The following is a 72089-nucleotide window of genomic DNA, read 5'->3' on the forward strand; positions in this document are numbered from 1 at the left end:
GAGCACCTGTACAGGGGTCGTGTGTAGCCGGGTTGCACCCTCCACAAAAGCCTGTGAGGATCTAAGACTGGGAGAAAATTGACAATGTCACTTAAACGGATGAAACTGAAGTTCAGGCCATACTGACTATCAAGCAGTCGTCCCGTCTCTGGGTCATGTTGGGGCAGGGGTGGGGAAGAGGAATGATAAACGCGGAACTACAACTATAATTCTGTGTTACAAATACTCCAACCGGAGCAAACAGGAGATGAATAAAACGAAGATCAACACCCCCAGGGAATATAACAGAGGATAGAGTCCAGGCAAGGATAAAGGATCGTTACTGATGAGTTCCTTTCACTGGAGGTCTCTTGTCCCCTAGCAAGACAGGCGAAGTGCTAAAGGACCGGTGCCATCCCCGGGGATTCCAAGAATTAACTAAGATGACGTACGTTCAGAACCGTGTGGCATTTCACAGGGGCAAAGCAGGTTCTCAACTGGACCCCTGAAACACATTGGGAGTTGGAATATTTTTCCAACTGTTAGACTATAAAGGAAAGAGCCTCTGGTGGAATGTGTGCCCTCAAAATTGGAGTTTCACCTTAACTCAGGTGTGAACTCTTCCCTGAGTAACAAGGTAGATGGAGTCAGCTTTTATAAGTCAGGAGAAGGGGTCTTCCACACTCAGGGATCCTGCTCCCACTTTTTCTCCAGTCCCAGAACACAGTAAAAGTGGAATCTCCTCAGGATGGTGGGGGTTGGGGGGTGAGTTGCCTGGTGAATATTTTTTGGCACAAATAAATTCATTGGTAGGAAAGTCTTCTCCAGTGAGGGAACAAAATGTGACTGCTCAAGAAACCTTGAGTGATGGAAATGGCCACACACGGTGTGACAAAAAGTAACGTTTTTCTGCTCGGAATGGCTATGGATGGATCTGAACGTAAATGACCTTCAGGTGGCTTCCTTTGCATTTATGCCATAATCACTCGCATTTTCCTATGATTCAACAATAAATGAAGATGAGTGTGAAGTGGGTTACAGCCCCCAGATCATGTGCTAGCTCAGGCCTCGCCCTCTGTCTCCACCGTGTCTTTGGATTTTGAAGACTTTCTTGCTGATAAGCTTGATAGACACACCAAGGAACAGATACAGGAAGTGGGGGCACAAAGCAGTTGCTTGTTGTGAATATTGTTGTGGTCTGGGCTGCGAGAGACATGGGGGGAGGACAGTGGGACAGAGATGGTGGCATGAACTACAAATAGAAATTCCGTGTTGGATATGTCTGTGACAAGCACCGATGAGTACCAGCCTCAGTGGGAAAGCCCACGCTTTGAGGAGCTTCCTGACGTCTTCTTGTCCTTGCCCAGTTCAGGAGTTTGCAGGGTCATCTTGTGAATCAGGAATGTTTAAACTTTATGCAAATCAAAGAGAATTCAGAGATCAGCTAAGAGCACGACATGTGTTTAAGTTTTCTAGGAGTAATGTCTGGTTAAATGGAGACTAGGATTTCTCCAGTCATCTTAAAAATGACTCGTTCTGAGAATCTCCACACAGATTTTTAAATTGATATTACTACAGACCCGTAACCATTATTGCACATAATTAGAAATGCAGTCATTAAAGGTATGTTAATTAATATTACTAATAAGTTAACATTATTTGTAAGTTAATGGGAAGGTCAAATTAGACACAGTATATTTTTATTACTGCTTGAAAAATACAAAGGAATATTTAGAAATGTTTTGCTCAACAAAACTATCTTTACTACAGAAACTTGACAACAACAGAAAGGCTCCATTAAAAAAGTAACTTTGAATAAAGATGTAAGTGCAAAAGAAATGTAAGAATTATGATCAATTTTAAAAATTATTAACTGACTCTTACATGAAATCATATGCTTCTCGTGACCTAAATGCATTTTTCAGCCTAAGGGTAAAGAAAATTAACAGGGCTTAGTATTATTGCCTCTGCCAGTGGATGGTAAATTCTTTCTGTTACCATGAATATGTTGCTACTATAGTAATTTTGTTTTCACAGCCCTTGGCTCATTTCATGAAACACTGTGTTAGCCATTTAATGCACAAGAGACCAGAGCAATGCCAAAAATGCCATATCAATATACTCGCATTAATAAAAAATCAGTAAAGAAACTTCCATAAATAATTACTGGATTTAATTTTGAATTGCTTCATTGTGTGTTATATAGCAGGTACTACCTCTGTTAAATAATGTGGTATATTTTTTAATTAGATCGAGGGACGAAACCTTGAATGACGTAGAGAAATGGCACTCAGAATAGATAACACACTAATTTTTTTCTAAAGAAGAAAAAAAAAGAAAAAGCTATTTCATGGCCTTGAAGTATTAGGGTCATAAACTGATAAAATTATCCAGGAAAGCCTTAGAGACATCAAAATATTCCCCATTTAAGCAGCAATATGTTCAGGAATAAATTTCCATTTTTAGCAGCTGAGTTCTATGCTATCAGCCCTAAAGGGTAATGCTGTCCGATACATCTTTGTAAGGACAAATCGTGGTTGTTTACTCCACTTACCTAACCGGCTCATGTTGCTCGCCACGTCTGCCTCTTATACACACTAATACTGTGTAGGACGCAGTGCCTTTTGTTATTTCTTCCTGCAGGGATTTTGGGTAAGGGTTGGCGAAAATGATCCACTATAGATGCTTTGGGCTTTCTTCCCTCACGAATGTGTATAATGATAGACACAGCTAATGAAAATGTTCTAAATGAAAGGGAGAACTTGGGGAAGCCTTTCGGGATTTCACAGCCCAGGACCAATCACACCGCACAGACTATTGCCCTCAAAAGAGCAAATTATGGCAGTTTGTTAATTTACTGAGGTACAGATACATTCAGGGACTCTCACGATTTTTTATCAATATCATAAACACCTTACGGCATAAAAGCCTAACTTTTAATCTCTGTCTAAAAAAAAGAACTTATTAATACCATATATCAACATAATTATCTCAAAGAGCAAAGTTCTTGAGTAATTATTAGTTCATTTTCATAATCCTGGCTAAATGATATAGGCATAATTTCTTACCTGTAATTTCAGTAAATGCATTTGGGAAAACAGAATCAAAGAGGATACAGATATTGTTTAGATTGGACAATAGTCTGTGTTGGTCTTACTATACAGAGCAAAAAATGGATACACATTTTAGGAAAGGAAAAAACTGTATTAAAATTGTAATGCTCACTATATACCGATAACAAAAGATAAATACAAGTCACCTTTGACTTCTGCAGTTGCAAGAAGTGCTCACAGTGGTTACCATCAGCATAATTTTAATACAGTTTTTTTCCTTTCTTAAAATGTGTATACATTTTTTGGCCCTCTGTATATATAATCTCTTATTTTTATATTATACGGTATATTTCTTGGATTAGAAAAAAGCAATCACCTACATAAAAGAAAATCTATCTTTTGAAAAAATACATATGAGAGGAGGGAGGGATCAACAGAAAGAGCACAGAGATTTTCAGGGCAGTGAGACTGCTCTGTGTGACACTAGAATGGTGGGTATGTGTCATTACATACTTGTCCACACTCACAGACTGGACAGCACCAAGAGTGACCCTAATGTCAGCTGTGGACTCTGGGTGATGGTGACGTGTCACTGTAGGTTCATCCATTGTAACAAATGTCCCATCTGGTGGGGAAATCGACAGTGGGGAATCTGTGAGGGAAGCAGGAGGTATATGGGAAATCTCTGTATGTTCTACTCATTTTTCCTGTGAACCTAAAATTTCACTGAAAATAAAGTCTAAAAAATATTTCTGTTGAGAAATCAAACTCACGTGACTCCTAAAGTCATGTATATATGTGTGTGTGTGTGTACATATATATATTGCTATTGCATTTTTAAGTTAAGTACAATATTTAAACAATTGTTCAATGAACATTCTTGTTACACAAAGAAATATAAGACATAATGTAAACTATACTTAAATAAAAAATAGTAACAGTGTGTTAATATTGGTTCATTAATTGTATCAAAAGTATCATACTAATGTAAGATAATAATAGGGGAAATGAGGCGTTGGGTACAAAGAAACTCTATACTAGTTTTGCATATTTTCTACAATTGTTCTAAAATAAAAAGTTTATGTAAAATAAAAAGCATGCATAAAGAAAGCATGAGAAATAAAGCAAAAATTAATATATTAGAAAATATAAAGTTAAAATTGTAAAAAATGTATAACTGAAAGTTATGCTTCTTCATAAAACACAATTAGATAGAAAACTTGCATATACAAGAAACATACACATATACCAACCAAATGGGAGAAGATACTTGCAAACAACACCTCAATAAGGGGCTAATATCCAAAATATATAAAGAATTCATACACCTCAACAACAAAAAGGCAAACAATCCAATTTAAAAATGGGCGGAGGGCCTGAATAACCATTTCTCCAAAGAGGACTTACAGATGGCCAGTAGGCATATGAAAAGATGCCAAACATCACTAATCATCAGAGAAATGCAAATCAAAACCACAATGAGATATCACCTCACCCCAGTCAGAATGGCTATCATCAACAAGACAAACAGTAACAAGTGTTGGAGAGGCTGTGGAGAAAAAGGAACCCTCATACACTGTTGGTGGGAATGCAGACTGGTGCATTTAAACAATTGTTCAATGAACATTCTTGTTGCACAAAGAAATGTAAGACATAAAGTCAACTATACTTAAATAAAAAATAGTAACAGTGTATTAATATTCATTCATTAATTGTATCAAAAGTATCATACTAATGTAAGATGATACTATGATACTATGGAAAGCAGTGAGGAGATTCCTCAAAAAAATTGTAGTCTCTTTATATTTTTATCCATCAGTTCCTATACTTCCATGATTCTTTTTTTTTTTAATATTTCCTGGCTAATTCTATATTTTACTTTTACATATTAACTTTAGGGGTAGCTTGACCAGGTTAACAAAACAGAAAACTTTGATATTTTTCTGGATTGAGTTTAATTATGGGACGATTTGTGTAAAAATAAAACATTCATTTTGAGATTTTTGCCTACATCAGAAACTTTTCTCTTCTTAGATCCAGTTTTATTTTAATGTGTTATTTTAACAAGCAATGAGATAGACAACATCAAGCCATATTTGGTAGGTTTTTAGTTAAACATAACTTGCAGAATGAAAGGCAACACAAGTCATGTGACAGTGGGACTCCACCTGGGAAAATCTTAGTCCAGAAACTGCACAAACGTTGGATGTCAGATATTTTTGTGATACGTTTTCTACCCTGGGGAACACTCAGCTCTGGAGGAGCCTGCACCAGCAAATTGGCTCAGGGTTGCACATTTGTGCACTTTGACGAGCTGTTGACACACTCATGAAGGTAAAGGATTTGGTTCTCAGGAATCCAGAATATGTACTGAGAAATTCTAAAAAGCAAAAGTCCAGGAGTTGGGCACTGTTGCTACAGCTACCACTGTGGAAAGAGAAGAATCAGGCACTGAAAGACCAGCTGAGTCCTCAGAAATTGTTAGGGTTTTTATATTTCCTCTCTCTTTGTGGACTCCATGTCTGTGTTCCCCTAAAATTCATATGTTGAAACCGAACCTCCAGTGTGATAATATTAGGAGGTGGAGCTTTCGGGTGGTGATGAAGTCCTGAGGGTGGCGCCCCCATGATGGGTTTAGCGCCCTTATAAAAGAGACGCCAGAGAGCTCCCTCACCCCTTCTGTCATGTGAGGACACAGCGAGAAGCAGAACGCGGGTCCTCAACAGACACTGAATCTTGATCTCAGACGTCCAGCCTCCAAACTGTGAGAAATGAATGTCTGTTGTTGATAAGACCCCCAGTTTGTGGTGTTCTTTTACAGCAGCCCGAAATGACTGAGACAAAACTCAATTCCTTAACTATAAATAGATGAATAAGTCATTCTGAATCAAGATATCAATTATTAAAATCATGTAATTATTCCATTCTAAGAATTATTTTTTTTTCTTCTATAGGCCAGAGAGTCTTAAACTTTTATGATGTTCCTCATTTGAAATTAGATTTATGTGCTGTAACTACATCTGAGTTCCTCAGTGAAGGTCAGAGGGATATTATTTAATTAATATTAAGGGATAATTATTTAATTAATAATTGGAAGAAGTGTGTTTGCCGCCATGTGGCCTTGAAAGCGCACAGAGGGCAGACAGGCCGACAGAATGCCAACAGGCTTGTGCTACGAACACAGACGCACAAACCTGCCTGGAAACCACCTACAGAGCATCGTGGCGGGACCTGACACCTAGAAAGTCGTTCTACCATTTCCTCTGAGTTAATCATCCATGATCAAGGGGCAATGATGTGGACTCTGAATTACTAGTCAAGGAATAAAGTATTCCGTGGGTTGCCTCTGAAGTGCAGCTGGTCAGTCAACATTTAATTGGCTTTATTTAATTCATGCTGGTGTTACTGATAACATGTCACGTCTCAGCAAATGGCTCCCATAGGTGAGAAATTCTTCCCTAGCTTAAAAAAAAAAAAAAATCCGCATCTTACTGACTGCCTGGTATCAAGAAGCTGAAATTCTGTTTGAAGACAGGGTTTCTAAAAGATTATAATCAAAATACTAGGAGACCCACTGGAGAAATGTTCAGTATACCTGACTTCCACTCAATGAGAAGTCTCACAACCTAAATCAGGCATGATGATATTTGGGTAACATTTTGGAGAACTAACTCAAACAGGAAATTTAGTTTATTGATTGATTGAAAGATATAGAGCTAAGAAGACTTTTTACTGAGGAGTAACACTATTTTATTTTTAATTGTTTTTATTAATTTCAGGCATTCAAAACAATACAGTGATCAGACATTTATATACCTCATAAATTGATCACCCCAACAAGTCTACTACCCATCTGACATCATACATAGACACTAGAACACCACTGACTATATTCCCTGTGCTGTACTTTACATCCTGTGATGATACATTTTTTTCATTACAGTTAACATTCAATATTATTTTATATTAGCTTCAGGTGTACAGTGTAGTGGTTAGACATTTATATAACTTATGAAGCGATCCTCCCGATAAGTCTAGTACCCACCTGACACCATACATAGTTATTACCATATTATTGACTATATTCCCTATGCTGTACTTTACATCCCTGTGACTATTTTGTAATTGCCAATTTGGACTTTTTAATCCCTTCAGCTCTGAGTCATGCTATTTTAAATGTAATTAGTCATTTTTTCTTTTTTTTCTCTCTTTCTTGGAATGAATAAGAGAACTATGAAAACATTCAGAAAAATAGAGTATCATACTTCATATTCGTTTCCTCCTTTTTCATCCTTTAGGCTTGCCAAAGCAGATCTTAAGTGCCTTCCAAAAAGGGAACTTGTAGCATTTCCCCTGAGAATACGATACTGTAAAATATGGAAAGAAAAGCTAGCAATTTAGTGTACTTCATGTGTTCCCATCCATGCACATCTTCGTGCTTAATCATGTGTGGAACCCTCTTAGCTGATCATACACAGGAAGTCAGGTTTGACTTTGTGAATGCTTAAAAAACTGTCTAGACGTGTCTATTTTTTTAACCTACCTGCATAAAATACTGCACAGTCTTCTTATAGACTGTGTTGTTGCTCAGGTTTATCAAGTAATAGAATTATTATATTAGCATTTCTGGTTGATATAAACATACTTACTTTGTATCATGCTACTCGTTTGTTTATATTCTTCTATTTGCATCAGTGATGCTGTACTGCATCACCTGATCATCTGGTGACTTTAAACAAAGAGCATCCAGTTAGTCCATGAGTGGGAGGGTCAGGAGTCTATCCTCAGTTAGGCTGGTGGTCCTTCTAATCTGGTTGATCTCAGCCACATATCTGGGGCTTTGGCTGGCTGCTGGTCGACCTAGACTGACCTTGATGACAATCACATGGGCAGCCAAGTTCTGCTCCATATATCTCTTCTACCCCAGAAGTCCTGCCCAGGCACGTTCCCAGTGGAGAGACTTCCTAGGGGCACACGCTGGAGGCAGCTGAGGTCCAGACCCGGACCTGGCACATCTTCACTCATCTGGGTGCTGTTGGCCAAAGCAAGTCTCTCCACAGGGCCGAGTCTCACTAAGTTACCATCTGAGGACTTTAATTCAACCAAGTAGCCCAGTAAATTATAAAAAGTGCAATCTATCATTTAGTCAGGAACATTGTTTTGTGTCATAAAACTCCACAATACACAAAAGAATGAAAATAAAATAACTAAGTTGCAAACCAGGTTCAATATATGTATGAAAAATATCATATTCAATATGTACCGGGCATGCCCAAAAAATGTACACATTTTAAGAGATGTTATGTATGTATTACTTTTTGAAGTTGGATTACGGTAGCAATGTGTAGTATGACATTCACTCAAAAGATGGCATTAATCAAATGAATGTTAGTGCCATTCATTGTATTACAATTTTAATACAGTTTTTTCCCTTTCTTAAAATGTGTGTACATTTTTGAGGGCACCCTCAGTATATATATTTTCATTTATAATTATATTGATGTTTATATATGACATTTACAACCAGCATTGTCCCAAGAGGTTTACATATATTAATCCATCCGATTTTCATAAAAAGCCCATCTCCACTTTCCAGATGAAGAAACTGAGGCACAGAGGTGAATTGCCTCATGTTATGGTAACTGCAGAACCAGCTCAAACTGGTTCTAACCTGTTTCTAAAGAGATGTTGATTTACTTTTCAGACAACAGGCCAATGCAGCCGAAGTGAGAACAGGGGAGAGAACTTTGACCTCCAGCGGCACCCGGAACCAAAGGACTGGTCTACCACAGGGACACAACAGGAATTTGATCCCTGGACCCCTTTCAGAAGCGAAGGGTCCTCTGTCCAGGAAGATCCAGTGCTGAAGCCCCTTTACCATAAATGGCCAAGTTCCGAAGCTCTCTAATCGAAACCTGCACTAGCAGGGCAGCACCAGCTAGTCCATACCTGTTCCCCCATCCCCTAAAAACTCGTCCTGAACCCTGGAGACAGATGTGAGCCTTGCCTCCTCCCTCCTTACCAGTCAACTTCACAATAAAGCCTTTGTTTTCTCAAAATCCGGTGCCTTAGTGTTGGCTTCTCCGCACGTGGGGCAGGGAGCCCTTGCAAAGTAACATTCTGCAGCTCATAAATATTAGAGTCAGAACCTAAACTCAGGGAATGTCTCCTCAGGGCCCATGCTTTTAACCACTATGATATGTTACCTCTTAATGTCCCTCCTCCTGAATAAATAAAAGCATAAATAATATAAATAAAACCAAAAGGGTCGTAGTACTATAGAAAATTAGAATTTAAAAAATACTTCAAAATTCCATAATTAAGCAGCTTCATTTTTGAGAAAACAAGTAGTGAGAAGTAAAAGCGATGTCTGTTCCCGGTTATAATGCAAGCAAGTGACCAGCCAGATCTCAACCCCACGTCTCAGTTGGCACACTTCCAATTACAACACAGGCGGCAGAAACTAACAGCTATCAAAACACTAGAAAATCCATAGAGGAAAGGGAAACTCATAAGGGATTTTAGAATAATGAATGAAAAATTTAAGAGTCCTATAAGGTTCAACAAGACTTGCCAATACATAGATGTTTCTAGAAAAATTGGGAACTTAAATCTGAGACATTAGTATGAGATTTCACTTGATGTGAAGTTCCTTCAATAATGTTGCTTGTGTGTCTTAATAATCAATCTCAAAATGAAAGTCTATCCATCAACATCACCCAAATGATATCCAGATTGGAAAGTTTAAGGATTTATTCAATAAACAGGGATGGCAGATAAGGGACGTTATAAAAAAAGATATGCCTACCACTTTGGGAGTTCATCAACCAGTTTGTGATTCCTTTGAAAAGGAAAACCATTTCGTGATATACAAGGCATATGGAGACATGGGCTGCTGTGGACGTAATTGGACTGGAAGTCAGGAGACTCCATTGGGGGTCCTAGCCCTACAGCTAACCTGCACCAGAGTTACTAAAACAATCTCAGCCTTACCTGCCTCATCTGTAAAATAATAGTGATAAAATCACATATAAAGAAAATGAAATGTCATGTATCTTATTTTATGTGCATATGTATATTTGCATATATTTACCTTATACATATGAGTTTTTGTAAACTTTAAAGCACTACATGAAAATAAAGCATTATAATTGAACATCATTCACAAACACATTTCAAGTCTCCTTTGCCTTCTGCCTCTCCCATTGATTTTTTCCCTCTATTTTTGGTTGCATTCTAATTGGTTTAATTGTTTCATTGATGTGATAAATGTTAATAGTGTTTTTTCATTTCCTCAGATTTTAGCCTGTTGTCCAGGGACCGAGGACCCACTGACAGACACGCTCCGTGGTGTGGGAGTGGCGGGAGGGAGCATGTCTCCTGGCTGCATGCCAGCCAGCCCCAAGAACACACTGTCAGGGAGAAGAGGCCCAGGCATGGCAAGTGACTGGGAGAACTGCCAGAGGGCGGTGGTCACCTACTTGCAGACTTCTGATCTCTTCATCGAAAATCTGGCTCTTGTTTATCTCCTATTTTTATTTAGAGCCTATGAATTAGCTTAGGTAAATCATTCATAAGCACTTGGCCCGCCTCCATCCCCTACACATATGTCCCATGTGCGGGGACCAGAATAAATTCTGTCCCCAAATCATAGACACACGAGGTGGAAGTTCAGACTTCATTCTCATCTGTCATTGTCCTTTTAATTGTTTTGTATCAATAGACTGACCTTAGAATTACTTGTCCAAAGAAGTAGGGTCATTTTATAAGCACTTTCATCCCAATCTCCTAGATGTCTTTTCTGATTAGAAAATCCTATAAACTATGTGGCTTTAAATTTAAAGAATTATGGTTGCTGAAGATTTGGCTGTCCTTCACGCTCAGAGATGACATCCGTGACCCAGGGATGGTGGAGCATGTGCTCTGAGCTGCAGAGGCAATCAATTCATTCTGTGCTGCCCACATCTTGCCATGTCACCCCCGCCGTCCAGCAAATGACATGCGTTTGTCAAGACCAACTAGGTTAATAGAGCCCATCTAGTTTCGTTGTCCCCAACTTTCTGACTGTGGTATACAACACAATGCATGTACTACTTAGCAACCCAGAAAATATGTGCACGCACACATTACACACACACACATACACACATGTACGCACACACATAACAAAAAAGTTCCAGAAACAAGGCTTTGCTTTATTACCTATGCTATTTTCTATTTTATTTTCATGCCTATTCTTTTTCTACATTTACAGAAAGTATACATATACATTAGATTGGTTATTATTCATAGTTTGAAAAAATATTCATCTGGTGCTTGATAATCAAACCTGCAGAGCTGACTAAGTGTTCATCACCACAATAGTTCTGCATAACAAACATCATACGACATCCATAAGTGAACTCTGATTTCCACTGCTCTGGCCTGGGCTGAGCAGACCCATCTGGAATTGCTCAGGCCCCTGGTCCAGCCAGCGGTCCTGGGGCAGCTGGCTGCGAGATGGTCTCAAATGGCTTCAGCCAGGGTGAGTGGGGAAATTTGGCGCTATTCCACAGGCTTCATTGTCCAACAAACTAACCAGGGTGTGTTCTTGTTGGCACGTGGGAGGCTGAGAGTGACAAGCAGAAATCTGCAGGTGCTTTGCAATCCTCTGCTTCCATCACCTCTGCTCCCAGCTCATTGGATAAATGGTCACGTGTCTGGAGCTGAGCCAGACTGGGCAGATGGGGCCTGAGTGAAAAGTTGGGGTCATTGTTGTCATCTATCATGGAGACTCTGTGGGGAAAAGCTCTGCCTTTCAGTGCCTTGTACCACTCTACGCCAATGAGTTGAAATCAGACCATAGAGGGTGGCCTCAGCATCTGAGAACTAAAGCCTTAGATTCCAGTGGCAGCATCCATGTGAAGTCAACCATGCAAGCCAAACTTTTAAGTTGAGCAAGGTTTTGGATCAATGAGAGAGGAAGAGATTCTGAATGCACTACCTGGTGAAGAAAATGGCGTGCATGTTAGCCATGTTGTGGTTTGAAAATAAAGAAGTTACTTTGATGTACACACTGGATATGTGAAGACGCTTCTAAAACACAAATAGCCAAGTTTAGCAGAAGCAGCGGATGGAGAAACCAACTTCACACTACAAGTTAAAGATATTTTTCCCTCCCTAGCAACCAGACCAATTGCAAATCTCTCTTTCTCTCTCAATCTCTCTCTCTCTCATATTCTTTTAAAAGGAAAATAGCCATAAACCAGCTATAGCAGGCCTGGCCATGTCAGGATTTTTTTCTGATGAAAACCAGCGATGGAGAAAACATTAATTTTTGCTAGTATCTTTTCTTTTTTTTAATCAGTCTACCAATCATTGACAAATGGTGACTGTGGTGACAAAATTCTATGCAATTACTTTTTCAGAAATACCTTGGTTACCTAAAATGTAAATGATTCAGCTTTATGTTTGTATTCCTTTCGTGTTATGGGTTATTTCCATTCCTTTCAATTTTCATAAAATGGGAGGCTTGTTTTCACATGTATGGGAAGTAACAATGGAGAACCAAATATAGAAGTCTGGTGTTCTGTGAACTCAATGTGTTCTTCATTGCACGTTGCTTTAAGCAGTAAAGCAAAGCTATGGACAGTGAAATAAACGCCATTTCCTTTATGAAAACATGGATGTCAAGTTTCTTTTAGGTCAGATGTTAATGTTCCTGGAAGATAAGTTTGGGAAATTCCATATCCATATATTTGGGATAAAGAAAAATTCGACTCCCCGATGTCTGTAATTTTCTTTCATGAGTCCCCGTATGTACTTTGTTGTTTGTGATCTTGGTGCTTCTAAGTGTGTGTTTTATGAAGCTTTCGCCTTGGACCTCCCTGGCCTCAGTCCTTGAAACATGTCAAGAAAAACTTAACTTGCTTTATTGTGCCCATAAAGTCATATATAACTGATAGCTAAATCCAACTGGTGTCAATCTGGCTTCGTCGTCTATTCTAAATCTTCCCAGCATGAGCCCCAAATAACCAAGTCTGTGTTTTATTCAGTAGTTATTATGGTCTTTCCAATGTCAGAGGGCCTAAAGATCCTGGTATAACAACTGATATATTGTGGCAAAATTTTTCAAATTTATTTTTCTGTGTGGATATGTGTGTGCTTTTTCCCAGGGTCTGGAGTAGTTTATAGATGTTGGAAATACCCGATACTGCCTTTGTTTTAAATTTATGTTATACCCAACACAAGATGAAATTACTTGAAAGGGAACTTATTATTTATTAGGTTGGTGCAAAAGTAATTGCAGTTTTTGCAATTACTTTTAACCTTTTAAACTGCAGTTACTTTTGCACCAACCTAATAATATTATTGAGTATAAGTGGATTCACATTAAGAAAATAAATAATTTAATACTTTAAAATGTAATCCTAAGGGTGAGTTAGAAAATAATGAGAAAATTTAAAAAAAAATTGATGTGTATGATTTATTTGATTTGACTGACATTACTGTATAGTAACCTCTAGAGACATTTGAAGCATAGAAGAGACGGAAGCATTTCCTTGGGCCCATCCCATTTATATACTAAAGGAATAGCCAACACACACTCTAATACTCTGAGCTCTGCTTTGCACATTATCTAATGTGCTCACCAATTTTTATGCAACAGGAGATTTTTCACGTCAAATTAGTCAACAACCATAACTATAGAAAGCCATCCTTAGAAACGTCCTTTCTCACCATGGCTTAAACTCTACACTGGTGTTCCTATTTTGAAATTGACTCTTCAATGCTTTCCTGAGAAACAGAATCACATGTCTTTCAGCCTACTGCATATTGACAGCTGAATTATTTCAAATTTACTATGGTCAAATATGAACTTAGCATTTTCTCTCCAAAACATATTTTCATTCTTATGTACCCTATTTAAAAAACATTCCAAAACTGAAATCATATTTCCTCTTGCACACCATTTTTGTGCAAGTAAGAAATAACACTAAACTGCTATTTTTATATTTCTGCCTCTTTATTTTTATTTTACATGCCTTATACTAACCTTTTATTACCTTCTTCTGTACCCGTATTTAATATTAAAATCATTTTTGTTTTTCTCCAAATGAAGTTATTTTCAAATTAAATGTCATATGGAATGTCAATATGCATGATATATAAAACCACATTTATTTAGAAATTTAGAACTTTTGTTTTTTATTTAAAACATTTAAACATTTGTTAAAATTGAAAACATTTCCTTCTTGTAACATCAATCAATGAAACAATAAAGATTTTTAATGTTCTATAGATGTTTAATTTTTAATTATACTCAAAATATAGTCTTGAGTCACTTTTATTTCTACTTATGTCTGCAATGGGGGGCTTGGCCTTAAAATTTTATTAGTTTTCTTATAATCTCCGAATGCCTTACAGATAAAATTTTTAGATACATAAATTAGTGATAATACATTTTTGTTTTAAAATACTTATCTATAGTGTATATCCTTAATTGGCAAATGTGTGTAGATAGATAGATAGATAGATAGATAGATAGATAGATAGATAGATAGATAGACAGATAGATATAAATGTATCTATATCTATATCTGTATATACAGATATAGATATAGATATAGATATAGATATAGATATAGATATAGATATAGATATAGATATAGATATAGATATGAGGTCTGACAACTGAGTTCGCAAACTCATCCTAGAAAAAGTGCTACACACCTCATTGCTGAATATCACTATGGTCACCTTTGAAGTACTTCCCTTGGGAAGTATGCACTGATACCAGGGCCTAGTTCATCCTTCAAAACAATTTTGGAACTCTTTCTGGAATGGCCATCAGAGCTGTCATCGTATTACCCTTGATGTCCTGAGTGTCATCAAAATATCTTCCTTTCAATATTTCCTTTATCTTCAGGTAATGAAAGGAGTCATTGGGGGACAGACTAGGTGAGTGGGGAGGGTGTTCCAATACAGTTATTTGTTTACTAGCTAAAAATTCCCTCATAGTCAGTGCTGTGTGAGCTGGTACATTGTCGTGATGCGAGAGCCACGAGTTATTGGTAAAAAGTTCAGATCATTTCCATCTACCTTTTTCATGCAGCCTTTTCAGCACTTCCAAATAGTAAACTTGGTTAACTGTTTATCCAGTTGGTATAAAGTCATAATGAATTATCCCTCTGACATCAACAAAGGTTAGCAATATCATTTTGACTCTTGATTTGGACTTACGGAACTTTTTTGATCGTGGAGAATTGGCTGACTTCCATTGTGCACTCTGACACTTCAGAGTCAGTATGCTTCAGAGTTGTATTGGTACACCCATGTTTCATCACCAGTGAGAATATGGCCCAAAGCATTGTCTTACGTCTCCAAAAGGTCCTGGCAAACTTCGACTCTCTGCTTTTGTTCATCGGTGAGCTCCTTCAGGACTATTTTTGCACACATCTTTCTCATGCCAAGATTTTCAGTTCAGATTTTCCTAACTATTTATGTATCGATGCTTCCTTAGTCTGTTATGCTTCTCACAGTCAGCCGACAATTTTGATGCACAATTCAATTAATTTTTGCAATGTTTTAATCAGTTCTGCTCATTATTGGTTGCCCTAACCTCTCTTCATCAGTGACACATTCTCTCCCCTCAGAAAAATGTTTAATCCATTCGTACACTGCTATTTTCTTCATGGTATTATCCCCATAAACTTGGACTAACATGTCCCTGATTTCATTTCCACTCTTGCCAAATTTAACAAGAAATTTAATGTTTGTTCATTGCTTTAATTCAACCTCAGACATTCTCATGATGACACACAAAAACATGCAACAACAATAACGAAGGCCACTCAACAAGACACCGATGCAAGACGACATGAACACAGCTGTGAGACACTGATACGCCAAGGTTATGACACCTTTCTGAGCTGTTTGTACAGAGCTGCCAATGTAAGCGCACAGTGGCAAGTCTGCGAATTTAATTGTCAGATCTCGTGTGTGTGTGTGTGTGTGTGTGTGTGTGTGTGTGTGTGTGTGTAGAGAGACAAAGAAGAAAAAGAATAAGAATTATACTGACTTCCCATCAGAAATCCTGCAAACAAGAAGACAGTGGAGTGATATATTTACATATTTAAGGTGTTAAAAGAAAAACTTGCCAAACTAAAATTCTACATCCAGTAACCTTATCCTTCAAAATTGAAGGATAAATGGGATATCTGAAGGGGAAAAAATCATGGAATCTCTCACCAACAGCACTACATAAATTAACTTCATTTAACTGACATTTGTAGAATACTCCATCCAACAACAGCAATATATACATTCTTAAGCTCACATGACACATTATAGACCAAAAATAGACTATATTTTAAGTCCAAAAATATGGTGACATGAGGTGAGCCTTTTGAAATCTCCCCTGGAATTTACAACAAATTGAACAGCTTTAATTCCACAAAAGACTCCCTGCATAGCAGACAGGCAAGCCCAAGAGACACGCAATTGAAATCCTTAACAAATGAAAAATTTTAAAGAGCATAAATCCTACAAAGTCTATTTTCAAACCACAGTAAAATTAACCTAGAAATTAATAATAGAATCATACCTGTAAATATTAGGAAATGGAACAACACATTACTAAATAACACTTGCAATAAATGAAAAGTCTCAAGAGAAATTTAAGTGTTTTGACTAGGTGAAAATGAAAATACAATGCATCAAAATTAGTGGAGTTCAGCAAAAAAAGTGCGTAGAGATAAATTAATAGAATTAATTAGAAAAGAAGAAAGATCTAAAATCAATAAACCAAGCTTCTACCTTATGGAACTAGACAAATTTAATCTCAAATCTAGCAGAAGAAAAATAAAAATCTCTCAGCAATGTGGAAATCGAGGAGGTAACTTCCTCAACTAGAATACTATCTAAATAATCTTACACATAATGGGGAGAAACTGCACTTTTCTGTTAATATCAGGAACAAAGCAAAAATGTCTTCTTGTACTAGTCCTATTCAGCAATATGCTGGGCATTCTAGCATGTGTAATAAGGTAAGAAAAGTATAGGTATGCATGGTGTAAAGAAAGAAATAAAACTCTATTCACAGATGAGGTTATTTTTTATGTAGAAAAACCCCACTGATCATCCAAAAAAACTGGAAATATAGAAAGGTTATAAGATACATGGTTAATATGTAAAATTCAATTGCTTTCCTATATATTAGCAATGAACAATTGGAATTTGAAATTTTAAAAAAATCATTTACAATAACCACCCCCCCAAAAAAAATACTTGTGTATAAATCTAACAAAATGTGCACAGGATTTATATACAGAAAACTATAACAGTCTGTTTAAAACAAATCAAAAATGATCTAAGTAAATGGAATAATATTCTACTTCCATGGATTGAAAAACTCAATACTATTAAGTCTTAATTTTTCCCAACTTGATCTATAGACCCAACGCACTTCTAATCAAAATTCAAGCAAGCCATTTTGTAGATACTGACAAATTGACTAAAATTGATTGAAAAAGTCAAACACCTAAAGTAGCCAACTGAAGAAAAAGAATGTTGAAGAGCCCGCGACCTGACTTCAAGACTTACCAAAATGCTATACTAGTGATAGCAGCACACCTTTGGTGAAAGAACAGAGCCAGACATAGACCCACATAAATAGAGTCCTGCAATCCTGACATGAAGAACGTAAAGTCTGGACTTGTCTGGGAGCCATGCTGTGACCACGATGAGAGCCTATCTGCCAAGAGAAGGAGAAAGAAAAGCCAGCCATGGTTTCCAAGGATTCAACCCCTGTTTGATCTATGACCAATGCCAGGTTTATCCTTTCTTTTTCCTGTACGTATATCAGCCAATAAATTTCCATTTACTTTAATTCAGTTCAGGGCATGTTCTCTTTAACTTTCAATGGAAAGAACCCTGCTTGCTGGATTTAGCATTGGATTTTCAAGACATGTAATTGTCTTCTAGCTTTGACCACCTTAATGTTAAGTATGGATAGACCTAAAAAGGTCTGGAGACTACTTCTTCTCTTATCTTCTGGGGTCTGCATAAAGTAGCTCTGTAAAGATAACCCACATCTCTACATCTTCATTCATCATTTTAATAAACTCTTTTTAAATGTGTGTGATGTGTGAGAAAAATAGGGAACAAAAACAAGTCCTTGTCCCCAAACTATGAGATCGAGCTATTTAAAACCTGGCTATTCTGCATATGGGTCATTCCCCCAGCCTAAGTGCTCCATCTACAATAAACAGAATGCATGCTACCCTTGTCAGTGTACCAGCAGTTTCCTTGCCTTCTTCAACAATGCATTGTGACTATTATTTATTTTTCTTGGTTTGCCAGGTGGCCATAATGCCAAGTGTGGCCACGCAGCAGCCTACCCGTCTGTCTCCTTGTACCTGCCCCCAAAGAAAGGAGAGTCTGTGAGACAGATCCTTTCAGGGACTTTGCTTCACCTTTCTGCTTGCACCTATGTCTGCCTGTTTGGCCCCAGAAAGACAGCTGGTCAGCCAATGAGGAGTAAGATTCCCCACGGGGGGCGGGGGAGGGACAACTCAAGCCAGGCGCAGTCGAGTGAGGACCAGCAGGAGAACCCCCGGGGTTCACAGAGGTGGGCACAGCCCCCCCCCCCCAAAGGAAAGCCTCTGCCTCTGTGGCTGCATTCCTTCCCACAACCTGCAGGGAAGAGATTCAATGATGTGCTCTCCATCTATTCATATGCATATAGGTTTTGTCCCTTGGGGAAGTACATACATCCTGAGACTTAGGGTTCTGCTGCCTGCAGGCAAGGGTGATTGGCTGAATCAGTTTCGTATTATGATGTATGGGATTCGCAGATCTTGAGATTGACGAGCTTTACCTCCTTTACTTCCCCACCTAACTAATGAAAGCTAATGCATAGGCCCTGTTAGGAGCCTCAGTCTTTGAGGCCGCCAGTCCCTTGGCCCCGCTTAACTTTATTCATGGCTACTGTCTTTTCTTAACCCTGCGCCACCTTCCTCGCTCCCCACAACCCTCATCACACAGGCCGCGACACCAAGTAGGGGGTATAGAAAGCATTTTGAAAGTGAGGGTGGGGGAAGGACATGGGGCCTTGACAGCCCTACCCCATTGTTGAGTTCTGTGTCACCCCTTCATCTGTGCCGCTTGGCCTTGCCCTATCACAGGCACCACCACATTTCTGGAAGCGAGTGCTTTCTCCTCTTGTTTTTTTCCCTCTTCCACAGGGCCCCTAAGCCAGTGATACTCAAATGAGACACAAAGAAGGATGTGGGTTCACAGACCATGACTTATCCGTCTGCAGTGCAAGTGACAATTGCGAACTTTTTACAGTCAGGTGACAGAGTAATTTTATGTCTCTTGGATATAAGAATAAAAATGTTGGTCCTGTATTTTTATGTCTTTTTATTTTTCTAGTATTTCCTTTTTATTGTATCCTACAAAAGTATTGATCTGCAAGAGATTGGAAGTAAAAACATAGTAATAACAAACCCCAGACCGGTCCACCCTAGGAATGTCAGGAGAGGCATTACCCAGTATGGCACTTTCCATCACCAGGTCCTTCCTTTACCTTCCCTTCCCTGCCCAGAAACTAGTTTAGGGCTGGTGTGCTTTTGACACTTACCTTGTTGCCTTGTGTTGGGTTTATATTTAAACACATTAGTTCCATTGGCCATTTGTAACCAGAAACTCATGACTATTCGTGTGTGCGGGGGAGGGGGAGAGGTGTTACGATTTTAGAACGCATTTCCTCTTTTTTTTTTTTTTAAAGAGCTAGAATTCGGTCCTGGTTCAAATCCCCTCCGCCCCGCCTTTTTTTTTTATTTTAATTTTCTTGCTCTCACTGTCTGATAACAGTAATATTTGTATTATTTAATAATGAGAAAGCACTTGGATTCCATAGCACGCCACAGACTTGTGTGTAAAGTCACGGTAAACAGGCTTGAAGTGGAGAACTGAGACTCGTTCCACAGCCAAGAACAGGGGTCTGACTGTGTGGGATCTGCACCGGTGTGAATGGCTGGCTCTGAATGACACAACAGTTGATGAATCTTTAATATTTCAGTTTTTTTAACTCCTGAATCCCCTTTCCCTTCCCTCACTGGTCAGTGTAACCAGATCAGAATTCCCATTGTCTTGCTGAAATTGTCAATAATCATCTTTGGCCCCCGACATTGTAACAAATAGAGGTAGTTATTTCATGTAAATGCATTGTAGCTAGAATTTAAGTATTTGAAGAGATAGCGCACGCGTGCTTTTGTGCGTGTGTGCGTGTGTGTGTGTGTGTGTGTGTGTTTCGTCTGTATCTTTAATGGTGGGAATGTCTTCACATATTCGTTCATTGAGCCATTGTAATGAGGTTGAGCGCTGATCCAGGGGTCCAGCTATCTCGGTTCCATGAATTCCACCAAAAAACGAAATGCAACCAAATAAGTTTGCAGATCTAATTGACTTTACTGGAGGATTCCTGAAGGATGCTGTGTCCCATCCAGCAAATAGACAGAAGCTCCCAAGAGTTGTAGGAAATGGAAGACATTTGTGGTCAGAAGGGAGATGGATAAAGAAGTAGCTCAGTTTGCCTTGGGAGTGGAAAAGGTCTCTGTGGCAGACGACCTGACTGGTGCTGACGGAGAACTCTAGGCTGACTGATGAAGATTCTTAAGACTTCCTCCTTCTGGGGAAGGTCAAAACTGCAATTAGTTCAAATGGCAAGTTTTGGGCTTAGCCCAAGTGACTCTACCTGGAGTCTGTTGTTTCTTTTTCACAGTCCATCACTATAAATTGGTGAGTTACTTAACTTCACAAAACTTTCTAATCAACAAACTGGAAGTTTTTGAGTATATAATCGACACTATGAAAATTAAAACTCTCTTTTGTAACAGATAAGAACTAGTACCTTAATCATACACTTTTGATGTACAGGGAGTAAGGGGAGTAATGGTTTTTATTTTACAAATAATAACTTCACTTCATCAATGAGTAAGCTACCATTGCTGAGTGCAACCCAGGCCATATTCTGAAGCGACCTTGGGCCCACTTTATCTTTGCTGGTGAAGCAGAACTGCAGTGTGGTCAGTCTTTTTTTCAAAATGACAGCAGGAAGCACAGGCACTTGGGAACCTTGGCGTTGCCATTTCCATATCAATGCCCAGGCTCTCTGGATGATAAGGAACTTAAATTACTGCTGGGGTCAGGGATCTGCAGTACTGTAGAAATGCCAATGCAGGTCTCTTTTAACTCAATCAATATTATGTAACATCAAAGTTTCAAAAGTTAGTTAATGGCTTTCTGAAATGTTCCCAACTGAATTTAGGGAGATAAGGGGTTGAGAAGGGATAGGAAGTAGAGAGATAGTTAGCAGGAGGAAGGGCACCTCAAGGAGAGTGTGGTTTGTGATTCAAATGTTTCTTTTAAAATATAGTCCATGACAGGAAAAAATTTTTTTCAATATATGATAAAGAGTCTGCATTTGAATTTACTCATGATAATCACCTATGAATTCAGATTAATTGGAGAACAGAATAAGAGAGAATCATTGAAAAGTTTAAATGAGACATTTTCTCAAAGACCTGCAATGTTATTATATAAAAAAATCCGGATTCAGGATAAAATAAAACATCCCTCTGATTCCTAATTCCTCTAGATAGGCTCTAATACAGAGAGGAGAATGATTATGCGTTAGCATACCACGATGCTTTTTGTAAATGCATCTGCCTAAATGCTTCTAAAAATAGTTTTGTTTTTTTTTAATTTAGTTAAATATATTCCTGTAGTTTGGTTTATATTATTAATTCTCAGAGTAAACCCTTTATTCGCATATAGAATATGAACAACATCTATGTTTTACTCTCTGGATTAACCCCATATCTAAAACATAAAATCAAAAATAAGAATTTGTTACATAATGTTGCAAATTGCATCACGGATGCCCATTTTTCATTAAACAACATGCTTATGTAAATATAATTGCAAAGAAAGCATGGTTTCAAGATCCTGAAAACAGCATGCTGAGTTAACCTGAAATCTTCCTGGAGGTTTTCACACACTCCAAATAAAATCTTTTTAATGCAGAGATGTGCTCAAAGAGGAAAATAAATTCATGACATTTCAGAAATAAAGGTAAAATTTAAACCAGAGATTTAAGCACTGAGCTGATGCGATATGTGCTCCGAGAGGGTAAAGGGGTGGCTGAAAGGGCAGGATAGACTTTTAGGAATGCAAATTCAGAGGCTGGTGTTTAATTGTCTAAGGGAGAAAAGGAGCTGGGCCTTGGCACCAGAAGAAAAGCCCTAACCACCACTGGGTAGCCATTCAATAAACATTTCTGAATATTTCAGGTGGGGAAATGGTACTCACATCCAAGACTCTGCGTTAATCAAGACAGTGGAAGGTTGTACTGTCAGTAAAATGGCAGGTGAGAGAAAACCATCTTCCTACTAATACAGGAGGTAAACCACATTGAGAAATTAAAATAAAATTAGTAGTTTGTTGTGTACCTGGCACAAGTAAATGGGACCCTCTTGGGGTGAACATTCCTGTGGGATCTAGGTGGAAAACACATCCTAACCCTCTAAAGATGAGTCCTATAAAGACAATGGCCAGGTCCACAGCGATCCTTCCCATACAAGAATCAGCAGCAGCACAGACATTGGGTTAGACTGACAACAATGATCAGAAATTGGGGCTTGAGGAGTTGACGTGACTTCTCCTTTATCCCCAGAATTGCAGACCAGATGCAAAGCAGAGGATAAAAAGTCATCCCAAAATAGTCTGAAGACCTGATACAAGATTTTAGTAATGGTAGGATGAACATCAGCCCCCACCCCAAACCACAAAGCCTAGGGAAGCAAAACAGTGGGGAGAATGCCGTCAGAGGCGTGCTCCCTCCGGCCAGTGGAGAGCACTGTGTCATTTTTTCCCACTTTCTTTTTGGAGGGAGTGAAAACAGCTTTGTTCTGTCCTTCCTCTCCAAACCATGTGAGCAAATTCTAGGACATACAAAATGAGGGACCTGGAGTCTCACTTCATTTTCAGCATCTGCTTATTTTATCATTTTGCTCACCCAGGTCATGTGCCCCTGCTGGCCCATGGAGACGAGATTTGCAGCAAGATCATGAGGTGTAACTGGGACCTCCACAAAGGAATCCACACTCTTACCATACAACCAAGCACAGGTGTCTATGTTCCCTCATAAGTCATGACACGTGAACCATGTTGCCAGAACCAGAGTAGTAAAACGTGAGCTTCTCATTTCATGGTGGGTGGGCCTGCCATAACAGAGGCCGGGCTGGGAGCTAAGGGGACTGGAAAACCTTGGCCTAGGACAGATCACCTGTTGAGGACTTGTGCAGTGAGAAGGCTCCCAGGATCCTCCGGGACTCACCATGATGCCCAGAGGGGTCAGCATTTGCAAACCTGACACACGAGGCATACCACCAGTGGACACTTCAGTAGCAGCTAGGTAAGGAAGGGAACATTGTCACTCTCCAACTCCACACAAGAAAGAAGGAAAAGCAGAAAGGGGAGGAAGCAGGAATGAAAGGGCATGCTACCTATAAAATAAATAAAACTATTTTAGGTTGTAATATTATAATAAATCAAAATGACCAAATACATTAGAATAAAAGAATTCCTTTAAAAATAGAATATTTTGAAAGATAAAAGTGTAGATTTGAAGAAAACAAAGAAGACTTTCCAACAAAGAAATAACAACTGGTGAACTGAAAAACTCATTGAATGAAAGTGTTCAGAGCAGGATATAGAAACCAAGATTTCAAGCAGAAAGGGATTGAACATAGAGGAACTGACCACTGACAACAGGCAGAACTGGAGAATGAGAAGTTGGGGGTCATCACAATTGATTTATTGCAAATTCCCTAAATGAGATCCAGGGTCAGAAACACAATGTCATATTCTCTCCACTGCAGTCCTTGGTAATCACAAGGCTGCAACAAAAGCCGGTGGCTTCCACGTCACTTCCAGTTGCTGATCTAACATCACAATTTCACGAGTGCTACTTAAATCTAGAACTCTAATTGCAGAAGAGTGTAGGTGATACAGTATTTAACTTCCCACCACTTTGGTGGAGAAAACTCCACATTTAATTTGGTATATATACAGTATAAATTATAAAGAGATTTATAGTATCTCCATAATTGTTAATTATATTTGGGATTTTTTAAAAGTTTTGTTTCCCTTTGCTTTGTTACTCTTTGCTTTTTTCAAATGCAATAAAATCCTCAAGAGAAAAATTCCTATGAAAAAAATACATTCTTTTATTCTTTAGTTCAATTCTACTATTAAAACATAAAAGGCAGTATGATTAAGGAAGATTAGACGACTCACAATGAGTTTTGATTTTATAATCAGAAATTATTCTAATGAAGAAGATAAGAAGAAATCTCAAGTCACTCTCTCAATGAAAGTCAATGTACCATATTAAGACAGAGCTCGGATTGTAGAAGAATAAGTAAAAAAGTTGGAGGAGAAGGTTACGCACTCAAGGGCAGTTTCAAGGAGTGTTGTAACCTTGTACGTTATGTCAGGAAGACTAATGAGTTATAGCAAATCAAAGTCTAAAAAGAGCTGATGTTTGCAAAAAGCACTGATAATGGCAAAAATACGATTAAAAAAAGAAACTAAAGCTATTTTAGCTACATTAAAAGAAAAAGGAAGAAGTGATTCCATTTTGGGGGGCAGATACAATGAGTGGATGCAATACGTTTGCCTGGCCTAATAGAACATGAGACAAAGTTGATTCATTCTTTTCTACAACCAATAATTGTTTAATTGCCTATACCATATTTTGATAAGGGCAATATAACCAGGATTTGAGCCCTTGCTGTGTGGCTCTAAGCTTTATATTATATGAACCTATTTGATTAACTTCTAAACCTCAGGTGTTTATTCCATACATTTTTGTTGTTGTTGTTTATTCCATACATTGTTGTTGTTGTTTTATTTTGTGATGTTGTTATGAAAATGGTGAACATGGTAAAAATGAACAATGTAACATGATGGATACTATCTCTACTACGTTCATCTTTACCAACGAGGATGTTCTTTAGATTCTGCACAGCAGACCCTACCTACTCGTATATCATTAAAAGGAAACTAAATCCCAACTTAGATGAGGAGATGGAAGGAGAATTGATATTAGTTGGTTCACATTTTATGTATTTATCAAATTTTTCCCTTAACACTCAAAACTCATGGATGTTATTAGAAAACTAGTTATGGTAATCGTTCTGTAGTCATGTAAAGGAAGGAACACCAAAGTGTGAAGTTGAAGACTACCACAACCAAGCAGATTTGAAAATGATCTCAGAATCCTTTTGGTCCTTTTCATAAAGAGGGTGGGAAAGAAAGCAACAACTAATCATTGGACCATTGGAACATGATCACTACAGACTAAAGACATGTTCTTGTTAGGAAAACGTCTAGACTACAGATTTGGGATTGTGAGGATGGGGCAGTGCTGAAGTAGTTTCATCCCTGTGAGCCAGTGAGGATTAAGTCAAGAACGATTTTGCCTTCTCTTACTGTTGTAGGGCAGGTTTTTCATATCTTGGTTGCTTTTGTTCTTCCATGGTTTATCTGGTGGTTTCCTACTTTTTTAAGCATGAAAGGTGTGTGGAATCCCAGAGGTATCATATAGTAGCTTCAAGGTTAGGCACTTGTTCTAACCACCCTGGTCACAGGTGGCTTTCAGGTGGCTTAGATGGAATGTAAGTCAGCTGTTCATTTTGAGGAGACATTTGTAACGCTTAGCTCACAATATGTGCTCTGTAAAAAATCAGCTTGTACAAGCCACTATTAGAATTAGTAGTATTTCTATATCCAATGATGGCTTCTGAGACCTGCTCAGTAAAACCTTTTGTTAAATCATAACCCAAATTTTCCCATTCAAAGAAAAAAAGCTCTTATTTTAAATACTTTTATTATAATTATCTTGTGATCACTTATTGATGTGGAGTTGCGTTATGATTCTATTTTATAGAAAGATAAATGATGTTAAAGGCCTAAATCTGAATTACCCTACAGTTTTATCTAAAATGGATTTTACATGTATTATACATGTATTATTATCTATTATCTGTCTGTCTATCTGTCTATCTATCTATCTATCTATCTATCTATCTATCTATCTATCTATCTATCTATCTATCTAATCTATCTATCCATGACTTAAAATGATGCATTTTTTAAAATCTGAGAGACCAACAAAATTAAGCACATCCATAATAACAGGAAATCAAGTATCATTGCATCTTCAATGACATCATGGTCAAATAGTACTTTCTAGAAGAGGATTTAGAAATTTCACAAGCTACATAATTTTAGTGTTGAGGAGAATTACTTCATTCTCATTACATACTTTTGATATTATTTGTCAAGTTGTCTCACCAAACTGTGAAACATACCTGAAATACAGAGCTGACTAGTGTTGGAAAAATACATTTCCATCCACAAAGACTGATAGGAAAGAATAAAATAAAGCCCAAGATAGATTTCAGAAATAAGCCATTCAGAAAATACAGCAATTTCCTCATAAAACAATTCCACCTTAACTTGCCTGAGCTTTTCTAGACAAATTCCATTAACACTGAAGAGAACAAAATGATTTTTTAAATCACAAAATAGCATTATGGTATACTTTTAAATGAAAACTCTCACTGCAAGTTCAAGAAAAGTGAAACATTTCTTGCATGACATTTCTTTAAAGAAAAACTTGTATATTTAAATTGAAGTGTTCTACAGGAGTCTGTGGGGATATCGGAAGAGCTTTCACACTGATGACACTTTGGGTATTAGTTAACACGTTATCTTAAAAGCTAACTTATCTTAATGCCATACATCAGCTTTTACTAAGTTATTAAATGGACAACAATACAGATATCCAAAGCAAACCCTAAAAATTACTCCTGAAATGCAGCTCCATTTTTTGTCACATTTTACCCTCGCATCAGACTATTTTCATGTTTCTGTTGCCTTTTTCTGTATTGTCCCCTTCCATTACTTTCCTGGGCTGTAATCTGCAAATGTACTTCATTCTTCCCAGATCACGTCTGACATAAATGACTCTGTCCAAGTGATGTATACACTTCACCATTAAAAACAAAAGATAGACTTTTGTTACTCACTTTGTTCTCAAAACATTCGGAAAGCTGAGAAAATGACTCTTTTAAATAAAAGATTATATAATTTGTTGTCTCCTTTATAGCATAAAGTTCACATTTCATACAGTTTTATCTAGAATCTAATAATTTCTTTGTTGGTGACTTATCATTTTGAAGTGATGCTGATTATTTACTTCTTAGATTTTTTCTTACATGACTAGCAAGTATTTTTTTCCCTTAAAAGGAAAATTAAGCATTTCCATATATTCCTGTTTCCCTGTGTTTTAAAGCTTAATTTGAAATAAAATGTCTTTTAAAAGATTTTCACTTAATTCAAAACCTTGCTGTTAAATTCACAAAATATATTTGGAATATTGTTATTTTTTTTTATCTCCCTGCCTGCATTGAATATTTTATATTTTCCACTTTCTTGGGTATTATATTCATATTAAAACTTCTAGTCTTCAGGTGTTCATATTCTGCACAGAATTAAGAAGATAATGGTCATGAATGTGAGGTGTCTGAAGCAATGAATAGCTTTCTCACTTGATTAAATGATGAAGAGAAATGAAGGCATTTAATAAACTGCAAGCACCAGTTGTTTCTTTACACACTGCTCATGTGAACAGTGTTAACACTACTTCAGTGTACAAAGAGAAAATACAATGAAATAATTTCAAGCACTTTGGGTCTCATTCTACACTGGGGTAGGGGGTGTGTATATCCCAGGGGAGGGGAAGGTGGGATGGTCAAGGTGGAGAACATTTGCTCTTGGAAGTAATATTTCTTTCAAGTAATTTCTCTGAAAATCCCCTTCTCCCATTGGCAATCACTTCATTTCAAGAGGAAATACACAGAACTCTGCAAGGACTTAAGTTGAAGGAGCCAGGTCTACTTTTAAGTTCTGTTGAACAGATTCCATGCTGCTGTTGGTGAGTTTTAAGGAAGAAACCAAGTCTCTGTAACTTGCTCATTATAACATTTAATGGTTAAGAGTCACCAAGGCAACAGGACTGTCGAATGGCTAAAACTCCCTCACAAAATTGTAGTCAACAAGTGGCTGGTTTTCTTAGGGTGCTGTAGACATTCCTCAGTTAACCAAGGCTATTGACCCCTATCCTCATGGGCCCCTCCCAACAGAGATTCTAGGGATTATAAGCTATCTGATAAAAATAATCTTGAGATTATTACTATTGTGTGAATGGATGGAGTCATTCTGTTGAACTGTCAGTGTAGTTGATTCAATCACAGAAAATGTTATATCCGTAGACAGTATTAATCAAGGTGGATAAACAGGAACAGAAAAGCATGTCAGTGATTAAAATGGAAATCATAAGTAAGAATGTGAAATGACCCAAAACAAAATTTTTCTCAAACCCATAAAATAATTCTAAGTTCAATGATATGGCAAGAATAGCAAATGGGAACAAATTTTGCTAGTAAAATAACTATATTGAGTTGGTTTCATTTCCATTATCCATTTAGATTTTACAGTAACTTGGGTTGTATTTGATTTACACAATTACAAATGTAAGGGAAATACATTTAACTTGAAATTATCTTATTTCATCTAAAATGCAACCACTATTCTATAAAAGGTATACATTTATGATGAATTAGAATTCTAAAGATACTTCAGGTTTTGGCAAACATTTAAAGGTATGAAAATATCGTGTGTGTGTGTGTGTGTGTGTGTGTGTCTATGTGTATACCCTAACTACTATAGATACAAATATTTTTACTAATAAAACCTTAGACATGAGCAGCATCAAGACCCAAGAAACTCCATTTGAGATATCGAGATTATTAAAATGGGTTTCTACTGACATATAGCTAAAATCGATGTTATTTAACATTCTAACAGAAAAAATCCCAAGCTAAAAAAAGTACCCATGTAAATGAATAAGCCAAAAGGGAAACTGAGCCTCATTGATGAGGTTCATCTTAAGACTGTCAAGGTTATTGGTTAGCTTTCGTCAAGAATATCCAGACCTTAGACAGAACATAGTTTAATCCCTGCCTAGAGCTGGCCTCTCTTCTCTATCATGAGCAGCACCTTCGGTTCCACTATTTTCGATGGTAGACGCCTCACTCTGTGTGATGAGGACCATCTCATCTCAACTCCATAGACCATATACACATTGACCCAACCATATACACTCCGTTCTGGGTGTGGGATACAAAGAGGATGCAGTAGACACAAAGCTTCGTCTATGGTGAGCTCTGATGGTCGGAAGACACGTCATTGAGTAGAACCAAACTTACTTTCTTGAATTGCCAATATGTGCAGCTCATTTGCCAGGCCCTGGTTATGGGACACAAAAAGCAAAGACGACGAAGACCTAATGTCAGCTCCCTAAGTGGCCTCCAGTCCAGGAGGACACGCAAGAGTGCATTCTCTGTTTTAGTATAAAGTACCACAAACCAAGAGCTGACCAAGTGAGAAAGTGGGACATCATCTCTTCTAGACCCTCACAGCCCACAGCCTTCCAGATCTTAAAATTCATCCATTTTCCTATTCCTCTTCTTACCATCTAGTTCAGCTCCTCACCCTCTCTCACCTGGATGACTGCAGCATCCCCCTAGCCTTATCCACACAGCTCATCTTCCTCACTGCAGTCAGTGCTTTCCATATCATTTCTCTCCTAACGCAGTCTGCATTTTGATGCACTGGACAGATGTAAGGGTGTTTACAATCTCATCACCAGACATGAAAGTGAAATGTGACCTCCAAGGAGCACAGTGTGTAATCGCTGCTTTAAAAGCTCGTTTACACTACCAGTGTTTTGACCTATGCGTCCTGACCTGCTGTATCTTCCATAGAAGTTCTGTTTCTACCTTAATGCTATGTGTGTCTAACTAAAAATGGGTGTTATTAATTCAACAGTTTAAGAGAAACCGTTTTCAAGTACTTTGTCCATAATTTTAAGGGCGGAACCCTCCCCTATGATCCCACATCCCATAACAGGCTCTTACTATCAAAGGATGGAGACATAAAAGATGATCATGATATTGTTAAGACGCAATCGCTGAGAATGCTTAAGTACTGATAAAAATATAACTAAAAGCCTGCCATAATTGATACACTTTTAGAACATTATTCCCACTGAACTTACTTATCTCAAAATTACAGTCTGCGTTTCCTAAACACAGTGGGAGAACACACAAAATAATTCGTCCTGTTACATTATCAAAATACCATGCTAAAGATAAACCTCCAATCAAAAAGGTAATTAAGACCTACATGTAAGTATGTTCAATTACCTCTCAACACTGTTTTTGTAATTCTGGGAATTCTGCCCTAAGAATGAGCTAAAGTTCAGCTCAGATTTTCTCTGAAACATTGACATAGGAGAGAGGGACGTTGCTATTGACATGCAGGCCCTCACTTCCTTGCAAAGCCTTCGCCTGGGCTTTGCCGCAGCCAGACCCCACCGCTCCCAGAGGAGAGGAGGGCTGGCGGGCACGCCTACATGTACACAGGCAGATGTACACGGGACCCTTCTGGGGTCTGCTCGGGTGATGAGTGTGTTAAGTGGAAAACAATTACAGCGTCTACATCCCTAATGTGGAAAACTAATGACAAGGAAAGACAGCAGGCATTTGGGCATTATGTCTGTCGGAAGGGACAGACAGATTGTTCTGTGATTCTTAGATCATAACAAAATTAATGAGGGGTGAACCTCCTAAGAGTTGGCACAATGAAGCTGCAAGCTAGGAGCTCTAAATACCATTTTAAGTTATGCCTCCAATGTTTGCACTTTCAACCTTATACCCATCAAATAGAGACAATAGTAGCTGTGGCTCTTTAAAAAATACTGTGAAAAATAAATTTGAAGACAGTTCCAAATACTTCTTAAATATAAATTTCAACCATTCTGTTAGGTTACCAAGAGAGACAGCAAACAATTTCCTGAAAGGGAGATATCACATCCATGTTTCTTCATCATTAATAAACGATGAGGACGTAAATGACATTAGCTCATTTTAAGCTCATAATGGAAGGATGCAAGGATTACAAACCCACCCAGGCCTATGTTTTGTGACCACTGTCTCTCCATCTGCATCCCAGGGGCAAGGCATCATGTGACGTCTCAATCCAGACCTGAGCACGTTCTAGGTCTTTCTCATGCATTCCCTCCTATTTTGAATACATTCACTGACACCTCCACTTCTCCCAATCCCACCCATCCTTCAAAGCCTAACTCAATTTAAAATCCTTTCAAAGGCGCTGTCCCTAATATGTCCCTATGGAAATAGCGTCTCTGACGGCACATCCAGTATTGTAACTCCCTCAATGGTGTATTTGCTGAGGTGAATTGCACAGGATCCCAGATGAACTGGATCAAGCAGGATTGACAGAATACGAAGAATAATAATGATAATAACTACAGGTTTTCCGAAATGTGAAAGGCTAGATTCCAAACACAGACAAACAGACGAAAGAAACACATGAAACACCGATTATTCACGTTCTTATTAATTAAAATTCTTTAATTCAGAACATAGTCTCCAGACTCAAATGGTGGTCAAAGGAAAAGAATTTGCTTTCAATGAATTACTTGAGAAAAATAAGTTGTCGTTTACTCCAAGAGCTATTTTTTAAAGGTTGACCAAAAAACATTGTATCAAGTAGAGAGTTTCAATTTTAAATTGGAGAAGGTTGTTAATCTAAAAAAAAAAAAAATAGTTCTCAGTGGCATAAAATAATTTATTAGGAAAAATTCTATTAATGCAGTAGAAGAAATATTTCAATGAAAATACATTATTTTTATTATATTGGTTATAACTTACTGTCATTTTTAGGATTATCAAAATATTAAATCCGGTTTTTTCAAAGGTTAAAGAGAATTGTCATCATTTAATGGAAAATAACAACCAAAAGCTATTTCTACATTAGCTATGTTTGAAGTGGGATTTTACATAAATTGTTTTCTTCAATCTTCAAAAATAAGCTTGTAATTTAGCTCCTGTGTGTATTTTTAAATTTAAAGCTCTTCCTATATGTCATTCATTCTTCAAAAACAGCAATTCGAAAGGAATTCAGAATAATCACAATAGGAACTGTTGTTTCCAACCTGACTTACAGCTCAGATTACTGAGTTAGTGACACTAACTACATTTTTGAATGTACATGTGTTGATCTACCCGTATTTGACTTGATCTCCATGACTTCCAGGTAAAAGATCACACCACAGCCACAGTAGCGCCATCTCCAGGGAGAAGTGAGAATCAGTGAGAATCAGGACCTTCCTATAACCCCAATGTTGTCATGGGGATAAAATGATATCCCCATAAGCACGTGCGATTGACATCTTTGTATGTACATCAACCGTCCTCTCTTATGGTATCTCAGAGAATGTACATAAGCTAAATGATTTAGATTTACTTGATGTTCAATGGTTGTCTTTGAAGTTTGAGATTGCTGCCTCTATTTAATCTGTGTTGAAATATAAGGAAATGTGATTTACACAGACTAAGGTATCAGGATTCAAAATTATGACTGATAAAATAGTGCAGAAACCAAGATGGAATTTCGCAAGGAACCCAGTTGCATATAGGGTCGGTCACCTGTGAACCTCCTTTCAGCCCTTTCCAAAATCAAATAAACAACACAATGTCTGTAATGGAACATCATTTTTTATTTCATTGTAACTTATTGATAGGAGGCCTGAAGTAGTTTATTTGTCTACTGCATCTTCATATAAAATCATAACTATCGACTAAAGTCAGCCGACTTTGGTTCCAGCCAAGATGGAGCAGCCCCACTCTTCTTATAACAGATCCTCCTTATAACAAACAAACAAACAAACAAAAAATTCAAGTAATGTCAAACTGACCCTAAATGTTCTCTCTGATTTATCTCATTCAAGAAGCCTGACTCAGTCCCTGGCGATTTCCATTTTACTAATTTTCTGATCATCTCTGTACAGTTTGTAAGACACGACCTTTAAGTTGAATGCACATTCCCACAGTGCTTTGCATTTCTTTGCTTTTCGTACATGATCATATGCATTAAAAAAAAATCTACCATAAATTCACTTATTTCTTTTACAGATATTTACTCTTAACTATTCTGTGCAACTTATATTTACTAGATTATGCAAAAGTTTGAAAAAAGGTGTAAACTACACGGATAATTTTTAGGACTTTAAAATAATCTATCTAAGGATAATAAAATGCTAAAATTCCAGGTAGTACTAGTTGAATAAAAATTATTGTTCAGAATATAACTATTGTGCCTGCTGCATTAAGTGTGGTTTATCTAGAAGATGTTTGATAAAACTTTATTGAACAAACTTAAGACAAGGTAAAGTACACATCTATCACAGATTAATAAAAGCCAGCGAAATGTATTATTTATTTCATGAACTCGTCAGGATAACAGAATAAGAAAGTGGCTAAATGTTTTTAGTAGAATTACAAATATTAGGAAAATTTTAGATTATTGAGCTTCAAAGGAGAAAAATCCTGGAATCACTTTAAAATAGTCATCAAACATACGAAGAGTTATATCACATTTGAATATTATCTGTAGTGCAGAGGTTAGAGATTAATTTTTAAAATGTATTTTAATCAATATATTTTGTTCAAGGATTCCTTGGGATGGTATCGTCATTTTCGTTCGCATCCCAACAAAAGAGTCTGTCTATTTATAAATCTAAAAACATTAAAATTACATAGTATTGGTCTCCAGTTATAAGTAGCTCAGTGCTTGAAAACCTTTATATTAAAAAAATATGAACAAATTAATTTCTATGGATGTCACCATTTAAAAAAAAAACATTTTTTTGCATTCTGCAGCATAAATAATGTTCAGTAATGTGGATGGTTAGGATAATTATGTCATTCAAATATACCCCTAAGTTTTGTTATTCAGCACAGCACACTGGCTTACGCTGGCATTATGTGTGACAATAAGTATCCTGCAGGCTTCTCTTTAAATAGCCCTGGTTACAAACCCTTCGGCCACGCCCGATTTCTGCTATAACCACTGCAGAAGTCCCAGGATGCTCTACCATGACCCCACCTGGAGCATCCCACCTGAGCTTTCTGCTTCCCAACCTCTGCATTGCCATGGGGGCCTGCCCATTCCACAGGTTCACCCCACGACACAGGAAGCTAACGCCTGGAGCACAGCGCCCCATGCTGGGCAGCCATAGCTGACGGACCAAGGGTACGCCTCCCACCGTGGGGAAGGTGATCTGGGTGGCTTTCTCCTTACTTCTCAGACGTTCTGGCCCCCTTTGCTCACGTCAGCCGTATCCTTACTTTGGGTTTCCACAGAACATCACGGATGTTCTACCACGTGGATGACCTCATGCTAATCAGCCTTGGGTAACAAACTAGAACTTGCCTGATGTTTCACTGAAGACCCGTCTCTGATTATTTGTAGTATTTTCTGTTTGTTGGTTTGTTTTTAACCCCACTCTCTGGCAAGCAAATGTCTTGGAAGGGCATTTAGAGCACTTGACATTGTCTATTACACGAAGGAAATTCATCTAGGTGCTTAAGGAGTGTGGTTACCACTTAGAAGTGCCCTGTGGGAAGGGGAGGTGAGAAGAATCAAATGCTAGGTGAGAAGTCATAAAGAAACCAAGAAGGAAGAACAGAAGCCAAATCCTGAGACAGACAAAGAAAAAAATTAAAGTATGGTAGAACATACGCAGTGTCAAAGGTGACGTATTAACAATTTGAATTTTGAGGACAATATTATTCACAGACATAAGAATCTTAAAATAGCTTCAGATAAATTGTGCCTCATGCCAGGAAGCTTACCTGTTGTATATATGTAAAATAGTATTAATTATATGCAGCTTGATTTTAAAATGCACAGTCATAGTAACCAAGACACTACCAAAAGCACTTCTTTATGTATGAAAAACAGAGGGTCCATATAGCATGTATGAAAAAGCAGTAAAAGTAGTTGGTTTTACTTACTGATTAAAAATACAATGACTGCATGAGAATTCATTTCCTACAATTTAACAATGAAACTATAAACAGAATGCATTCCTAATATTCACCCTTCCAAACTTTGTAATACAATTTTCACACTTTCCCATTAACTTGTTTATGATATAATTTTCACACTTTCTTATTAACCTGATTGCAATATAATTTTCACCCTTTCTCATTAATCTGCTATTACTAAGTGAGACTCAGTGTAACTGTACAGAGATGAATTAAAATATCACAGCTGAATAAGTCAAGTGAATATGACCTACACAGATGGCGGTAGTCATCTGCATTTTCAGAAAAAACACAAACATTTCAGAAGATGAATGTACAAGGAACAATTTTAAATGACAATTATGAAGGTTGGCATCCATCATCACATTTAACTGTTACTATTTAAAATATGTTTCAATAAATTTGGAGGTAATTTTTTAGCAGTTGAATCACTTTCTAAAAAAAAATCTACATCTGAACATAGTTTCCTTGGTGAGATGGCACTTTCTGTAAAGCCTTCTCTTTATTATTCTCGGTAAGAAAATGACTGCTACATTTAAAACATGTAACATTGTTTAACAAACCGACCACAGACTAAATTAAATTTTACAACGACTTTTGATTGTAAGGTTTGAGCAGATCACTGTGGTGGAGAGTAGAAATTGTAATAAATCGCCCTTAGGCTTAAGGAACTTGTAATCTAATTAACAAAGAAAGACCGAACCAGTTATTTTCAATTACACAGAGGTGGCTTAAGTAGTCCAGGCTTGTTTATTCCATCCTTATTCCTCTGCATTTTTAAATTAAATTTATTGGATGACATTGTTTAATAACATTATATAGGTTTCAGGTGTACAATTCTGTAACACATCATCTGTGTATTGCATTGTGTGCTCACCACCCAGAGTCCAGTCTCCTGTCACCATTTATTTGACTGACCCTTTTTACCCTTTTCATCCTCTCCCAAACTCCTTTCCCCGCTGGTAACCATGTCACTGTGGTCTGTTTCTGTAACTTTGTTTTGTTTGTTCATGTATTGTTTTATGTTTTATATCCCATGAATCTTTTGTTAACAATGCGATAAACTCCAGTGAAAATGTTTCTAGCACTTGCTGGAAACCATGCCCACTCTAGTTTGCTGCTCATATAGACTAGGTTTTTCTTTCAGTTTTCTTTCTCCTTTACATTATAATTTCAAGGTGTCTACATTTGTGCTGGGAAGAGGAACCAGATTTCATCCAGGACATCTGATATTATTCTGCGTCTGTTTCATGGCACCAGTTCTGTTCCACGGCTAAGGAGCCATCTGCTTAGATCCATTGACTGAATCATCCGTTCATTACATGTCAGACACTATTTCCACTGTTATCCAGGACTCTCTTTTTACTGCTTTCCTTGTAATTTCTACCAATGTTTCTTTTTTGCTTTTTAGTTTTTATTTTTTCTTCACTAGTTATAAATTATAAAAGTAATACATGAAACTGTAAATAAAAATGTAAAAAAAAAATTATAGAGTAAAAGGAATTGTCCTCTTCATGCAATCCTCATCATATCTGCACATGTAAATCTACACACACACACACACACACAGAGTTCTCATTTTTATTACTTGTGTGATCATATTTATATTGTTTGGTCACATGCATTTTTCTCAACTGTCATAAAAAATCTTTCCATTATAAAACATATCTAAACAATGTCTTTTATGGCATCATACTTTTCCTTAGAATTTATTTATTTTTTAATTACTAAATTTATTGGGGTGACATTTATTAGTAAAATTATATAGGTTTCAAGTGTACAATTCTGTAATACATCATCTATATATCACATTTTGTGTTCACCATCCAGAGTCAGTTCTCCTTCTATCAATATATATTTGACCCCCTTTACCCTCTTCTACCACCCTCTCCCCACCTTACCCTCTGGTAACCACTAAACTGTTGTCTCTGTCTATGAGTTTTTATTTGTTTGTTTGTCTTGTTTGTTTGTTGCTTTCAGTTTTATATCCCACATGAGTGAAGTCATATGGTTGGTTTGACTTTTTCTTTCTGACATATTTCGCTTAGCATGGTAATCTCAACAAAGATACAATAATCAAAACAGTATGGTATTGGCAGAAAAGCAGACAAAAAGACAAATGGAATAGAATTGAGAACCAGTAAATAAACTCACATATATATGAGCAGACAATTTTTGACAAAGAAGCCAAATACATACAATGGAGAAAAAACCTCTTCAATAAAAAGGTGCTAAGAAAATTGGAAAGCCACTTGTGAAAAGAGTGAAGCTAGACTGCTGTCTGTCACCATGTACCAAAATTAATTCAGAATGGATCAAAGACCTAAACATAAGACCTGAAACAATAAATCACATAGAAGAAAGGACAGGTACTAAACATACGGACCTTGGTCTTAGAGAGGATTTTATTAATTTAACCTCAAAGGCAAGAGAAGTAAAAGCAAAAATAAATGAATGAGACTATATCAAACCAAAAGTTTCTGCACAGCAAAAGAAATGCTCAACAAAACAATGAGGAAAACTGAATGGGAGAAGATATCAACAAACAATGCCTCTGATAAGGGGCTAATATCCAAAATATATAAAGACCTCATACAACTAAACAACAACAAAAAATAAACAATCCCATTAAAAATGGACAGAGGACCTGAACAGAAACTTTTCCCAAGAAGGCAAACGTCCAACAGATGTATGAAAAAATGCTCAATGTCACTAGTTATTAGGGAAATGCACATCAAAACCACAATGAGATATCACCTCACACCCATTAGAATCACCAAGACATATAATAACAGTGTTGGAGAGGCTGTGGAGAAAAAGGAACCCTCATACACTGTTGGTGGGAATGCAGACTGGTGCAGCCGCTATGGAAGGCAGTGTGGAGGTTCCTCAAAAAATTACAAATAGAATTACCATATGACCCAGTAATCCCTCCTCTGGGTGTCTACCCCCAAAATCTGAAAACATTGATCCGTAAAGATATATGTACGCCTATGTTCACTGAAGCTTTATTTACAGTGGCGAAGACATGGAAACAACTAAAATGTCCTTCGATAGATGAATGGATAAAGAAAATGTGGTATATATACACAGTGGGAAGCTACTCAGCCATAAGAACAGATGAAATAGTGCCATTTGTGACAACATGGATGCATCTTGAGATTATCATGCCAAGCAAAATTTCTACTAAGTTTTCATCCTTTAGTTTGCTGAGAAAAAACTAAATAATTTCTTCTGAAGTGATGAGTGAAAAGTAAAGTCTTACTCCATAGATATCTGCTAATACCTCACCGACCATGACAGCTTGGGATAGACCTCTCGGCTCACATTTTCCCCACAGAACTTTCAATGGAAAGTACTAACATCCAATAGATTTCTCACCACAGTTTCAAAATTGAAGTCACTGGAAATCAATTTTGGTTCTCTTGTGTTCACTGCACTACACGACTGCCAGGGTCTAAACAGTATATATATTATATATCAGCTGTTCAATAAACATTTGTTGAATAAATGAATCAATATTTATGTGCTAACTCTAAGGGTAGTATAAAAAAGAGAAGAAAAATAACTATGGGAAATAAGCAGCATTGAATAGTAAAAGAATAAGTCTAATCAATTATTGTTCTAAACATTTTCCATCAGTTGTACATGTCCCTACCACGTGAAAAGCCATATGAACATATAGAGGCCAGATATTCTTTCTTCCCTTCTTTTCTTTTCTTTTCTTTTCTTTTCTTTTCTTTTCTTTTCTTTTCTTTTCTTTTCTTTTCTTTTCTTTTCTTTTCTTTTCTTTTCTTTTCTTTTCTTTTCTTTTCTTTCTTTCTTTCTTTCTTTCTTTCTTTCTTTCTTCTTTCTTTCTTTCTTTCTTTCTTTCTTTCTTTTTTTTTTATTTTTTTCTTATTTCCTTTTATTAAAAGCTCGTAAATCACATTCTTAATCTGGCTGTTTTCCCTCTAAGAATTTCCCCAAAGTTATAAAAAATAGAAACTTATAAATATACCGAGAGGTATGCACAGTTTTTACACAATAACAACAGTTGGGTCAATGTTTCAAGTTGCCTCACCATCTCCCAGTGTCTCTCATCCAGAACAGAATTACAGCAAGCAGTACAGCCTCTGAAATTCTCGCAGCAGAAATGGCGACTCTTTTCCAAATCCACCTTCTCCCTGAGCATGATGGGCACTCAACAGGTGTTTGTTTTAGATGGTAACAGCAAGAGAGGACCTGTGGAAATGCTGGCTGGGACAACTGCGCCCGAGAGCCGTGACGGCAACCAGCCGGGGAGGTTTCCACCTGGACCTGCCATGGCTCCAACGTGGCACTGGAGGTAAGTAACTGAACAGGCCCAGCACCACTGGGAGCCAAATCACACATGCCAAGGGGCCAGCACAGGCTCACCTGACTGCTTTCAACGAGAAGGGTTTCAGGTCACTACAAACCTGAAAAACTCTTAATGTGGTCCAGAGCTGGAGAATCCAGATTTCTCACTAGCACCCTCTCTTCCCCTGCCCACCCCTTCAGTTACTACTGACAAACAGCTCTTTCCGTCCAGGAGACGGATGGAATGCCCTAGAGAACAGTGAGGCCAGAGGAACAATAAGCCTGCTGTCCAGTCACCAAAGTTTTTGAGTTTTCAAGTCCCAAGAGCCGGAAGATTAAGAGATGACTGTGGAAGCTGAGCATAAGGAAAGTTCAGTATGGACCTGAAGATGCTATCCCAGGGAACCCCTCGAGTATTCTGTGTTAACTTCCAGGTGTCACTGGCATTTTTCTTCCTTAGACTTGGTTTTTAAATCTCTTCCTCCAGAGACCAGCCAAAGGGTCTTTCTTAAACACTTCTGCCCAATATCTTCCTTAAACACTTGTTTGGTTTGTTGGGTACATCAAAAATGAAATCTTCTCCTCCCAGGAGGCAGAGGTTGAACAAATTCAGACCTGCTTCTGGAAGAACACCTTGGCCTGGCCTGCAGGCTGCTCTCAGCCCACTTCCACCATAAGTTGGGAACATAGCCCTCTGCCCGTGCCAGCCTTCCAGGAGACCGACCAGGCTCCTCAGCTTTCAGAATACAAGGCCAAATCAAGCCCTCAAAATGTCATCACCCACCCCCCAACCCCCATCAGATCCTTTTCCTGTTGATTAGAATCGGTAATTCCTTTGTCAGGTCACAGCATAATAAACCCACAGATCTAGGCAGGCTCTTGTCAGAGAGAACTCTTTTCCCAGCATGTTGCCAGACTTGGTGGTTCCCAAGCATACATTCTACAGAGGGATGGAAACAACAGATCTCTCAGGAGACAGCGGGGCCCTGTTTCAGGAAGGTCATCAGAGGCTCATGAGAATCGCCACGGCCCTTACACATCACTCTTCTCCACATTTCCTATCTGCTCAGGCCCCCTGACTCCTGCCAGAGTCGACCAAGGAGTGTGATATGTGGGCCTCCTGCTTCCAACATGGTGCAGGAGGACCAAGTTACCGTTGGTCAGCTCAACAGGGCACCGGGAGCCCAGATAAGGACAGAAACAAGAAGAAGGTCCTAGGAAGATAAATTGGTGCCACAGATTGTCTGAGAGTCAATCAAAGAGATCTGGATATTCTGAAATAGAAACGAGGCAAACAGTCTTTCTGGCCCTTCTCTCCTGCCACCTCCCCGGCCTTCCAAGTTCCAAAGGAATCAAGTCCTGTGACAACAAGTGAAGTCACCAGCTGTTCCCACGCCCCATAGGACAGCCTGCTTGATTCAGAAAGCCTCGTTATTACTATCGTATCTTACTCAACCCAAACATCCAGTGAAAATAGGTAACCTTAATATAAGTTTGCTACTAAAATCACACCCGGTCACACCCAGGCAGCCTCAGCTGGATCACGAGGAAGCCACACTCTCTTCTTCTTTGAGTGGCTTTAACTCCCCCAGGAAGGTGGTGTCCACGTCTCTGTACAAGGCAGGCTTCCTTCTCAGCTCAGGAGAGGGACTCCTTCCTGCCGCTCTTGGATTTCTTCATAGGTCGCAGGTAGGCATTACCGATGATGTTCTCCTCTCCATTCCGGCTCCCTGGCAAGGAGGGGTTCTGCTGCAGGACAGAGGTGTTCTCCTTCTCGGCTCCAGAATCCTCCGTGCTGATATGAAAAGGCAGGTTCTCGGTGTCTGTCTGTTCATCCTGCTCTATCTGTCAATCAATCTCTATCTGTCAGGTAGCGGATGGTGAAAGGTCTAGCAGCAATCAATGGAAACGTGCTGACATCATCTTTGAAAAGACTCTGGGTCTTGCCTGCCTTGGCCATAAAACGGATGAGTGCCGGCTCTACATCTCATCTCTGGGATGCAGCCTTCTCCCGCAGGACCTGGTAGTCCCGTACAGGCTCCCGGCACATCGGAGTCTTGATGTAGGTGTGGGGGTCAGGGAACTCTGGAAAATGGCTGGGGATGTGTGTCGGGTGTGGTCGGTTCTGCCCTGCAACGAGGGTCTTGGGAGTCACCGGCTGAATGGTCACCGGAGAGGCAGTGATGACCATTCTCTGAGACCGTTTTGCATAAGCAGGGAGCGTGTCTACATTGAAACATATCTCAGCAAGTGTGACCACGATACCTGACAGCGTGGGCTGGGTCCTGGCTGTGTGCTCACAGTAAGACTTGGCACTCCTCCCAGTTTCTGAAATGTAGTTCTATGAGGTGCAAATTATCATCCCATTTCACGAATGAGGAAATTAAGGTTCAGGATGTTTAGCGACTTGCCCAAACTATTTATTTTCCTTTCTTCATCTTTAAAATGTAAAAATAAAAGGGGATCAGAATAATCTTAAGAAAATGGAAAAAAATCCTCAATATGCCTAAAATCAGTATAGTGTGATTTTATTGCAAATGTAGAAATGAAACATCTGAAAGAATTTCTATTACATATCTAAAGTTATTATACACAAGCAGCACTTAGCTATTTTCCTGTCACAATCCTGAGGGTAGCTTCTGTCAATTTTTACTGAGGGCAAAGTTTATTCCATGGAAGGAACGTGTTCCCCTGAAGGGCAGCAAACAAGAAGGAAGTAATGGAGACATACGGAGAATTGTTTTGTGCATTAAGAAATAACTATTGGTCAGAGCAAAGAATTCAGAAACCTTACTAGCTTAAAAGCCAATGTTCATGATATTTTATTGCTGATTTAGAGGTAATACCATCACTCAGAAATGTGACTGAGAGAGAAGGAAGAAAGGGAAGAAGAAAGTTACCATTATACTACTACCAGAGCCTAAATGGCTTCATAAAACCAATGCAAACTTTTCAAAACATAGTCTTTTTTTAAATCTCTCGCTCTTTGGGTTGAAAAATATCATCTCTTGAAAGTGACGACGGCTGCCATCGCTCGTTAACCTCTGAGTTCCTGTAGTACCTTGTCGTGTCTCTCCACACACTGTACGCATAGCGGGGTGTTGACCAAATTGTAACAACTCAATGAAATTCACCTTGTGAAGAATCTGAGCTATTTCAGAGGCTACACAATAAGCTGAGAAAGATCATTCATTCCAGGGGATTTATATTTCCTGAGAATTAAAAAGAACGTTAGTAACTTCTTGCATGTAAAGGAAATTTTAAATATATTTTATTCTTAGTATTTTCCTAAGTTTGAAAGTTTTCCATTTAGGAGAAAGTTTATGGATACATCCCGATGCTCATCCAGGATGTATATAAGCTTTATGACTTTGCATTTAATTATTTATTGTTAAGTTGGTTTTTTTAAGTAATCTTATCATAGTTCCCGAGACATGCAGTTTTGATATGCTATATACTCTTTGCACATGCTTCTTTATCTAACTGAATAGTGTGTTCAAATCTCTGTAGTAGAATCCTAACGGGATGTCTCTGGCAGACCTTAAACCACAGAGAAATAGGAGACATGAATTAAGAAAACTAAATTCAAACACTAAATTTGAAAGTGGAGTCTTCACACTACCTACCAGCATGAGGTTTTCATCAGTATCAGAAGCGCAGGTCTCCCCTGCTCCTTTGTATCCAACTTCCCCAGGTCTCACACACACAGTCTCGTGGAGCCCGATGTGGATAGAAGGCCTTCCCATGTGCCTCCTGGATTTACACTGAATGGGGCATGAACGGATTATGCCATTAAGTTAACCATGTTCATTATGAGAACTCCAAAATAAAGGCTGTCTCCATAAGCCAATGCAAAAGCTTACTTTTAAGTCATGTTTGCTTACAGTAATCTCTTTGGTGGGGCAGGAAGGTGGCAGAGGGGAGCTCCTTGTCCTGTCACCAGATTGTGCAGGACCCTGGATGTGAAAGACACGGGAGATGAACTTCTCGAAGACACTCAGTGGTCAAGTCCACCACCACCACCCCCCGGCCCCCGAATAGCGTGGTCATCCGCAGGACAATATGCTGATGTGCAGCTTTTTAAAGGAATGAGGACTAGACACTGTGGAGCACTTGTTCCATCAGGTTAGAAGGCTCAGAGGGACGACTCCAATCACACTTCTGTTTGGAGGTAGCACCATGCACTGAATATCTCCAGCTCTGGTGCTGGCCCTTCATCTCTAAAATGGGATGATCACGAAGGACCCTTGAAGCTGGTGCTTCCATTTCCAAGAGCACCATGACAGTGCCCTCGGGTTGCCTCCCGGACCCTGACACCTTGCTCTCACCCATAACGTTTGCAGTAGCCTACCTGGTCTCTAGTCGAGCTATTTTACAGACTGGAAAAAATTGGATACAAACTAGAGAAAAGATGCGAATGCTGGCAGATGGCTCCTGAGCACGTGGAGCTGTTCTGATACCTGTTTCAGAGAAGTCATCTGCATGTCGTGACTCTCAGCCGTTTTAAACTGATAATCAGCAACAGACGCAGAACACAGCGCACAGAAATGCTGCTATTCCTATTTCATACGACTTTCACTGTAGGCCAAACGAAGGCACTTTGCTGCTCTCCTTTCCTGGGGAGCATTGTGTCATCATTAACACTGATGGACTGACATAGGTGCTTTACAAGGTCGGACAATTAAGTTCGCAAATTTGTTGCAACGATGTTGCTAACCTTTTTTGATATCAGAGGGATTATGCAATATGAATTTGTACCAACTGGACAAACAGTTAACCAAGTTTACTATTTGGAAATGCTGAAAAGGCTGCATGAAAAAGTTAGACAACCTGACCTTTTCGCCAACAACTCATGGCTCTTGCATCACGACAACGCACCAGCTCACACGGCACTGTCGGTGAGGGAGTTTTTAGCCGGTAAACAAATAACTGTATTGGAACACCCTCCCTACTCACCTGATCTGGCCCCCAATGACTTCTTTCTTTACCCAAAGATAAAGAAAATATTGAAAGGAAGACATTTTGATGACACTCAGGAAATCAAGCGTAATACAATGACAGCTCTGATGGCCATTCCAGAAAAAGAGTTCCAAAATTGCTTTGAAGGGTGGACTAGGCGTGGACTTTGGTGCATAGCTTCCCAAGGGGGGTACTTTGAAGGTGACCGTAGTGATATTCAGCAATGAGGTATGGAGCACTTGTTCTAAGACGAGTTTGCGAACTTAATTGTCAGACATCGTATGACAGTTGCCAACTACGAAGTACTGATGTGTTTTTATTCTTTTATTTTTTTTTTATTCTTTCCAACTTCACAAATACATTCTGCTCAATTCCCTGAATTTGATATTTCTTTACGTTCTGTTCTTAACTCGATGTATTCATCCTGCCTCTGAAGGAGAGACTTATCCAAGCTTCCATGTGATGTCACTGAAGACCAAGCAGCCTTAGCACTTATTGGGGTAAAGGAATAAGAGGAAGTCCCACTTCAGAATGACGGCATGGGATCACTGCGAGTCCAGACCCAGTAAGACAACTATAACTGGTAAAAAAAATTAAAAAACAAACAAACAACACTTAAAGTCTCTGGAAATTGTCCAAAGGTCATACAGCAAATGAGGAAACAAGACAATCCGCTGAAGCTCAGTAAGTCAATGAGAGCCTCTCGCCCTTGAGCCACGACTTCTCCCCAAGTGCCCCCTTCACAGCTGAGCTTGACAGAAGCTCCGCTCCCAGTGGGAAGAAGGGACAACAAAACGGGGCCTGTCTCTGATCAGCTCCCAATCAAAGGATATGGAATCCCACCAGGAGGGCAGACCGCCAGCATTTCTCATCTCCTCACTCTCACTGAGAGGTAGAGGCTTCCTTCCCCCACCCACCCACACGTGGGGTGGAAGCTCTCCTCCAGGTCAAGAGCAGTAGGGTACCTACAGTCTTTTTCCCTGTACACTCACAAGACAGGTTCCAGGCCAGGAGAGACAGGCCAGCAAAGCAAGATGCCACTTTGAGATCAGAAAGCTCTAATGCTCTCCCTACAAGTACTGACTGTATTTGAAACAGAGTCTGGGAAAGTTGAAGCCCAAGGGTACTCTTGAAAACCATGGAGATTTCAGTGGTAAGCAATTAAGGAGAGGCTTGGAGCTCAATGAGAACAATAAGATAAACCATATACAGGTGAGTTGACAGTGAGAACTGATAAAAAAAAAACACTGTCTTCATAAAGTATGTGTGGGGACAGAGCCAGGAGTGCAGTTTCCAAGCTCTCGGCCTCATGTGGAAAGGTGCTGGCTCAGGTAGTAAATGGCCATCAACTTTGATTGGATGGCCATCAGCTGTGGCTAGTTGGCCGTCAGCTGTAACCAGTGAGCCATTGGCCACTAATATAACTGCCATGGCTACTTTAACAGAAAATGGAGTCTAGCAAGAAATTGGTGGCAGGCAAGCACGGACCACAGTTAGCACGGCAGAGTACAGTTAGCAAGGGGTTGGTTGGTTGGCAGGGAAGCAGACGACAGGTTGCAGATCATGTGGCTTCTGCCTCCTATGTCTTCAACCCAGCCGCCAGCGAGACTATAGTGGTATGACTCCCCTATCTATGGCTCTGTGGGTGTTCCTTTGTGGCCTCACCACGTCCTGCATTCTTATGTAGGGAGCGGGACCAGAGACCCCGCATGACACCCTGCATGACAGTATCCCTGCCTGAGAGTGACACCAGTAATAAGGCAAATTAGGACATCTCAGGCTCCTGTTACCCCGAAAAAACAACCATCAGAGACTGGCTACTACACGCCAATGAAATGGCATAATCCTAAGTCAGTTCTGACATGAGATTATTAAAAGTGTCTGTTCCTGTAACACTGTAGTCTCCTTTAACACATATCAATGACCATAGACAGTGAAATAAATGTATACTTGAAATAATTAGAGTATAAGTTAATTAACTATATCATTTTCGCATCAACATTGGCATTCATAGCAGGGGGAAAACTATGGTGGGGCCAGCACGAATGGTATTGACACTCAAGAGTACATATACTCATTGTGTGCCCACCAATTTCTGCAATAGTACACATACCAAAACAATTCACTTATTTGCATTTGAAGTACCACAAAATAATGTCTTTGCCTTATAGTTGATTAAAACAGACATTTACTAGGAGAGATCCAAGACGGTGAAGTAGATAAACACTGTGCTTGTGTCCATCCATGAACACATTAAAATTACAACTAAATTATAGAACAATCAACCTAAAGAACCATTTGAAATCTAGGTGAACAGAAGTTTTATAACTAAGAATATAAAGAAGAATCCACACCAAGACTGGTAGGAGAGGCAGAGACAAAACCAGCTGGACCCACACCCAAGTGTGGCAGTTGAAAATCAGGACAGATATATCGCCCACAGATGTTTGCCATAGAGGAGCAAGAGACCCCCTAGCCCCCCAAACCAGACTCCTCATCCTGGAGTACGAGTGCCAGGAAGAGGAGCTCCCACAGCATCTGGCTGTGAAACACAGTGGACATTCCAACAGTCTGGGTGGGATGGAAGGCTGCGGGAAACCCAGGAGTCTTCTTGAATGGTCCCCTCACAGACTCACTCAATCACAGGCACTCACCTTGGGCTCCAGCTGAGGGATAGTGACTCGGGGGCCCTGGAGATATGTGGGGGACAGACTAGGGTGTGTGGTTTCAAGGAGAAGGCTGGAGGACAAGCAGCATTTTCCCTGTGTGGCGTCCTCCTCCTGTGTAGCAGGCAGCCAGCAGGCAGGCACCATCTTCCCTGTATTGAGTCCACCCCCTCATGGCTCAAATCCGAATCTGATTCATCTGGTAAGCTTTGCTGCTCTGATTTGCTGACTCACTGGGACCCAGCCCTACCCAACTCCCCCAATGCCAGAGGCACTTTCTCAAGAGCAGCCAGCCCCGCCCACCCACATTGCACTCTTTCTTAGAAAGCTATCAGAGTCTGCAGGCCCAAGGGGAGGCACCTGATCTCAGTGGACTCAGAGGCTTTTGGTGAGTAGCTCCAGGCTCAGCACTGGCACCAAACCAGAAGCTACATTAACCTGGTGACCACAACTCTTCCCACTGTAGTGACTTCTTGAGACCCTGCCTCACCCAACTTGTATACTGCACAAAGCTTGATCAGTGGCTGAACTTTATGGGAGGTGACAGGTGGTAACAGGCCTTGGGGTGTCCTGGCATTTTGCAGAGCTACCCCAGGCCTGGTACTGGTGACAGTCATCCTTGCTTCACAGTGTGGCCTCTCGCACATGCTTCCAGGTTTATCAAAGGCAGTGAACAACCATAGATCATTTTGTAGCTCCTACCAGATAGTCTCTGGCCAGTCACAGGCAGTGGCTGACCTGGGCCTACACCAGAGCCCCTCCTAAGAGGCCCCAGAAACAGAATACTTGGAGGTTGGCCTCAGACCACAGCTAAGCACTGCCCAATTAGCCCCATAAGCAGCATACCGAAAGGACAGTCTCAAGAGGCACCAGAGCCCGCTGGGGCAAATCCCACTCAGTGGGGTGAGCACCCCACACAGTAGTCTGTAAGCTGTGGATGTGGCCAAAACCCACAGCCAGTCAGCCTAAGGGTCAATCCCACCCACTGATGTGCCAATAACAATCCAGGCTCAACTATAACAGGAGGGCACACACAATCCACACAATGAACACTCTCAGAGCACCCAGCTCAGGTGACCAGGACGACTGTGCCACTGGGCCCCATACAGCACATACTACATAAGTCCATCTGGCTAAGACTGGGAGACATAGCAGATCTACTTAATACATAGAAACACAGAGAGGCAGCCAAAATGAGGGAGCCAACAAATGTGTCCCAAATAAAAGACCAGGAAAAAAATCCAGTAAAAGAACTAAATGAAACAGAGGCAAGCAACCCACATGAGACAGAGTTCAAAACACTGGTTATGAGTTTGCTGAAGGAACTTAGTGAGAACTTCAACAAAGAGATAACAAGCATAAAAAATGACATAGAAACCATAAAAAAGGACCAGTCAGAAGTGAAGAATACAATAACTGAAATGAAGAATGCACTAGAAGGAATCACCAGCAAACTAGATGAAGCAAAGGATCGAATCAGCGATTTGGAAGACAACGTAACAGAAAACACCCAATCAGAACACAAAAAGAATCCAAAAAATGAGGATAGTTTAAGAGACTTCTGAGACAACATCAAGTGTACCAACATTTATATCATAGGGGTAACAAAAAGAGAAGAGAGAAAGCAAGGGATTGAGAACCTATATGAAAAAATGACTGAAAACTTCCCTAACCTGGTGAAAGAAACAGACATACAAGCCCTGGAAGCACAGAGTTCCAAACAATTTGAACCCAAACAGGTCCACACCAAGACACATTATAATTAAAATGGCAAGGGTTAAAGACAAAGAGAGAATCCTAAAAGGAACAAGAGAAAGGCAACTAGTAACTTATACAGGATCTCCCATAAGATTGTCAGCTGATTTCTCAACAAAAACTTTGCAGGCCAGAAGGGATTGGCAGAAAATATTCAATGTGGTAAAAAATACCACATTGAGCATACAACCAAGACTACTCTACCCAACAAGGCTATCATTTAAAATCCAAGGACAGATAAAGATTTTTCCAGACAAGAAAAAGCTCAAGGAGTTCATCACCACCACATCAGTATTACAAGGAATGTTAGAGGGATTTCTATAAGACAAATAATAATAATAGTGATAATAATAATAATCAAAATTATGAACAATAAAATGGCAATAGCTACATACATATCAACAATTACTTTCAATGTAAATGGATTAAATGCCCCAATCAAAAGACACAGGAGGGATGAATGGATAAAAAACCCCAAAACCCTTACATACGCTGCCTACAGGAAACTCACTTCAGATTGAAAAACACACACAGACAGGAAGTAAAGGGATGGAAAAAACACACAATGGAGAAAAGAAAACCTCTTCAATAAATGGTGTTGAGAGATTTGGAAAGCCACGTGCCAAAGCATGAAACTAGACTGCTATCTGTCATCGTGTATGAAAATTAACTCAAATGGATCAAACCCCTAAACATAAGACTTGAAACAATAAACTGCTTAGAAGAAAACATAGGTACTAAACTTGTGGAACTTGGGTTCAAAGAGGATTTTGTGAATTCGACCTCAAAGGAAAGGGAAGTAAAAGCTAAAATAAGTGAGTGGGACTATGTCAAACTAAAAAACTTCTGCACAGTAAAAGAAACCATTGACAAAATAAAGAGGTCACCACAGAATGGGAGAAGATATTTGCAAACAATGCTTCTGATAAGGGACTAATGTTCAAAATATATAAGAAACTCACACAATTCAACCAAAAAAAAAAAAAAAAAACCAAACAATCCAATTAAAAAATGGGCAGAGGACCTTTGGGCAGAGACATTTCTCCAAAGAGGACATACAAATGGCAAATAAACATATGAAAAAATGCTCAACATCACTAATCATCAGAGAAATGCAAATAAAAACAACAATGACATATCACCTCACCCCAGTCAGAATGGCTACCCTCAACAAGACAAATAGTAACAAGTGCTGGAGAGGCTGTGGAGAAAAAGGAACCCTCATACACTGTTGGTGGGAATGCAGACTGGTGCAGCCGTTATGGGAGGCAGTGTGGAGGTTCCTCAAAAAATTAGGAATAGAATTACCATATGACCCAGCAATCCCTCTCCTGGGTATCTACCCAAAAAATCTGAAAACAATTATCCAGAAAGACACGTGTGCTCCAATGTTCATTGCAGCTTTATTTACAGTGGCCAAGACATGGAAACAACCAAAATATCCTTCGATAGATGAATGGATAAAGAAGATGCGGTATATATACACAATGGAATACTACTCTGCTATAAGAAAATATGAAATAGTGTCATTTGCAACAAAATGGATGGACTTGAGATTATTATGCTAAGCGAAATAAGTCACATGGAAAAAGTCGAGAACCATATGATTTCATTGATAAGTGGGATATAAAACTGAAAGCAACGAAAGAAAAAGGCAAACAAATAAAGAAACAAAAACTCATAGACACAGACAATAGTTCAGTGGTTACCAGAGGGTAAGTGGGGAGATGGTGGGAGATGAGGGTAAAAGGGATCAAATATATGGTGATGGAAGGAGAACTGACTCTGGGTGGTGAGCACACAATGTGATATATAGATGATGTAATACAGAATTGTACACCTGAAACCTATGTAACTTGACTAACCTAATGGTCCTAATCTCCAGGTATAAAACAAATGATTCGTGGGGATGTAATATACAACATGGGGAATACAGTCAATAATATTGTGACAGCATAGTACAGTTTCAGATGGTTGATAGACTTGTAAAGGTGATCACTTCTTTAGGTATGTAAATGTTGAAAAACTATGGTGTACTCCTGAAACTAGTGTAATATTGTATGTTAGCTATATTTTTAATAAAAAATCTTTAAAAAAAGACAAAAACACAAAACTGACATTTACTTTCAATTTATTTTTAGATTTGAAAAATGTCAGGGATTCATAAAATAATGTTGATTGAAAACATTTCTAGTGAAAAGAACATATTTTTTTCTGAAATTTTAAGGCCCAGACTGACCAAACTTAGCGAGTTTTTAACACTTGAGTAATGACTTGTAATTATTCGTGCTTTTCTAAAATAGTATTTCCTGAGTGAGAATATTCATATTTCAAATTGTTTGAAACATTAATTTTACAAGTCAGGAAAACATTTCAGGATTTGATTTGTTTCTTACAACAAAGAAATTATGAAGGCATAGGTCTCGGGAATACAAGAAAGAATTAAAATACTTATTAAATATGGAAATCAGAGAATTAAGCTATAAAGTAGAAAGATTATTACTTTTTAAAATACAATAAAGCATCATATACCACCAGACTAGTAAATACTAAAAGTTACAAGTTAGTCAAAGACACTGGAAATAAGGAATTGCTTTGGGGGGAAAACTCCTATATTTTATAATCCCCTCCCCCTTTCTACTCAACAAATAATTTCTGATTTTCTTTGTAGCACCACAGAGCTGGAATACTGTAAGAATCACAACTGAAACACAAGTATTTCTTCTCAAGTCCCAAGATTCCAGAGAGGGCATGAGAATGCGACAAAGGAACACATTATTGTAATACAAACAGTATTTAATCAGCTATGTAATATCTCAGAAGGGGAAAATAATGCGAAGATCCTGTAGATATCTAGGGCTCAGGCTGGGCGATTAAAAGGTGATGATCTGAGCTGGAGAATCCGTTTGGATTCGAGGTTTATGATAACGACTTAGGTCGGCTGGCACAGCAAGGTGAGATCTTGAGCTGAGTCCGATGAGCAAGATGTCAGTCCTGAAAAGTGAGCCATTTCAGTGGCTTCACATTCTTGTCTCCCACTAGCAGTATTTCCCAGAACAGAGAGCTAATTCCGCTACATTTACCTGATCACAGAGGCGCTCAGAGAACGTTAGAAGCAGCCTTCACCCCAGAATTTTTTATCCCAGGGCAGGAATGTGTGGGGAGCCCAGAACTGCTTCACTCAGAGATAGGCAGTTATGCTGCTTAAGTTCTCAAAGTTAAGTCCCACTCACTGTCCTCACAGATACTGGCAGACAATCTTAATCTTTCATGTATTCCAGAAAGGCCACAGCAATAAATCTAGGGTAGGAGATAAATAGAGAAAAAGATAGAGGTAAGATTCTTGACAGTGTCACAATGCCAGCTGGCACTGATAAAAACTGATGAAATGAACAGACATTAAACAACTGAGCATAAACAACATTGAAAGCTGCCTACATGCGTCAATCACACCTCTTCAGTCAACAGGTAAGGAACTGCAGTTGACCATCCCCCGAGACAGTTCTGATCTTCCTCACTGGCTACTGCTGACGATCGAGAAGGGAGTTTCTCTGGGACAGCAGGTCCTCAGCAAGATGACTCTGCTGAACCAACCAACCAGAAGTTTGCTAGAGCCATGGCGACCTCAACCCTAAGATGTGAGGATCTGCAAAGCTCTCGATAATTCATACTGAAAGGAGACGCTCTGGAAGTCCAGATACCATACAGGTGAGATCCATACAGAAAAGGGTAAACATAGTCATGCAGGGTATTGGGAAACAGGTCAGAAAACTCTGGAGTTACATTTATGCCAAAAGAATCGAACCCTGACTCAGGTTATAGGAAACGTGTGTTATACTCTCTCTCATGAATGGAGTTTAGCCTTAAAAACTGGTGATCTAGATTTCTAGCATAGACTCCTAATAATAAAAGAATAAAAAACCAAAGTGTTAGAAATTAATGACATTCCTTGGTAAACAATATAAACACAAGGAAAAGTAGATAGAAATTCGGCTGCTAAGGAGGGGTTACTTCCAGAACTATAGTTATGCCTAGAACAATATTTAAGGCTCTGAGAGTATATAAATGTTGTGCAGAAAGTGTAATCAGGGTTCATTAAAGGTTCTGACCTGTCTCTCTCTCTCTCTCTAATGTATCACCAAGCAGATACATAGATACAAAAATGCCCTCAAGCAGAGATAAAAATAGGTATTTTGAAAAATGTCCTTACATGATTTTAACATGTTCTCTCACTCTCCCTCTCTCTGTTATTTCACTGCAAATCACTGGTAGGTAGAGAAGAAGAAGACGAGGAAGAAGAAGGAGGAGGAGGAGGAGGACAGGAAATACAGTACGTTGCTGAGGTCTGCAAAAGGTCTGGTATTTTATTCTCCTTCTGAGGTAACATAGCAGTCTGTCACCATTTCACAGATGCCAACAGCAGACATGGGACTCCTGAGTCGGAGACAAAGGACTACTAACCATGGCACAGCATGAACATCAGCACATCCCACAAGAACAACGTGCCTAGATGGACACCTGCTCACAGTGGGGTGCATAAAGGGGAACTCCGAGCTTTGAGAACCCAAATATTTTATAGTGGGCAGCAAGCATGCCCGCCCTGGGCTCCACAGCGAGCCAGGACTCCATCCTCCAAGTCTGTTCACTACGGAGACATCCTTGCAGAGACAGCCCAGAACAAAGGGTGCTTAGCCCCTGGCTTGCAAGTTATGCTGAAACATGAGACCCACGGTAACTGTCGCCCAATGAGTCTTCCCGCCTGAGAGGTAACACTTTAAATAGCTTTAGTTAACTAGTTAAGATTTTCATGCATTCAAATTTGAGAAGTGTTGACATTTTAAATTATGACAAAGCCCACAAGATACCAGTGCCTGAGACAAGGTGAGGGAGACATGCTGAGAAGCTGTTCATAGGAGCAAAGGGAGAGAAATGTATAAAAACTAGTAAACAGCTTCTGAATTTGCCAATGACAAACTCAAATGTGATGAAAAAAGATTCAGCTCATGTAACCTGGGAGAAGGGCCAGAAGGTTTTGTATTTGGTGAGTGTAGCGGGTTGAAAAGGATCTCCCAAAATATTAATATATGCTCACCTCGACCCTCAGAATGAGACCTGTTCCTCAGAAGGTGGACTAAGGGTCTTTGCAGACGTTACAGTGAGGGCCTTGAGAAGAGATCCCCTGGATGAGGCTGGACCGTAAACCTGATGACAAGTGTCCTTATAAGAGACCCAGAAGGGACACAGACAGAGAGGAAGAGAGGAAGGTGCTGTGAAGATGTGGGGAGCAGTTGAAGTGACATACAGAAGAACGCCAAGGATTGTGGATAGCCACCAGAAAATAGGAGGCAAGCATGGAGCAGACTTTCCCTCTGAGCATCCAGAAGGAATCAACCCTGAGACAGCTTGATTTTGGACTTTGGTTTTCAGGACTGTGAGAAAGTAAATTTCTATTGTTGAAAGCCACCCAGTGTGCGGTAATTTGTTACTTACCGGTGCATGTGTGACAGTGGGAGGGGGTGGCTTTGATACAGGAGAGTTAGCATGTCCCTAGGTGGACAGGGAGGTCCCTGGGGGAATAAACAAAAGACAGCCATTTCCTGAAACTTCAGGTTTTGAAATCACCCCTTCGCTCCAGGACATAATGTAACAAGGCCTTGAGGTTAATTATAAAATTCCTTTTGGCCTGACAAGTGGAACAGATCTGATAGATAAGAGTGGGTTACTTTGCTAATTCCTTTAGGATGGGTAAGCAGAACAAACCTGGTAGACGAATTTCATTAGAAGGCGCCAGTTCCCTTCTTCAAACAAGTTCCATTCTTCAAACAGCTCCCCTTCCCCAAGCAGGCAAGGGAAGGTATAAAAGTAGGAGCTTTCGCCTCAGTAATGGGGCACCCCCATTAGGGACCCCCTCCAGCTCAGGAGCTGCAACCTCCTCTCCTGCCTCTAATAAACTATCCTCTTTTTATAACATTTTCCTCTCCCTGGTCCGTGTTTCCATTCTTCTGCTTCATGAGACAAGATCCCGGCCCACACTCAGAAACTGCCCGCAGATCCAACATCACCTACATCAATTGTAGAGTAGAGGAGTTGATCTGTAATAGCAATCCAGCTATGGGAACAAGGAGGCGTGGTCACCTGTCATTGTTGCCACTAATAAAGAAAATGCCTGGTGTTTCACCTGTTCATTTCTTACAATATCTGTTTGGTATCACTCTGTTCCAGAGTAACATTGTGTACAACAGCTATTTATTCTAAGAGCTGAAGGTGCCAAAAGTAATTAGCAATGCATTTGTCAAAAAATTTGGCAGAGGTCCTGGGATTATGGTGTTTTGTAAAAATGTGCTGTTGTGTGTCAGAAAACACATCGACAATGTTTCAGTTTTAAATTGTTTCCATTTCAGAGGAAAAAAAAAAAAACATCTGAATGTCTGAAGCTGGCCGGTCACTGCCTGTTCTCTGTTACTGTACGTAGCACAGGCCACCTGCGCTGCCCTGATTCACTGCTGAGGACACTCGGGACAGAAGCGATGTCCACACAGGTGAGGGGCGGGGCCAACACATTTCCCACGACCCTTCTCCCGCAGCCTGGCCACCACCTAAGCGCCCTCTCTCTCAGGGGCCTCTCCCACATTCTTTCCTTTCTCTCTCTCTCTCTCTCTCTCTCTCTCTCTCTCTCTCTCTCTCTCTCTCTCTCTCTCCTTTAATTTTTGGTTTTGGATTTTTCCTCCAAAATTTTTTCTTGGTTGTCATTCTTTTGGGGAACAGTGGCACCAGCACTAATGCTTGTTCTGCCTCTTTATAGGAACCCCAGATTTCTCTAAACTTGGCTATTTCATACTAACATTTACCTTCTCCAGGTCCCGCCCCAGCACAGACATCAGCCTTTCTCAGAAATATAGGGTATCTCAGAGGCAGCCAAATAACCACTCATTTTCCAAGTGAGGTGGCTGCAGCCCGGGGAACGGTATCTGGTAACATCCCAAGCTCTGACTTCAGGTCCCTCTCAACTCCAACTAGGGCCAGTGCTGCCCTACAAGTCAAACTGCAGGTTTCCTTCTATGTCTTCAAATCAATCATTTTGCTAAGAAAAGTCTCCAAATAAATGAAAATGAGATAATTTACAGCAGTGCATTCTAGGCAGAGCCCGGAGAATTTAAGCATCTTTTCCCTGGTTCCGTTCCCTGTCCCACCTGTATCTTTATTACAGGTACAAATGATGCTAATCTGACAGTTGTGATTCAGCCCACGAAAACGTGTCTTCTGGTGCAAGAACAAGTTAACCATTGACCTCCAGGCCCATCTGCAAAGCACGGCTTTCGTTTTGTTAAGCAGACAGCGGTGAGAGAGGCAAAGGGGTCTTTTTCTGCTAATGACAAAACCGAGACAGACTGCACAGGAAAAGCATCTAGATATGCGTGGAGGTGAACTGTGCTTCTTTGAGAAGCTAGATGAGGAATAAGATTTACTTGTTTCAGAAAGTATGCCAGACATGCGGGACAGGCCCATTATCAGAGACCCCAAATGTGTCACTATTCCCGGGGTTCAATAATGCTTTGCTCATTCCAGCTATGACACCTACGTGCCTAATAGTCACACTACTTCCTTTTTTAAGACAAGGGACAAAGATAATTTGGGAGTGCAGGGAGAGATGGAGAAGGCGGCAACCAGAATTAAGCATTTTGCGAAAGGGATACAAAGGAACCAGTGTCGGAGGAGGAAGAAGGCAGACCTTTCTGGTTGATGAACTCTGACTGACAAGACACCAACTGGTCTTTGTGACTGACAGTCAGGCTGGGGCACAGAAGAACAGGTAGTTGCAGCTGTGTATTATCTGTCCATAAACACTGCCGCTCTGAATCGGCCTGCGGGCATGCAGAACCCCAGCCTCAGCAGACAGCTGCTCCTTGGGGCCCCGCCCGCTGTTCCCAGGGTGCTTCACTATCACCCCGTGGGGATGAGGCCAGACCCCACATGGCTGCGCGCGGCACAGACACCGTCACATTCCCCAGGGTGCACATTGGCTTTGCAGGCAGAAGGCCAGAGGCAGTCCCACACTCACCACTTCTCCGCAGTGGGTATGAGACGCTGAGTCTTAGCCCTATCGTGCTTAAAATAGGATTAAAACACTGACCCTCCAGAATGCACGCAGTTTGTGGCTCACATGAGAACCATATAAGATTGCAAATAGGGATAGATTTGCACCCTTGTTATTGCGGCTGCATTCCAAATTCTACCCAAATACCTCCCACATTGTGTTAGAAATGGTATGTTTATTCAACTGACTGCTTACTTAGGCTGTGAGTTTCTTAGGGAGAACCATAGCCAAGCTTTGTGGCTGCATATGGATTTAGCACAGTGCACGAAAAAGCTGGAGATTAGCAGAGTGTGTTAAATGAATAAATTCCCATAGTTGTTCTAAATGCACTTTTGAAACCTGGGATAGCTTCTAAAACCATAAAAACATGTATGAATTGGCCAATAAGGACCAGTGGGTAACTCTTGGGCCAAATCCTTTCTTACAGAGTATGACAATTTATCTCAATTATGAACACAGAAGTGGTAAAGCAGGTAACAACTGCAGTGCACATTGCAACCAAGATTATAATACTCAGAAAGTGGACTCTCCCAGAAAGCACCACTGAGGCATTTTCCAGCCAAGAGACACATTCCCCTGTGCTGTGTGCGCTTTCCTCTGTGATAGCCCCAGTGGCCGCCTTTGAAAGATTTGCAGTAGGGGACTACATTTCTTGGTGTTCCCACTACGCAACATTTAGTGGGGAAAGGTCACTAAAATAAACCATAAAATCAGTGTGAAAGCTGAGAAGAATGAGAAGGTTCCCAGAAGAGCTGTTGGCCACTGGAAATGTAGACACTCAGTTCCCGGTGAAGAGACCCACGCTTCCTCCTTGATCCCGGGTCTCTTGATCCCACCTTCCTCTGACCACAGTGGAAGGGCAACCTACAACACTGGATAGGGCAACCTTGTCCGGAGTTTGCCACGAGGCCAAATCTGTCTCCAACCCTCAGCCCGAGAATCACTGGAACTGATACTTAAACTGAGGAGTCCTGGGTTCTATTCCATGTCCACACATAAATGCAGGGATTGGCATCTAAACACCTTTGCAGGTAACTGACAGGCCCTTGCAAATGTGACAGCCTAAGCATGAGCTCCGAACATCACTTTGGTCACTGTTTCTTGGCACAGGTGGCAGACTGCTTTTCTCAGTAACCGCCTCCCATGTATCCAACACCCAGACGTAGACCAGCTCTCCACAGCCTGATAAAATGGACTCAATTCCGCCCAGCTCGGAGACTTGCCACAACACCATGGAGAAACATGGAGAAATGGAGTCAAACCAGAACCAGTGAAGTATGAAGACACCAACATCCTGGGTGTGGACAACACCCAATCAGGAAGACTACTCGGAATATGTGAGCAAGACTTCTGTGTCCTCCAAAGCAAGCTTTCACTTCTGGTCAAAGTCATTTGTCTGGTTGGGCTGTCAGGCTCATATCAGCAGTGCAGGTACTGGAGTAAGCAGGACCCCACGGCCCCAGCCTCCTCTAGGATGACGATATGAGAACATCACATGGAATCAACCCATGGATTTCAAGAGAGCATTTCTAGGATAATCTACAAGTGTTAACAATGAAGGGATTATTGCTACATTAGGATCAGTGGTGAGTTAAAAATAAAAACATGATGTTTTTCACCCTCTCCAGCTTCATTTGACATCATTAAGTCCGTGAATTTCCTGGAAATTTTTATTTAAAATGCAAAATTATGAAGAGGACACCTATTAGGGAAAAAAATGGAAGTATTCCCTTGATTATTCTGGAATTTATTTATTAAATCTCAACTGTGTGTTGTGAGCCTGCACACATTCTCTCCCACTTTTTACATTCTCTCTCTCTCTCTCTCTCTCTCTCTCTCTCTCGTCTAAATACAAAGACAGTTTTACCTCAAACAATCTTTAGTTTAAAAATAAGCCACAAAAAAAATTTTTTTAGCAGATTAATTTATCCTGATGAAGAGAGAACAAAATTTATTCAACGCCTTTAAAACCTATCACTGTTTCCATGAAGACACTCTTTTCCTTGGTGAAAACTAAACAATAAACAAAGTTTAACTGATCAAGGAGCAGTTATAAATGAGCTCCAAAGAGGTACTTCCTGAGTTTAGGAGTTTGGGAATATTACTAAACTATTCAGTCATATTGATAATCCTTGAGCAGAGAAACCATTTTTCAGATTTATAGTCCTAAAAACTACGCAATAAAGTAAATTTGTGAAAAAATTACAATCAGCAAAGGTGAGTACATGTTAATAGTCATTCACTGTTTGGAGTTTTACAAAAACCAGTAGATATTATACCGTGTTTTCCTGTAAATAAGACCTAGCTGGACCATCAGCTCTAATGCATCTTTTGCAGCAAAAATTAATATAAGATGTGGTCTTATTTTAATATAATATAAGACCGGGTCTTATATAAGACTGGGTATACTCTAACATAATATGACGTAATATCAGGTCTTATATTAAATTTTGAGGCTCCAAAAGATGCATTAGAGCTGATGGTCTGGCTAGGTCTTATTTTCAGGAAAACATGGTACCATTTGGAACATCTCCTGCGACTGTTATATTTGTACCTATCTACATGCAACTAAGTAGCCATCCACTTACTGGGAAATTAAGTGACCTTAAGCTAACATATTTTAAAATGTTTTAAGTAAGTATTAGGTGGGTTCAGGGGTCCTCTTCTAACACACCTGAGTGCTATCTAACCAAGAGCAAGAAACCTGAGGACCTGAATTGAAGGATATCAGTGTTCTAACTGAATAGCTCAGTGGTTCATTAGGATGCACTTGAGGTCCTGAGCAAATACAGCATGAATTGGTTTGGCTGAAAAGAATCCGGGTTGGGGCCTGTGCATGTAGACCTGGACTCAGACTGTAGGTGTGCCCATCACCAACCCAGGTCCCCTTGGATGGGACAAGGGCGCTGCCTGTATTCCCTGCAAAGCTGACCAGAGACGTTATGCTCTACCAGGGCACTGCTTCCTGTTGAGCAGGAAGAAGTGGCCTCAGAGTCTTCTCAGCCCGTGTCCACGCCCCGCCCACCAAGCACACCTGCTCAGCATAGAGACACTTGCTGCCACCACAGACAGAAAGCCACTGGATCACGTAGCCTGCAAGCCCACTGGGGTTCCACAGGCTTTATTCTAGTGCCCCAAAAATGAAGAAGTCAGCTCAAAAAAAAATGTTTAAGCAATAACAGGCTGTTTTCACGTATCACTACATTTTTCTCCATTTCTTCAGTTTTTGTGATTTTTTTTTACATTATAAAATGTTGTTGGTGTAAATAGATCCTTAACTATTACATGCATTTTACCTGCATACATTTCATGCTGTACTACATTATTTTTATTTTTTATTTTATTTTACTTTCTAAAAAATGTGTGATTTTGGTTAATGAAGATTTGGCTGGTGATGAAACTGCCCTGGCTAAAATGGTTAGAGAAACGTTAATGCTTTTTCTCCTTCCCCAACCTAGTATGGCTTAGGAGACATTCTGCTTGAGTGTGGAGTAACACATTCTTTATCATCGCCGAGCGACACTCCTGGCCACACGCGTCTCCACATTAGGCAAATAAATTATCACACAAGACGGGAAATGGAGAAGCTGACCTAAATTTTGTTTCCAAAATGACAGCCTGAGCGACACTAATTCCTCACAGTAGAGGGACAGAAAGGTGACGTGTCATTAGAATATAATTACAGCTCTTCTGAGTTAAGACAAATTTCACATGGAAATGACAAAAATGACTGGCCTTGTCATGGCGGATGGAACTGGGATGTCCTGTTCACGATTAACCATTACATGACTTCTATTCAACAGTATAGTGCTCTGTTGAAAGTTGGACCGCAACAGTAGGTCTGGGTTTAAATCTCTCATCTACTCCACATTTACTCTGGGCACTCGTTTCCTCCTGAATAAAAGGGAGATAATAATGATAATATGTACCTCACAGTGTTTTGTGAGGATTAAAGCCAAAGGATTTCCTATACTTCCTACAAACTCATCGTAAGTGTTCAACAATGTATTTACATCTGCTTGAGGCGAAATACTGTTGTCACTGAAAACATAAAAATAGTTCATAGGTAATCTTCATTAAAGAGCACAGTATTCTGTGCACTGCCCTTATAAGTACCAGGCTTACTTCTGTGCACAATTTTGAAAAAGTGAACTTTATAATACAATTGAAATTAATATATTGGAAAATGCAATGAATGAATTGTAATATCATTATTTCTGTTTGCATATATGCTTCATAACTCTTCTGTAAACATTTAACTCCATTTTCATAGTAAAAATATGACGGTTCACTGTGGATTAACTACAGCTCCTTGCGGATGAACACCTGGTACCAACAATGGCTTGTAACCTCGGACACCGTGCTGTGCTCCACTCCCACATGTCTGGCTCTATCCATCAAGCACATCAAGGTGACGCACCCTGGACAGTGGCCGCTGCTGCTCTGCCTGTGCCGAGTAATTCCAGGTGCGGGGGCGGAGGTCCGGAAACCTCGCTGAGGCTCGTCAACAGCCATCCACAGCTCCATCACATTATTTAAAAATAGTTCTGACATTCCAGTTAATTGTTTTAACGGGGGCCAACCAGACACCATCGCTTCTGTGTATAGATGGGGAGAAGGGTGGAGACCACGTGACCCATATACCGGGCTTTAGAGCACTGTGTTCCTGTGAGTTTTTCCGGAGGTAAATGAAGAGAAGAATTTTCCTCCTGATAAAGGAAAATAACCTGGGAAACTGGTCTTTCTTTTCAAACAGTCAGAAGATACATTAGATAGACTTCCTGTGCAATTAACAAAACACTTTGGGCTACACATGGCTTGGTAATTAGTTAGGAAAGAAGATCCATGACAGCGTTTTGTCCTTGCTTTCGTATAACATAAAACTGCTGATGTGAAAATGGTAAATATCAACTCGGGAATCTGTGTCAACGGATGAAATGTGAAGTTTTGTTTTAAAATAACTTTAGTATCAAGAAAAACAAAGATCACAGCTTTAAATGCTTATAATGGGCACCGGTGTGTGATACCAGGGGTTTATCAATCAAGCAGCATTTTGTGAAAGGACGTTTTTGTTTTCAAATCCTATTATGTGCGTCTAACCTCCTTTGACAGTGATTTCTTCAGAAGTCACCTTCCACTAGTGTCTAGCATGCCCCATCAATGAGGTTGGGCAATCCATGAACACTGAATGACTAAACTACAGGATGAAACGTGTCCTTTGCAATTTCTGTGCCTGGTTAGATCACACCCAATTATACTACTTACCACTTGTACAGGAAATCTATCAAACCTGTTGAAACATTTATAATGACATTTTAAGTCTCTTCCATTGAAAATGCATTGAAAAGTATTCCGTAAGTGCAGTATTTAGAAGCAAGCTATTATTTCGAAGAGGAGCCAAATGCCCGAACCTGCTGTTTCAAAATTGCTTCCCAAATTCGAGGAAACATTTTACAAAGGAGGCTCATAATGGAGTCTGCGCTGGGCCCAGGGGACATGAATGCCGTGTCCCGTATTGTGTCAACTATTGACCCTCAGAAGGTTGATAAAATGGGAGGCAGATGGCAGTGGCCGTGTATGTGTTTACGTATCAAGCTGGCCCATAGCTTTCACCAGAACCAGAAATCATTTATTGTCAGTGCTGTCCAGAATATATCCTGACAGTTCCGTGGGAGTTTCACTGCCATTTATTTTCAAATCAATACTCAATTACGAAGAGGAAGATTCACTCCCTTGCCCATTTTCAAGATGAAATTATGGACTAGAGCAATAACACTTAACTCAAGGCAAACCACCGACCATTAACTCGTGATGGGACCGAAGACCAGCCAGATACTTTATTAAACGTCACTCCCTCTCGCTCTCCCTTTTTGGCTTTTAATTAATCATTGCGAAAAAGGCCCTTCACATTGTGACTGATGACCAGAGAAAACAATTTTCTCCTAACTGCCTTTTAATTTCAACTCTGGGAGAGCACATTGACCGGCTCTCACAACAACCCATCAATGCTAGTTTTTAATGTGGTTTCTCCTTTGTTATTGAGAAGAATGGAGTGACGATGGCGCCCTGTGCCGCTCTTCATAACTCACGTGATTGATTCGGTAACTGCTGCACATTTGCTGCAGGATAAAGAGTGCTGTCAATGAAGATACTGGGGACTATATAAATTACTCCATTAACGAGAAATAAAGCTATTTATGGTTTTTAGAGGAAAATGCAGCTGGTACTAAAAAAAAAAAAAGAGAATACAATGGCAGGATTGTGTGCACTTTCTCCCCTGTATGTACGCTATGCCCTGGTCCTGCTCTTGTGCTTATGTGGAAAATAATTCGAATCACACAAAAACGAAGACAGGATGATGACAATAAAAAGCTTTACTTAACAGTAGTAAATCTGAAAGACCAGATGGCAAGTGTGAAGTTCAACTTTTTAGGCTCCAACCCTAAATAGTTTTCACTTAGTTTTAGGTTAGTGCATACAGACATATCCAGCAAAATCTTTCACATGTATTTATTTCATAGAAAACTTTGAACATTAGTGCTAGCAGCACTGCAAAAAAATCAAACAACTAAGTGGTGATGGTGAACACATAATGTGATATATAGATAATGTATTACAGAATTCTACTGTATACTTGAAAACTATGTAATTTTACTAACCGTTATCACCCAATAAATTTTAATTACCAAAACCTGGTAAGGATAACACAAAAAAAGAAAGTTACAGACCAATATCTCTGATGAATACAGATGCAATAAATAAATAAATAAATAAATAAATAATAACATACAACAAAAAACAAAAAAATGAAACTCAATTTCAAAGAATAGTCTTTTTCTAGTAGTCAAAATTCAGTACCGCAAATGATGACAAAATTTTTTCATGAAGATTTACCTATTTGACAGCATTTGATTCAAATTGCGAACACAGCAAATTTAGAAAGTCGCTCAAGGGAACAAAGTTTCATGTTTGTTATCCACAGTTACTGCCTGTTTCAATCAAAGTTATTTTCCAAGAAGCTGTGAGGGTTCAGGCATGAAGAGATTTCCCTGGCTTCACAAAATTGGTACTTGAATCAGATAGGAATTGTTCAAAATCACTAATTTCCTTATAGTAAAATTGTTAGGTATAATGGAAGGTATTTCCTTATTTGGAATTCACATGCTCTCTGCTCTCAGAAAACAAACAAACAAAAAACAGTATAATTTATAATACTATATCATATACAGTGGTATCTCGGTTTTCGAACTTCTCCGTTGACGAACATTTCGGTTTATGAACACCGTAAATTTTATAGATCTGTGGTATCATTAGATAGTAAAATTCATGCTAAATTTGCAGTTTTAGGCGTTGGTTTTAAAGGTCTGGAGTGGATTAATCCATATTGCATTACTTTCTATGGGGAAACTGCACCTTGGTTTTCGAACGTTTCAGAACTCGAACGGTCTTCCGGAACAGATTATGTTCAAAAACCAAGGTACCACTGTACAAAGAAATCATTGAAATTAAAATTTAAGAAAAATCAGAAATCAGAGATGGAAAACAAAAGACAGTTTACGTGGAATGTATAATAAAATTGTTTCTTCGGAGTACATTGAATCAGCTTCCTAGGCACCAAGAGAAAAAAAAGAAAACATAATTAATCAATTAGTTTTCGTTTAAAAAAAATACAAGTTCTTCTGAACTTGCTTTTGATAATCTGCTTTATGGATCTTTCCCTCTCCTATGCGAAGCGAGATGGCTAACACATGGCAGACGCCACATAGTCTAGTAGTCTAAAGCAGACTAAAAACTACAAGGTGGTGAATGTATGGATGCGCCTGGCATCAGGAAACATGAGAGGAAGAAAGAACAGTGGAATCACTGACAGTTTCATAGGAAGAAGTCACCGAGCAGGTGGATCCTGCAGTCACAGTGTGTTCTGTGGGCCTACATATAATGTTGTATAACAACATGGCTTCAAGGGATCTCCACATGTGGGTATACCTTAGAGAACCCAGGTTAGGAATGGGCACTGTAGCCCTCAGGCCTTCTCAAACACCATTTTTATCAAGTGCACATTTGCTCTGACACATTGGAACCTGGGGTGAGTGCCACTCATGCTTCAGCTGTGGCCCCTCAGTCTAGAATACTGACGTCGCCACAGTGGTGAGTCCACTGAGAGCTAACTCATGTGGGCCAGGGTGGTAGAGGTGGGAGAGAAGTAGTATTTTAAGCAACATCTTCTCGTTTCAGCCGACATTTATTTATAACTCAGAAAATGAGGTATTGTGCTCAGGCAGCATTTCTTTGCAAAAATTACCTCCAAATAGGGCCAAATTTAGGGATAGGAAAATTAAAGGATTACTTCCCCAGATCCAAGGACGGGAAGTGTCATCAAACTTCCTGAGGGAGGAGCTGGCCATCTAGAAAAGGAGTACCACCACTCAGATCAGCTGTCATCAAAGAAGCCATCCTAACTTGGCATTGGGACACTGGTAAGGGCAAAAGGGCCTTTAAAGAAGTTTGTCTGTGAGCAAGAAGAGACTGACAGACAGGACAGTGCCATGTAGAGCCACATTGGAGCTGAAGTGAAAGGAAAAATCAGTAATTCTACTGAAAATCTACTTAGAATTTCGATATTTCCTTTATCATGGGATTTTACGCATTACTTTCTGTTTTCAAATATGACGTGAAAGTATCATTTGTCTTGATGAGGGAGTTTGGAGCATTCCATAAATTTGGCACTTGAAGTACCTGCGACCTGGGTGTCACTGGAAGGGCTTAACAGCTGAGGGAGAGATTTGTTTGTCTGCATCGTTGTTTTACATTTAATGAGAGATTCTTTAAAAGGCAGTAGAAATGATCCAGGTGAGAGGGAGAGGTTACATATATTAATATCAAAAAGGAATAATCATTGGGGCAAGATTCTTCCATAGGAAAGACAGCAGATAAGAAGAGGAGGTCAGACAGTAGGGTGTGGGCCAGTGCGGATGGTTTGCAGACGTGATGGTTTGTGGGGTTTTTCTATAAAATAGAAAAGTAAGCTTGTGTGGGGAGTTATGCAGATGGAGACATGGAAAGGCATATGGAGAGGGTGAAGAACTTTGAAAGATGCCACTTTGTGCTGAATCAGTGAGGGGGCAACTTCTAGGAATGTGCTGGTGCATTGTACATGTGTGAGCCTGGAAGCTAACTCCACTACTTCTGCCAAAAATGGACACTGAGGCCAAAGTTGTTAAGCAATTGTTATGGACTATATGTTTGTGTCCCTAAAAAATCCATATGCTGACACCTAACCCCCAAGGTGATGGTATTCAGGGGTGAGGTCTTTGGGAGGTCATGAGGTCATGAGGGTGGAACCCTCATGATGGGATTAGTGCCTTTTTAAAAGAGACCCCTCACCCCTCATACCATGTGAGGACACAGGAGAAGATGTTGTCTATGAACCAAAAGCAGGCGCTCACCAGACATTGGTACACCTTGATCTTGGACTTCCAGTCTCGAGACTGAGATACACATGTGTGCTGTTCGTAAGCCCCCTAGTCAGTGGTACTCTGTTAGAGCAGCTGGAGCTAGGACAGTAGTAACCAGCTTTTCTGGAAAAAGCAAACACTAGGTTGGGTAGTAACCAGAGCCCCTAAGCTCTCAAGAAGACTTCTCCAGTGACTTCTGTGATGAACAGAATGTGTGGTGAGTCTCTTCCCATAACAGAATCCACTCAGAATCTGAACAAATTTAAACTGTGAATGTCCCAGCTATTATTACTATCATATTGCTATGGTGATCCTTGGGAGACATTGGGAATAACTCATCTCCAAGAAGAACTTGGTCAAGTATTTCTGATTTGCTGAGCTTCATCTAAAAAATGTAGAATTAATAAATGAAATATACATAAAATATGGCTAGAGAAAACCTGAGTGCTGGTCTGTGTTCCGCAGACACACACTTCCCTAGCTAACATTACTTCATCAAGCATTATGGTTGCTTATTCTGAGAGAAAAATTACCACCTGAAAGTGTTATTTAAAAATCGAATTCACTTGACCAAGCAAAATGAAATAGATATGGTACATGATATTTCTGGTGCATATTGTAATTACTAGCTTTCAGGCTCCTGATTACAAGTTTCTGAGTATAAAAGTACTCGGTACTTAATCAGCTCTGCCCGCTTCACCATGTGCCCACACACTGCATCCTTATTACCACCAGTTTGTTTACTTTTTGTTCTTAACTTTGACCAACTCCTGTGTAACTTAACTCTTCTCTTTTTTTAGTGTATGAGGTGTGATCAAACAATATAGCAAATGTTTAAATAAATAAAAATTATTACAGTAAAAGACATATTGCCATTAATCTCCCTCAAAATACTCCCCTTCGCTTCAAACATTTCTTGCCACTTTCTGAAGCAGTTCTGGTAGTCCTTTTTCATAAGTGTCTTTAGTTGCACTGTCATGGCTACCTCGATGTCCTGAATCGATTCAAAACATTTACCTTTCATGATCATTTTGACTTTGAGGAAGAGCTAGAAGTTGCGCAGTGTCAGATCAGGTGAATAACATGGATGAGGACACACCATCATGTTTTTATTTGACAGAAATTGCCGTATACCAGAAGCGATGTGTGACAACAGAGAGCATTGTCATGATGGAGGATGATTTACGGCACACTTTAGAACATACCTTCTCTCAACCATAGCTCACACTCAACTGACTGCCCTGAAGAAGTTAAAACTTGTCATATACTATTACTAAGGTTCTGTGTACCACTTCCTGTATTGAAGATCCCTGCCTGTCCAATGGATGGCACTTGGCAGCAGCATTCTCCATCTTTAGTGATCATAAGAGAAAGGCTCCGTGTCACACATCGCTTCTGATACGGCAATTTATGTCAAATAAAGACATTATGGTGTGTCCTCATCCACCTTATTCACTGGATCTGGCACCGTGTGACTTCTGGCTCTTCCCCAAAGTCAAAATGACCATGAAAGGTAAACACTTTGAATTGATTCAAAACATCGAGGCAGCCACAACAGCACAACTCAAGACACTCATGAAAGAGGACTTCCAGAACTGCTTCAGAATGCAGCAAGAATTGTGGGATAAGTATGTTTGAAGCAAGAGGGAGTATTTTGAGGGGGTTAATGACAATGTGTATTTTACTGTAATAATTTTTTTGATTTAAGCATTCACCGTATTTTTTGATCACACCTCATACAAAGAACCCACATGAAGCAATGCTATGGCAGAAATTCAGAGGACAGAAATAAGAACTATTCACAAAGGATTACTTCTAAGATATTCACATTTGGGAAAATAGCTCAATCTACTCATGCCATAGTTTCATGTGAAAAAAATAAATAAACTTTTCCAAGATGTAATTACAAAATACCATGCATTCATGAAATGTTTTAGAGAATTGAAGAAAAAAAACTCCAAAAATATTTGGCAGGAAAATGGGAAGAAGACACTGGGTTTTGTTACAGATATTATATAATTTTCTACCTTAGTATTTCAAATGTAGTGTGTCTCAGAATGTTTTTTAAAAAATCAAGTAAAAAATGATGCAAGGCTCAAACTCACCAAATCAGTCAGATCACTGAAAGGAAAAATGACCTCCAGCTCCCAAACATGATGTGTGAAATGCTGGTGAATGATGTGTAAGTGACAAGACACATTCTAAAATGTGTGTAGTTTGGATGTGTTAGTAAAGAATATTCCATTAAATGTTTATTACTAAATGCCCTGCTGATAAATTAATTTTCCCTCATTCACTGAGAAATTGTGCAGCAATCAAGGTCCTTTGTTTCTTAATAACCATTGCATCAGCAGTCTCTAGTTGTGTGTGTAACTACTGGAAAGTGCTCACGTGAACTCTAAAGCACTTTTTTTTAGTACTCTGTCTCTCTTCTCTTCATTTCTGTTATTTAAAATCACACCATGTCAAAATAGAATGTTCTGGAAACAGTTTTTTGTTTTTGTCTGTTTATTTATTTAAAAATACATTAATGTTGTTTTACCCATTTGATGAGTAAAAGTGAAGTATTAATTTCCAACTGAAGGAGACTGAGTATTAAGTGATAGATGCAGTGGATAATTTAAAATCAGATTGTTTGGGAGAATAAAGGCACAATCGCACCCTTTGTGTTGTGTGCCTCCTGACCTTGTTCTTTACAGCTCAGTACAAATTTTGCATCTGGACAGAAAACTGCTCCTTTTTAAGAACAAAATTACTGATCAAAGCCCATGGAATAATAAAGTATCCTGGGGATATTCCACTTTATGGCAAAAGTCATCATCAAGTTTTATATTCAACGATATTTTATCATAATGCATTGTGTTTGGGTTGGCAGAGAGACAAATATCATGGTGTTTTGTGCTTATGGAGAGCTGATCCTCTCAGTGATTTCAGTTTTGTTCATATCATATATGTAGTTTGTTTTTGTTTTTTTGTTTGTTTTTAAATTCAAGAAGAAGCAAACCAGTCAGTCAGAGAAAATACAACTTCGATTTAGTAGAGAAGTTGGGAGAGAAAAGGAGGAAATGGCCAAATTGACTCAGCTTCTTTTAATCAGGTCTTCCCACTGTGGCATAATTACTATCTGATTTGTAGTAACTGAAGATTTCGTTACTGGCCATGTTCCTTACTGTTTTTTCATCGTTTGCTTTTTGTTTTTTTTTTTAATCATAATGTTTTAAAGCCAAATTATTTTTCTTTATTTTTTCATCAAAACCCATATAAGCATAAAACTAGAAAGATAGCATCAGAATATGAATTTTTACAATAAATTATTTAGGTTCATAATTCTTATCTTACAAAACTTGACTGTACTAGATTATAAAGAAATAGTCAGGAATAAGTAAAATTATTAGTCAATTCTATTTCAAAAACGAAGGGAGATTCAATAACTGTTTCTCTCTAACTCATTTTTATATGTAACTTAAACATAATAAAGGATAAGAAGAGAAGATGATGCAAAGCCATTAATAGCAAAAATGTCCTCAAAAAGAAAAAAGAAAGAAAGAAAGAAAGAAACTGGATTCTTTTCTTTATTGGCTTGAAGGAAATAAGTCTGTGGCCCAAGACGTCTGGAGGTATCTCTGTCTGTCTAATCTGTTATCTATCTATATCTATCTATCTATCTATCTATCTATCTATCTATCTATCTATATATATATATCATCTATCTATCTCTATTATCTACCTATCTATCATCTATCTATCCATCTATGTATCTATCAATCATCATCTATCTGTCTCTGTCTCTACCTCATCTCCATCTCCATCTCCATCTCTGTCTGTCCTTACAGCTTCAATGCACCATAGACAGCACCTAGATTGTTTCAGAATCTTTATTTGTGTAAAAATCTCACAGGTGATGAGCACAGATTTCATTTGCATAAACCTGTAAGGAAAATACTGTTTTTCCCTTCTTTACAGGTGAGCAAACTGAGGAGTCATAGGAACCTGCGCCAGGTCACCCAGCCATGAGGTGGCAACATGAAATATAAGTTCTGATGCTGAGGCTGGGGTGTGCAGGCTTTCACATTCCACGAGCCTGCTGTCCCACTGGCTTTGGGCTCATTGACAGATGTCAGCACTCTCAAGGGAGACTGTAGATGGCTGTCTCTGGTCTGGAAGATCTCCACTTGAGAGGGATTTTTGGATGAGTCAGGTGGGATGGTAGCCTGAGAGAGATGTCTGAGGAAGATCACTGTGGGAAAGATAAAGGGTGTGGGGTGGGAGGGGGATTAAAAACTTTGGGTGATGAAAAGGTTTGGGGATTGAAATAGGTCTTAGTAGATACGTCATCAAAATGGCGGCGTGAGGTGAGCCTCTGGAAATCTCCCCTGGAATTTACAACAAATTGAAAGTCTATAAATCCACAAAGGACTCCATGCACAGCAGAGAGGCAAGACGAAGAGTCTCACAACTGAATTCACGTAAAGGTGGACAAATTGCGCGAAAAGGGGAGGAGGGAAGGGAGAAGTGCAGAGACAGAGCCTCGTGGGTGCAGGATGCGGACTTAGCTCAGTGCCCTCCTCCCCCAGCTCACTGCATCCTGGAACTACTGCAGCTGAGGGAGAGGGAGGAACTCTGACTGCTAGACTCAGCTTATGGCCCACAGGGCTGAGGGGGCAGCATATAACACGGCTGAACCCAACGCTCACGGCAGAGACCTCGGAGAAAAGACTGAGGGAAGAAGGCTGAAAATGGTGGTTTGAGCCCTCACTGCCGAGCGGAGAACGGAAGCCTTAGCCGCCCCTTCTCTACCCTCCCAGAGCTCGCCCTGCACCCACCTGCCCAGTGCTAGTAGTGGAACAGTAGCAGTGTCAGATCAAAAGAACAGAATATTTGCAGTTCAGAAAACTGTGGTCTGCAGACACAGATTCACAGCCCAACTAGTTCTGGCAAAGGGGAGGGAGCTGTGGAAGCAAGACCGGCTGTGGTGGTGGTCGCTGCCATTGCTCTGGGCCAATTCTCACAACTCATCCCGCCCCTGTCCCCACATATCTGGGTGGTACCTGCAGGAGTAAACAGAACTGCTGAAACACACGGGCTCTGAATCTGATGGAGGAAGAGATTTGGAACTTCAAAAGCTCTCTGCATCCCCACATGGACACTACGCCCTATGACCCAGGCGAACTGTTAACAGAGGAGAAGCCCGCCTCCAAGAGAATCCCCCCCATTGTGTGAGAAGCTGGAATAGTGCAGAGAAAACATAGCACTACTGTATGAGAGAGAAAAAAAGGCTGCAGTCAGAGAGAAAATAAAACATTCTACCAACGAGTACTGGAAAACAAAAGAAAAACCTTTTCTTATCAACCTGTTGCACAACCCACTCCTGTAGATGTCTAGGAAGAGAAATAATAAATCAGTAATTGCCATGAATAACCAAGGCAACGAGACAGCTCAGAAAGAAAGTGAAAAGTCTCCAGAAAAGGAACTTAAATATATGGAAATATGTGACAGAGAATTCAAGACTGCAGTTCTGAAAAAACTCAATGAGATGCAAGAAAACACAGACAAGCAGTTAAATGAACTCAGAAACACAATCAAAGAACAACATGAGCATTTTACAAAAGAGATTGAAATTTTAAAAAAGAACCAATAGAATTTCTGGAGATTAAGAACTCAACAGAAGAAATTAAGAATGAAATAGCCAGCTTAGGTAGTAGAGTTGACCAGAT

The 72089-nt window shown here is 39.5% G+C and overlaps 1 pseudogene; it reads right to left on the reverse strand.

Annotated features, from left to right (window-relative positions):
• Window positions 1-41083: 41083 nt before the first annotated feature.
• LOC117019926 (transcription initiation factor TFIID subunit 8-like) lies at window positions 41084-47217 on the reverse strand (annotated as a pseudogene).
• Between the last annotated feature and the right edge of the window lie 24872 nt (window positions 47218-72089).

This window comes from Rhinolophus ferrumequinum, unplaced genomic scaffold (genome assembly GCF_004115265.2).
Source record: "Rhinolophus ferrumequinum isolate MPI-CBG mRhiFer1 unplaced genomic scaffold, mRhiFer1_v1.p scaffold_109_arrow_ctg1, whole genome shotgun sequence".
NCBI classification, from domain to species: domain Eukaryota; kingdom Metazoa; phylum Chordata; class Mammalia; order Chiroptera; family Rhinolophidae; genus Rhinolophus; species Rhinolophus ferrumequinum.